Raw genomic sequence first — 63,221 nt, forward strand, 5'->3', positions numbered from 1 at the left:
ACAAGACAATTTAACGAAATCGAAACTAGGCCATTATCTGATGATAAGGACATTCCTTAGCAGGCACCTCATGTTTACCCAGAAGTGTCACCGCTGGTCTGGAAGAGCAAGTCCTCTGGCCCTGGGACCGTGGGGACCTGGCAGCCCCAGCCTGTCTGCAGTGACAGCTCCCATTGTTAATCCTTGGCTGCTTAGGACTCTGGCTTTGTATCTGTGGACCAAACCCGGCCTCAGAAAAATGATGTTAATGGAGGAAAGGCTTAAGCAGAAAATACCTACAACAAAATACATACATTGTGGGCATATTTACCCACAAAGTGGGAAATTTTCTGAGAACAGCGGGCTTCTGGGGCTCCCCAGAACTCTTTGATGGGCGAGAGAATCACCAGTGGTTTTCTTTTTGTTCCGGAGTTGGCCACAGCGGAGGCTGGCTAGATCCTCCCTCCAGCAGACTGGCTCTTCAGGAGACAAGTGCTATGCGGCCATGTTTAAGGACAGACTCTTCTCATGACTGTAAACAGAAATAGCCTCAACTATGGGTTAGAACTGGAAAAAAATGAGGCCGCCTTAACTGAGCGCAGCACTGCAAGCCCTGGATGTGATCGGCCCTATTGGGGACAGCGACGAAAGCCGGGGGGCATGGTGACTACATTTAGGATGTTTCATAATTTGGACGCAGATGCCATTTTGCAAACACATGGAGTTGGGAGACTTTGCCTACTTTGCTTTTCTGCTGCAGGGTCCGAGGGCTTGGGATAGGATGCATCCGCATAAGGCACTGAGGCACGTGCTTTTCAATCTCATGAGTAAAGCCAAATAAATCCATGAGGAAAATGAAATGCTTCTCCAAGGTGCCCAGACACAGCACAGAAACCAGCACAGGTCGCTGAGAAATAACAGGCATGCTCAAGAAGCAAGGCTGACTCGAGGTGTTCGAAGGTAGAGGTAGTTGTGAGAACAGCAAGTGGTGGGCGAGCAGCGCAGCCTCCTAACTGACCCGCAGTGGGCACCAACTGGCCCCCCTAAGCCAAGGAGACCCAGGCGGAGCGCAGGCTCGGGAGACAGCTTACAGCTTTGGAGGAAGAGGGGTCGGGGACCATTGGAACATTTAATTTTTAATCTCCTCGCCTATAGCTAATGAAACCGAAGAGCAGCGACGGGTTCAGTGCCCCAGAACTGGCCGGTAACTGAACTGGATGTCACACAGGTCTCCTGTTTCCTGTCTCTGTGACTCTCCCTCGGTCTGTTTTCCAACGTCCTGGATGAACCATCTGAGGTCTTACAGGGCAACTTTGTGAATTTCATTTTGCGGTGGCAGGTTAGCGTTAGCTTGTAGGTGCTGGGAGATGCCAGCCAGTGAGCTGTGCTCTTAGCATGTGCCTAGTCCGATGCCTTTCATCATGAAAGCTGCCCCAAGCTAGATGGGCAGAGAAGAGGCAATATAATTGCCCGAGAGCTCTAAGTTTCATGACACACGCTGTGTTAATGAAACAAACGCCGGCTGGCAGATGATTCCTTTCTCCTGAGTGGTTTATTCAGAGTTAAAAATAAGTTGGGAAGGAAAAATTTCATTTTTTTCAATCTTTAATTGCCATAGCCATTTAGGAGGCAAGAATAATGAGGCCACAGGACAAGAAACGGGGAGACGGGCGTTTCATTCTGCCTGAACTGTGCTCAGAGCTGCTAGGATTTGGTGCAGTGAGTTACTGGGTAAAGCATGGCTACACAGGAACCCTTCTTCCTAGTTTTTATTTGTAAAACTAATATCTTTAAAAATACTTACTCTCACGCTCATAGTCACATTTCTCCCGGGTAGGTAGGATGAGCGGGGGTATCTGTATCCACGTTTAACAGTACGGATGAGAAACGTATGGGACCTACAAATGATGCACATTTCTCAAGTTCCTATTTCCAGAAAAATTCAGGGATTAAATTCAGGTTTTTTGACTTCCAGTTCAGTTTCTTTCTCTGGACATGTTCTTTTAGTTTACCATTAAAATAAAGGTTCCTCTTTAGTCATTTTCTTCTTCTAACAGTCACTGTCTGTTTTGGGTACAGGACTTATTCTTGTGCTGATCAGCATCCTTACTCTTCATAGCATTGCACACAAGTCCTTGAGCATAACAAGCACTGGGTAAATGTTTCTAAGAATTAAGAACATGTGAAGCACCTTTAGAGGACCGACATTATTTCAGGTAGGACGATGGGGTGTTATACATCGTGTTCTATCCCTGCCCCTGGATCACTGTTTAAGAGCTTCTGATCTAATTAGCAGATACCTGTCTGAAGGCCTGCATCCAATCTACACCGTCGTCACAGAGCTTTTAGCTTACAACACGGGTCTCTGTTCCTTCGTTACAGACAAGACGTGGTATCTCTAACTACATTTCCATTTTATACTTCTTGGATGGTAAGCAATTGTTTTAAAGAACCAGCATGGTTCTGAGCTCTTTACATAGGTAAGCTTTTATAACCTCATAATCCATGCACTTGGTGCTATCCTAATGCTCATTTTTACACACGAAGAAACTGAGGCTTCAAAAGATTAAAGTACCTGACCCAAGGTCTTGCAGCTAAGCGACAGAGGCAGCCAAAAACTTAGGCGTGTCTGACTCCAGAATCTAAACTATTATTACTACCACACTGTATTTGACCTACAGCTTTTTGACTCTCACAGCCAAATTTTCCAAGTTTTCTAAAATCCTTCCCATTCTAGACAGTAATTTCACCTAGTCCCCGCCAGTGGAGACGATGTTCTGTCCCACTAAAATAAAAATTCACTCGAAGGAAACTCCTTTTTGTAGACCTCACTTTGTCCCAGTGCTGGGATTGCTGCTTCAAGTTGTGATGTATTCCCAGCACCCGTGTTTGAAGTTTGTAAAACGGCACTTGCATTTATCATTCGGTTTGTATGCCCAGCCACCTGCATGCTTTCCTGTGCATCCCCAAAGTCGGGCAAAGGAAAAGCATTTCTCAGATGACCTTAAGAGAGACTCCAGACTACTGGCCCACGCGTGTTAATGAGTGACTGGCGGCCAGGTTTGCTAATTGACCACAACCTCCCGCTGAAGCACCACCCGGGCAGGGGTGTGTGTGTGTGTGTGTGTGTGTGTGTGTGTGCATGTGTGTGTGTGTGGGGGGGCAACAAAGGTGCTGGCTTTTAAACTTTTCCCTTTGCTGTTATTCAGCAAGGATTGAGAATCTACCAAATCAGAGAATGCCAGGTAGGAAGGGACCGAACTGACAAATCAACTCCCTCCTTTCCAGAGACCACTGGGGTCCCAAGTGAGGGAAGCCCCCCTAAACATGCTGTCTGGCCTTCATCAAGTAATTCCACCACTGATGATGAGGACGTCAGGAGGGGCTGCAAGCGCCAGGAGGGGAAAGGCCGCCTGTTTACAGAGGAAACCGAAGGGAGGTTACTTGGGTCTCCATCCGTTGCTGTTTGTTAGCGCGGCACCCGGGCCAGCTCAGTTTCCTGGCTTGGCTGAGGCTGGTGGCGGTTCCTGTCCCGGCGGGTTGCGGGGACTGGGTTGGCATCCCTATAGAGCAAGTAGGTCCCATTAGTCAACACTCCATTTTGTGTGTTTGGTTTCCCAACGTCAACTGGGGTCTGAAAGATGTCAGGTGCTGTCACATACCCGGAGAGCAGGCGACACCCCCCCAAGGTACACAGTACCCATGTTCTACTCTGTCATCACTGAGTCACCTGCCTGCACTGTGACATGAAACTCATCGTAGGTACGTGCGTGGAAGAACCGTTTATGCAGGGCCGGGGACCTGAGCTTCAGGCGCCCCACGGGGCGTCTTGGGACACACTCCGGGAAAGTTCAGGTGACTGCTCTGGAAGCAGTAAGGCAGCAGAGCAAGAGGCGAAACCCCTGCCTCCAAGAGTTACCGCTCCCCCAAATTCCAGACTGTTCAATCACTGAACTTTGAGTTTCCCTGCCAGTCTCCGCCAGCGGTTCTCCCCGAGTCTGCTGACCCCAAGCGGACACCTGCTGACCCCAAGCGGACACCTGCTGACCCTGACACCTGCCAAGCCTAAGCTGACACCTGCCGACACCTGCCGACCCCAAGCTGACACCTGCTGACCCTGACACCTGCCGACCCCTAGCTGACACCTGCATTTTCCAGGAACTCGAAGGGCTGCCGTGTCTTAGGCGCCGCAGGGGAGTGGGCGCGCGTGAGCCGGGCCGGCGCGAGCGCGGGGGCGGGGGGCAGCGGCCTCCCCCCACCCCCGCAAGCGGCGCCCCGAGCCCGGCAGGTGCGGCGCCTGCTCCCCGCGGGCGCCGCGTCCCGGCCTGAGGGCCCCGGGGCCGGGGGCGACGGGCACGGAGAACGCGAGCCGGCTCAGGCCCGGACCTCTCCGCGGCGACCCCGGGGCCGGCGCCCGCTCCTGGGGTCCCTTTTAGGGGGGAGGTCCCCGGGGGCGCCCGGCGCTGTCCGGCTCCCCAGCGACGGCTCGACGGCGCCGCCCACGCCGCTCGCCGGGCCGGGGGCACCGCGCGCCCCCTCGCCGCCCGGCCCCCGCCCCCCCGCCGCCGCCAGCCGCCGCTCGTCGCCCGGGGCCGGCGCGGGGGGCGGGGCGCGGCGGGCCGGCGCCGGCTGATTGGCTGCGGGCTCGGGGCGCCGCGCCGCCATTGGGCCGCCGGGCTGTCTGGCGGAGGGCGCGGGCTGGGGAGGGGCGGCTGGAAGCTGCTGGGGAAGGCCGGGGGCGGGGCGCGCGGGCGCGGGCGGGGGCGCGAGCGGGCGCGGGGGCGGGCCCCGCCGGCCCCGCCCCGGCCCCGCCCCGGCCCCGCCCCGCGCTCCGACCGCGGGGCCAGGCGGGCGCGCCGGCCGCATCCCCATCCCGGCCGGCGGCGCGCAGCGGGGGCGCCGGCGCCATGGCCCCCTCCAGCACCACGGGCTCCACCCTGCTGCAGCCGCTCAGCGCCGCCGTGCGCCTGCCCATCGACCAGGTACCGCCGCCCGCGCCCCCCGCCTGCCCTCGCGCGGGGCCGGGCCGGGCCGGGCCGGGGGCCAGGGCCGCCCTGGACGCGGGGCCGCCCCCGGCCCGCGCCCCGCCGCGCCCCCCGCGCCCCCCGCCCCCGCCGCCGGGGCTCCGGCATCGACGGCCCGGCCGGCCCGGCCCGGCCCAGCGGCGTGCGCGCCCGGCGGCGGGCGCGGCCGGGAGGCGCCGGGCCCCGCCGGCCCCGCCCCGGCCCCTGCCCGGCGCGCGCCCCCTGCGCCCGGGCGGCCCGAGGGCCGGGGCGGGCGGTGGGCGGCGGGGCCGGGGCGGGGGCCGGGCCGGGCCGGGCGGCGGGGCGCGAGCGCGGCCGCGGGGCGGCAACAGTTGGGAGCGCGGCGGGAGGAGGCGGAGCTGGTGCCCCCCGCCCGGCCGGGCAGTGCCACCCGGCGCCGCGCGCCCCGGCTCGCCCCCGCGCCGGCGGTGCGCCCTGCGGGGCCGGGGGCCGCGGGGCGGGGGGGCCACGCCGGTTCTGCTCGGGAGGGAAAGTTTGGGAGTCCCGGCGCGCCGGGCGGGGGGGGGGGGCCCAACGGCCGTGCCCGCCCGGCGCCCCGAGCCGCCGCCGCGAGGCTGTCCGGGGTGCCCTGTCCGGGTGCCCGCGGAGGGTCCCCGCCGGGCCGCCCCGCCCCCGGGAGGTGTGCCGTCCGCTGCCGAGGCCTCTGTGACGCAGGGCTCCCCGTCCCCCCAGGTGCCCCAGGTGCCCCCAGGCCCCGCGACCGAGGCCGCCAGCGGGACCGTCCAGGACGCCGCGCTTGGCTGCCCGAGAAGCCCGCGCCCCGGGGCGCCACGGCGCGTGCCCCGCTCGGACCCGAATTCCTTTTTTAAAAAAAGATTTATTTATTTACGCAGCAGGAACCGGGCGCCTGAAGGCCTCGCCTGCCCTTTGCGCATAACTTCTGGCTCCCGGGCAGCTGCGAGGTGCCTGCCCGGCGGGGGACCCGGTGCCGGCTGCCCCGGCCTGATGCTGGAGGAGAATGGCCCCTCCGGCCAGGGATGCTTCCCCGTGAGGCGCTGTGTTACTCGCCGCGACTTGGGGTCCTCCCTCCCCTCAGCCGTGGCTGGTTCTCACTTTTCCGAGCTGCCGTCCAGGTAGACCTTCGAGTGGATCGCACCCCCGACTTCAGCAGGTTGCTGCCAGGGCGCAGCCAGGGAGGGCTGGTGTCTGTTCAGAGATTTTTTGCTGATGAGTAGCGAGGGGGAGCCTTACTGCACCTTTGCGTTGATTTTCGGGAGGCAGGTGTGTTGGTCTCTCCCCCCACCTGGCTGGACTATCTTCTTTCCTAGGCTGCTGCTGCCTTTTAGCTTATGTAAAGCTTGTAACTTTAAAGTGACAGACATCTCAGCCATCCGGAGGAAGTTCTTTTCAGAGCTGAAATAACCGGGCGGCAAGGCCAACTGACAGGACTTCGCATTTCCACCGTCCTCTGTTCCCCAGGCCCTGACATGTGCCTGGACAACCCCTTTCTCTTGGGGCAGCTGCCTTTGAACAGTCACCTGTGTCGTGTTTTGATTTGTTTGCTCTCCTGCAAGCCGTCTTCGGGGTGTTGACACCACAGGAGCCCTAACTTTTTTTAGTGATAATAAATTCTTTACTCAAGGCACCAAAAATATTGAATTTTTTTGTTGGTAAAGCTCTTGGAATAACCTTAAAAAAAAAACTCATATTGTAAAATTGGATGCATAAGTAGTCATTTAGCCATTATTTTAAAATTGAGCAGAATAGAAAGTAATTTTTGTAACCTAGAAATCGTTTCTGGTTGAAAGCCTGGGAATTGGTTGTAATCAAGTGGTGTGATTTAACAGGAGAAAGACGAATCCCGAAATGAAAAGTGTGAAAATATAACTTGTTATATGTGAATTTGGTCTGTGCTAATTAACAACGTTTTGGAAATTCAGGAAGTTAGAAAAGCGGTTGTTTGATGTCAGAGGAGGAGAAGGACCGTGGGGCTGGACAACCAGCTTCTCTGTCTTACGGGGTGTAGCGTGCAGGAGTGGGGAGGACTGGCAGGGAGGACGCGGCCGGCCTGGGGCAGAGGCGCGTGCTCTGGGGAGGCCAGCGAGGCGAGAGGCAGAAGATCTTCTTCCTTAGGGCTCCGGATTTCTTTCCTCAGAAATCCAGTGACCTTGTGGTAACCGTAGTATTTGTTCAGGAGACTTTAAATTGAGATAAAAATAGAAAATCTAGTATCCAGCGAGGTGAAGTATTGCTTTGAGGTAGGCGATAGCTGGCGTCTGGAGCTCCCCTCTGGGCCTCGTGCAGGGCCGCGGCGTCCGGGGAGCCGCGGAGGGGTGGAGGCTGGGTGGTGGTGGGAGGGCCTGGACACGGTCAGCGCCTGCAGAAGCCCTGACCCGGGCGTGCCGTCCAGTGCCCTCGGGTGGCCGAGACCCTGCTGTGTTCTTTGGTAGCTGCTGATGTGAATTTTTTAAAAGACCCCAAAGTGAGTTCCAAGTCAGAGAAAATACTAATTACCTGTCCCAGATCAACCTCTTTTTCTGTTTTGTTTCTACCTCATCTCCTCCTGCACTGGCTGTCATTTGCTTTCTCTAGGCGTTCTAAGAGGCTGCAGCTCCTGCCCAGCCCCCTTCTGTCTCCTGTCCCCCCTGAACCATTTTCTTATTTCCCACGATGCTGTGATGACCGTGAGGCTGGAGGTGCATTTCCCTGTGATGGGTGCCCAGGATGGCAACCTTGGCAGAGGGCCAGTTGGGGACGAGAGGTCTGTGCACGCACCAGCTGTCCTGAGCGTGGCCCCTGTCCTGTTGGGGGCAGGGGAGGGCCACGAGGGAGACCCAGGACATCTGAAAGGTTGGGAGGAGGGAGAAAAAACTGGGTGGGGGCCAGCCTGCAACCTGTTAGGTTACTAATCCTGCAAAGTCAGGTCGTAATTATAATGTAACACCTTCTAGTTCCACATCTCTTCCACATGCCTGGTATTATTTAATTGAATCCTTACAACAACTTATGTAGTCAGGAAAAATTCAAGGCCTGAAGTGTTTTTGCTGCTGATATATATGTGTGTGTGTTTCTCCATGTGTGTATGTGTGTGTGTGTATATATATATGTATATATATATGTTTTTTAAAGGATTTGAAGATTTATTTATTTATTTATACAAGCACTGGGTACAGTCAGAATCGCGGGAGGGTGAGAGAATCCACCGGAGCCAGAGCGGGGAGCAGAGCAGGCAGAAGGACCGAAGCACACTGCTGAGGGGAGCAGCGGGCGGCAGGAGAGGTCTGCGCGCCATGCAGGACCCTCCTCCGGTGGCCGGGGAGCAGCCGGGGATCGAGCCGGCGCTGCAGAGGCTGCGGGCAGCTTCGAAACCCAGCGCTAAACCTGCTGCGCCACCGGGGAGGCCCTATATATATACATATATATATAAAGGGTTTATATATGCATACAAGAACTGGGGTGTAGGCCAGAGTTGCCGGGCGGGGTGGGGGGGAGTGTGTGTGAGAGGATTCACCAGAGACAGAGTGGGTTGCAGAACAGGCAGACTGACTGAAACACACTGCTGAGGGGAGCAGCGGGGAGACAGGAGAGGTCTGCTGCGCCATGTGGGTCAGCTCCTGGGCTGGGGACCAACTCAGGCTGCAGTGGCTGCCGATAGCTTGATAGCGCCGAGACTGTCACCCCTGTGCCACCAGGGAGGCCTTTTTTCATGTATATTTTGAAGTATAATATGAATAAAGTAAAAATGTATTTTATATATGGTATTAAGCACTTGAATAAAAGGTCAGCTTTAATCTATGATTTAACATGGCAAATACTTTCTGTAGATCGTCATTTAGATCTGGTTTGCCAGTAGTTTTTGGAGAGAAGAGAGAATGGCTTCGCCAGTCACTGAAGTGCTGGTGGGAATGGTTGGGATGGGGAAAACCGTGTGTTGTGTGTTGGAGAAAGCAGTGTGGAAGCTTCTAGAATCCTTGTTTTCTTTTGGGCCCATTTGTTGATTGACCCTCCCAGTGCCCCCCCCTGCTCCCCACCATGCAGACAACCAACCAAGGGCATTGTGGGGGGAGGGGCTGTTGAAAGCCAGAGCTGCTTTAATCCTCCTCCAGTTCCTTTTGCTGCTGAGCCCCATTTTACAGGGGGGGAGTGAGGGGGCCCTCTGAGAAAATGACGTAGGAGGAGCAGGTGGACGGCCACCAGATAGGCACATCAGGCATTTGTTTTCTGTTAAGTGGCATTGAGTGCGGGAGGGGTGGGACCTCAGTATATGGATGTGGAACCCCGTTTCGTCCCTGTCTCTTTACACCCAGGGTGAGCATAAGTCCTCATAGTGAGAGCCCCGAGAGCTGGGCCCCCCTGCTGGAGAGACTCCTTCTAAGAAGGAAGGCACGTGGGACGGGACATCTTGAGTCTGTATTTTAGACCTGTCAGTCAGCTAATTTTGGACACGTCACTTTACAGAAATGGGTGCCCTCCCGTGATAAACGTGCGTTGTGCTCAGTTTTAAAATTCCACAGTTCCGTGTTTCATTAACTGAAGAAGCCGCCCTCAATTCTCGGTTGGAGAGAACTAAGTGAACCCTCCGGGGAGGAAAGCAGACCAGTACGTTTCGAAGAAGTTGTCAACAGTGAGAGCAGAAACCATCCTTCTGCTTAATCAGAAGCAGCAGACAACACCCCTGGTGTGCTGGGGCTGCAGTGGGGGGCTATGTACCCCGCTTCCCTCGCCGTGGGGTTTGCATGGGAGCAGGGACGGGCTCGGGTTTCTGACCTGTCCCTGGGGCTCTTGGGCAAGTTACTGGATTTTTCTTTAAGCCCCAGTTTCCTCATCCGTGAAATGAAGGGAATGATAAGCGGCGCCTCCTGTGGGGGGCTCAGGGCCCCGCGGGAGGTGCTGACCCTGTGCACGTGGGACGTGGCCCCGTCTTTACACATTGTGAGCTCCTGCTGGACGGGGTTTCCGTCTGCGTGGCTGACATCTGTTCATCTGCCCTCCATGTCTAATCTGGAGCACGGCCCTTCAGGAGGGGACGTGTGCCGCTAGGGCTCGGTCATGTGATTAAAGTCGGATTAACGTTGAGTTTTGACTTTGGAGTCCTAAAGTGGTTTTTCTGCTTCCTGGCTGCTCCAGGAGTTCTTTGTCCCGCTTTAATGCTCCGGTGTTCTGACTGCCCCGCAAGCACAAGGAGCGCCATCTCTGTTGGCGTTGATTTTCAGGATGACTTTCCTGGAAATCATCAAAACCACAGGCAACAGGGGAGCAGGTGGGCCTGCCCGACGTCTGCGAGTGCGGCAGGTGCCTGGCCCTGGGCGGGCGCTTGGGCTGAGCTTTCCAGTGACCTGGTAGGTGCTTGTGTGGGGGTGTGGGGTGTGGGGGGAGCTGCTGTCTGAAGAGACAGGATGAGGGGTGGGGCGTGGGGCAGGCCTTAGCCAGGTGCCCTTCCTTCTGCGCTCGTCCATCCTGGCCTTCCCAGGCCCGCCTCTTGCGTGTTCATCTTTTTTCAACTCCCATCTGATGTGGCTGTTTTCTTATTTGTACCACAGAAGCGTTTGGGATTTGGCTCTGTTCTGGCATTTGTATTTCGCTTACTGTTACGGGTATCAGGCAGGGTTCTGGTGGGAGATGGAGTGAAGTAGGTAACCAGGGAGGCTTTAGGTGATTTACTAAGATCGGGGCAGGTTTGTGGGCATCAATGAGGGATGATACTGCCCCTGGCGCCTGCGCCGCTGGGACTGGAGGGGCAGAGGGGATGGGAGCAGAGCCCCGCGGGGGACCAGGCCGCAGGGGCCCCTCATTCTGCTGCCTGAGGGACACGCCAGCTGTGGGCAGCCCCGCGTGCTCGCCCCGTCATCTCTCTTCCATGCCTGCATTTTGAAAGGGTTCTTTGTTTCATCAGATGTGGAAATGAAAATGGGGTGTAGCTTTTAAGTGTTTGCCTGAAACACTTAAAACAGTTAACGTGTCTCCTCCTTGGCAGGATGCAGTGCGGCTGCACCCTGGGCCTGTGACCTGGATCTGGAGAGTGACCCGCCACGTGCCCTGGCGGTCCTGGTGGGGAGCCAGTCTTGGCCTCGCCCGGCCTCAGGCACACAGGTACCTCTTGCCGGGGAGACAGGCGACCCCCACGGTGTGGCAGGTTTGGCTCCTGCTCCTGTACCTCCTCCGCCAGTACAGACCCCAGTTTTTGAAGTCCCTGACTTGGACCAGTGCCCCAGCAGGAAGGTGGCAACCCCTCTCTGGTGGCGCTGCCGTGAGTTGCTCTAAACACAGCGTAACCGCAACTTCCCTGCCCTCCCCGCCGCCCCGGTGCCCGGGCGCTCGTCCGTCCATCCTCGGGCTGTTGTTCGGTTGTGATTTGGGTGTAGACATGTGGAGGGCCGAGGGGGTGTCTTCACTCTGCCGTCGCCTCGCTGGACCCCCGGGTGCATCTTTCTTAGAAAGGAGTTAGTGGGGACATTTGCCCCCTTTCGATGGCTGCTTGTTGGCGCCCTTCCAGCTCAGAGGCGGGGCACAGCGCCTCGGTCCTGGTCCAGGTGGTTTGGCAGCCCTCGTCGAGGAGGCCCTGGGGCTTCCTCCCGGCCCTCGCCACCGCCAGCTCCTGTGCACTCAGTTTCCTGCGGGCTCCACGTCCCTGAGGAACGGGGGCCTCCCCTCACGTTTGTGACCTGCTAGGCCCATCCGCGGCGTGGAGTGTGTTGGGGTAAGCGGGACTGTGATGAGGGGCGGGAACTGGCGCAGCCTCCGCTTGTCACTAGCTCTGTGGCCTTGACGCTGGCTGGCCTTCAGCGAGCTTGTTTCCTGCTCGGCTGGACGAGCAGGTGGCGGGCCCCGCCTTGCACAGTCTGGTCAGCACCGCAGAGGTGGTGCAAGTTAGTCTGACAGCTGGTGTCGGTTGGCTCGCGGAGGTGGTGCAGGTTAGTTAGCTGAGGGGGGTGGTGCGGGTCGGGGCGGCACGTGGTGAATGTGCGGTCCTTGTGGGACATGGGCGAGGGCCGAGGTGCTTTTCCAGGCATGGTGGAGGACCCATGTTGTGTGAGCTTCCGCCGGTCCCTCAGGGTCCTCGCTGCCTGCTGGCCCGCCACCTGGCCCCATGTCACAGGTGACTGCGTGTCAGTGTGCTAGATGTGCAGCTGTGAAGAGGATCGTGGCTGTGTCCAGTGGGGTGGTTTCCAGGCTTTCGGGAGCACAGCTGCTTGGGGGTTGGTCGCGGGGAGGCTCCTGGCCAGGGGGCCCGCAGATGGAGCTGCTGGGTCCTGGCTCCGAGGGTCCTGCTCCCGCAACACTCGGCTTTTCCACTCTCTCTCACTGTCCCGCACCTCCCGGACAGGAAGGCAGATAGTGGGAGATTCGTGGTGACCCCCCTGGACCCTGCTTCCCGGCGTGCGCCCTGCACCGTCTCCCGCTGTTCTGCTGGGGGAGGCCTTGGGAGTGGGCGTCTCTGCTGGTGAGGGCAGTGAAGGGCCGCCTGGCTCCTTCGGACACCTTTCTGACCTTTATTTCTTCAAGAGGGTTACTTAAAAGAAGTGCACAGCGTTGCAGGGTTGGCGGGGATGGGACTGAGGACTCCAGAGGGGACGCAGTCTCCTTGGAGGTGCCTGCGCGCAGCTGGATGGCCGCACGTCGGGGCGGAGCTGAACTGAGAGCGACTGGGAAGAGGCGTGATCAGTGTCGTCAGGAGACGCCACGCCAAGAGCCTGTGGACTGCACTGCACCTTAGTCCACACGGCACAGGGCATTGCTGTCCTTTCCGGGGAGACCTCCAGAGAGCCTCTTGGGACATGTCTTGTCTTGCAGGTCCCGACCAGCCAAGCCCGGGAGGCCTGGCTTTGGGAAGCAGCGGTGAGTGCCTCAGCACAGCCCCGACAGCTCAGGGCAGCGGTGCCCTGTGAGCTGTGGACAAGCAGAGCCAGAACACCTGGCCACCGCGGCCATGGGCCTTGCTCCCCGAGACGCCCACTGGGAGGGCTCGCGGCTCCTGCCTGGGCGGAGGACAGACGGAACCTCCTTTCTGTTTGAATCCCACAGAAATGGCTTTCAGTTTGGCAGGTTGTCTGTGCTAAAGGAGGTTGTGGAAGGTCAGAGTCGTGGCGCGAGTAATTGTAGATGAACTTAAGATGCTCGGGGCCGCGTACATTAAAATAAACAGCTCCCTGATTACACACATAGGCCCAGAGGTCTCAACCTTTCATTTTCTTTTTGAAACTAAATTATAGCTGGAATTACAAGACATGAGAGACACCCCGTGACACTCACCTTGCTGACGCGGAGGGGAGTGAGAGGCTCTGCCTTTTGCAAAGCTACTGGTTGCAAAACCACTTGTCTCCCGGGTGCTCAATAAGTAACTGGATTAATGGATCTCAATTTACAGTATCAAGTTTCATAGATAAATGTGAAGACTTGCAGTTGAGTTCCAGAAATTAATTGCCTGGAAGGAGAGGCGCCGGAGCCCAGCATTTGGCTTTGTGAACAGCCCTGAGAGCTGCTGTTGATGACACAGCGTGGCTCATCTGACCAGGCCGTGGCTGGGGAAGCGGGGAACGCCTGTGTCAACCCCTGTTCCCCTGCCCTGCGGACCAGGCAGGGGCCAAGAGCGGGTGTCCCTGCAGATGCCGCGTGGGGACATCTGAGGTGGGGACAGCGTGGCCACGGGGCAACCCTGCTCACTCTACTGATGGTTTCTGGAGCTTATTTTTTAAGGGAAGTCACAAATCTGAATTTGTGTGTTTCTTAATTTGAATGGACTTTTTTATTACTATTTCAGCTATATCATTTTTGTTGAGGAAGTGGGTTACAATGCTGCATGGTGACTTTGGGATACAGGTGCACACTTGCGCACAGGCCTGTGAGCACAGCACCCTCCGCCAGCACCCCGTAGTCCTGCACCTGCCGTGGGCCTCTCCTGCCCCCTACCCCGCTGGCAGTGCAGGGAAATCTGAATTATTGATGCAAATAAGGTCTTCTACATTTATGGCTAAAATTCTCTTTTCTCTGTAAACCTGAACAGCACACCCAGCCAGACTTAACTGATGGGCCACAGGCAGTGGGCAGCGGCTCCGCTCCAGACTCAAGTTCCCCTTTCTGCTCTGAGACTCGAGGGCTGTTGACAAGCCAGGCTCTGATTCGAGCAGGATGGTCAGCACCGTCCAGGGCTGGACCGCAGCCTGCGCTGGTGGCAGTGCAGTTCTTACATTTCTTCAGTTAGTAATTTCATCCTTCAACGGCTGACAGTTTTAAATTAAAATTTATCTCACTCATTTTTTTCATCTTGGAAATAATCTTGAAAGATAACACTGCGTTAGAGTGGGGAGTTTGGAATGCCACACTACTATCATTTTATTCATTGTGCACATCCACTAGTGCAGTTATTAATTGGCCGCTGCTGTCAGGCTATTGTATGGCATGTGACAAAGACCCGCTTCTAGCGAGTGGAGGGTAAAGCAGCGTCTGCAGGGCCTTGATGGCCTCATGAGCCCCTATCAATTATTCTTTTTTTTTTTTTTCAAGTGTATGTTGACTTGTGTGATAATGCTCAGACTTTGGAGTCAAGTGCAGCCTGCCGTGTGCCCCTGGGCGTGTCCGCGTGCCCCTCCCCGGCCGGCCTCCGCCCTGCTGGCACAGCTGCTCCCGCGGGCCGCACGCCAGGGGCAGCCGCCACCGGCCCTCTGGGGCCCAAGTCACGCCGAGGGGCGATGGCTGGAGTCCGTGCCCTTGGAGATAGCAGAGGGGCCCTATTCCAAGGTTATACTCCTGGTCCTATAATGGCATCCCTGTCCGTTTCCTAGCGCAGGAGAGTGTCTCTTCTGTTCTTGGAAAATACCTTTAAAGCCTCCTAGCAAAGAAAAATCTTGGTCATTTGACCTCACAACATTGAGATTTGAATGATAAACTAATCAGAACAGAAGAGTAGAATTTTGGTTGTTCTCTAAGTTCATTACAATTTTCAGTGTGAATGGGAGGGATGAATTTTTTAAAGAGCTAGTTTGTTTTTGAGGCGTAGAAAATCAAATCCGTGGGAAATACGCTGCCCCGGGAAGGCTCTGTCACAGTCAGTCTCACCGCGTGGGTCTGTGAAGTCATCTGTAGAGGAGCTGGGTTAGGACTTGGTCCTCGACAGGTGACATTTGAGTAGGTTTTTGTAAATTTTTTTTTTCTTAATTCTGTTTGGGATTTTTTCCAGCAAAGACAGTGGCCTGGAGTGGAGCCGGAGGGCGGGTCTGGGGTTGGGTCCCTTTTGGCACTGATTTCATTGAAGGCGGGAACCTGGAGAGGGTGGCGGTGAGAGCCTGCTCCTCCCTGCCTGTCCTGCAGAGGGCAGAAGAAAGGGGCCTGGCCCACGGCCAGGGCTGGGTGGGGCTGTTGGTCGGTGCGCTGTGCCGTGGGGCTAGCTCAGGTGCAGAGGGGCGGGGGGTGGGGGGGGTGCGGTCAGCTTGAGACCCTGGCTGGCCTGGAGTTGGGAGACCGGCTGGTGCTGGGCGGAGAGGACAGGCCTCCCGCGCGGGCTGCGTTCTGCTTGTCCAGCCCCAGTGACCAAGGGCGCTCTGGGCGTCGCTGTGCGTGGCCGTTGACGGGCTTTCAGTATCACTCAGACATTAGGAGTTGGGTGGGGACGCTAGGAGGGCTAAGTAGGTGCCTCGGCCCAGGATGCGGGGAGCCAGTGCCGCCGCACTCGGATTCCAGTGTCGTGGGGAGAGCCGGGCCCAGTGTCGCAGCCAGTGAGTGTCAGGAGGGGCTCAGCTCCAGTAGGGGCTGCCTCGGAGCGGCCCAGGGACTTAGTGACGGGAAGATCATCAAGGTTTGCTTTTCTCATATGACTGTCGTGATGCAGATGGCCTGGCTGCTGGATGGTCCCCCTCTGCAGCACACAGAGACCCGGTTCCTTCCACCCCTGGTTCTGCTCCCTGGGGCCTTGGCCTCAGGCCGCCGTGCTCAGGGCATGGCCCTTCCTCTTGAAGCTGCTGGCTTTTTGGTGTTAGTTTCTGAACCCTCCAGCTGCGTGGGCCTGGCAATTGGCAAGGCTCACGGGTGATATTGCGCTGCTGTTCCGGCCACCAGACTGCCAGACCACGGAGACTCCCGGGGGCCAGCGGCCATGGTTGCTGACCAAAAGGGCGTGGTGTGTCACCTCCTCTCGCGTCCTCTTTGCTGGAGCTTGGCTTGTGGCCGGAGGTGCAGCAGGAGGCGGGCGGGCAGGTTGGCACGGAGGCCCAGCGCCGGCTCTGGGTCTGTAGTGGGCAGAGTGGAGCGGGCAGAGCAGAGCGGGCTGCCCGCACCCTGGGGTCATCTAGGAGAGAACAGGGCCAGCTGTCATGGACCGCAGATCTTGAAAGATACATTCCCTGGCCTCGTGTGTGGAAGTGCCTCTTGCGGCTGGGGAGAGTGTGCGGAGGAGAGCGTGGCAGGCTCCCTCCTTCGGTAAGTGTCGGTGGGTGGGCTGGCTTGGACGAGACTTTGGTCACAGGGATTTGAGAGGGGTGGGCAGGCTGGTGAGTAGCTGATATAAATCAAAAGAAGGTTCTAGCAGTTCAGATCCGGGCGTGGGCTCAGCAGAGGCCGCAGGAGCAGGCTGGCCTCTCAGTGTCGGGAGCTGTGGGTTCAGGGAATGGCTCACTGTGTCCTCTGCCTGGCGCGGCCTGCACAGTGGCCCTCCCTGGGCTCTGCCTCCGCTGCCAGCCACTCTGGTGGAGTAAACCTTGTCTGGGACATCTGGGTGGGCAGTTGTTGGCTACTACTTTTTTTTATTTTATTTTATTTTTTTTTTTATTATTTTTTTTTTAATAGAGGCATGTTTTTTATTTATTTATTTGTTTGTTTGTTTGTTTTGTTTTATACATGCACTGGGTACAGTCAGAAGCCGGGAGGGTGAGAGAATTCACCAGAGCCAGAGCGGGGAGCAGAGCAGGCAGAAGGACCGAAGGACACTGCTGAGGGGAGCAGCAGGCGGCAGGAGGGGTCTGCGCGCCATGTGGGACCCTCCTCCGGTGGCCGGGGAGCAGCCGGGGATCGAACCGGCGCCGCAGAGGCCGCGGGCAGCTTCGCAACCCAGCGCTCAACCGCTGCGCCACCGGGGAGGCCCAGTTGTTGGCTACTACTGAACGGAGAGCTTGGGGCAGCTCTTCTCTGGGTGACGGTCCTCGTGGGGGTCCGCCATCTCGGGGGCCCTTCTGGAGTGGGCGGAGGTGGACTAAGTAAGCCTTTCGGCTCAGGGGGACATTCCGTTCTTTTTCACATGCTTGGATGCTTTAGTAAATTACGTATTCACACCCCTGCACCTCTGGTGATCCTTACCCCTCCAGATCGTGGGCCGGTGAGTGAACACCCGGTGCCCCTGGGAGCCTCGCCTGCCCTGCTGCTCTGCAGGGTCAGGTCCCCAGGGCCACCCTCCACGGTGCTGTAGTGTTGACATACTTGGTTTAAAGATGTATTGCTTTATGTCTGTATTATTTCTGATATGTATTAAAAGTAAAACTGCTGACTCTGCAATAAGCACGCTTTCCAAGTTGTACAATTGGGGCAGTGGTAGGAGCCACCAGTCGTATCCCGAGTGCCCAGGCTCGTGACCCAGCGGAGGCTGCTCTGCTGCCCGGGGAGGGAGCAGGTGTGAGAAGAAGCACAACCGGAGGACAGGGTCAGTGCTGGACACGCGCCGTCCGCGTGGGCTGTTTAATCAGGCTGCCCGTCAGGCTTTTGGACAGATGTCTGTGGCGGGTGTTGTGGTCAGCCTGGAGTCAGCGGGCACTGCCCGGGACAATCTCAAGAAATACTGTGTCTTCTGGAACTCCTGAAATGCCGGACAGTGTCCTTGACTCATTTCTGCAGATATTTGTTTCCTTTCATAGGTGCAAAGCAGATGGGAATTCTCTTAAAATATCCTGTGAGGAAGAGCATTGACTTTAGGTTCAAAGTGAGAACACAGTATGTTGGCATAGCCCAGTTCTTCCTTTTTCTCTTCATATTCTTGTGTATTTTTATTATGTTTGTGTGATTCAATGTGGATATCATCGTGTGTCAGTTTAAGATTTTTCTCTTTGTAGTTGAGAAGCTGATTGTTCTGCTTTTAAATCATTTGCACAAGATGTATAGAATTCCCAAAGCTTTTTCATTAAAGAAGGGTCATATCTCACTACTTATGTGGAACTAAAAAACTGAAAATTGAATAGTGTTCTTCAAGGTTATTTTGTTTTTATGTTCTATTATGAGTGATAGAATTATAGAATAATATAATCCGTTATTTACTTAAAATTTGTAGACATTTGACGCAAAGGATTAATGTTCTTAAAATTGCCAAGTGAATGTTAAATAAATGTCTCCATGCGCATTTTCATGCATCTGTTCTCCTGTTCTCCAGCCATGACATCATTCTACCCTTGCACGAACAGGCACGCTGTATGTCCTAACTGATAAATATTAATATGTAAATCATCTAGGTCATTTTACTCCAAGTTAAATGTAGAATGTTTGTGAATAGCTGAAAGTTAGCATGCACACATGAGCAATAAAGATGAACGGTGGGTGGTCTTTGTATTCTTCTGCTGCTCAGAAACAAGGCTGGCCTGGGCTGTCTGTGTGCTCGCTGACCACTGGAAATAGCAGGGGGCGGATGCCAGCCTCTGATGGAGACTCCTGACTCTGGAGGCCCCCCAGCTGGTGGAGCCAGCACCTGCAGGGCCCCAGGGTTGATCTGTGCTTTCCTTGCACTTGGTCCAGGGAGCGGGTCTTAGGAGGAGGCCTCTGGTTCAGACACCCTCATCAGCTCTCTGAGGCTGCCTGCCAGGTTCTCCCTGCAAAACCCCTGACTCCCCCAGACCCCAAGTCGTCCCCTGGAAGGCACCATCCTGAGCTGTCCACTGTGGGTACAGGCATGGGATAATGGGACTGGCTGGGGGCCACTGCTGGGGGCTGGCCTGGCTGGCGGTGGGTGGGATGGGACGGAAGGGCTGCGGCTTTGGGAGTGTGGGAAGGGGCGAGCGTGGAGGTTCCCTGTGCTGGAGGAGTGTGATGCCCTTGGACTTTGAAGCGGAAATGCTGAGTCAGGAGCCCTTGCACTTGTGAGCCCGGCGCTCAGGGCAGGCCTGGCTGGGAGGGCGCCCACCGCTTTCAGCAGCGCACAGTAGCAGTCTGTGGGACTGGTTCACATGATAAGGAAGCTGAGAGCCAGACAGATGTGCCCTTTCTGGGATTACTGGGGATGGAAGTTGGAGCAGGACACAGGGAGCGTTGGGTCTGCGCCAGGCCTGTGTCTCCTCTCGGGCCAGCAAGGCCGGTCGGCAGCTGGACATTCGGGCTCTGCTTGGATGCCTGGAGCCGCCGGAGGCCTTGCTTCCCCGCAGAGCTGTCCGTGTATCGGAACCGCGCAGACAGCGTGCGCCCTGGCGCTGTTCTTTCTGGGAGGGAAGCTGGGTGGGAGGGGTGGCCAGTGGGCTGCAGTGATGGAGCTGCCCTTTCATCTTCTCCCAGGTCTCTCCCCCGCCCGGCCCTTCCTGCCCGACCCATGGTCCTGTGAGCTACCCCCGCCGTGCAGCGCCTGGCTGAGGCCTGCAGGGTTGGCTCCGCAGCAGGAAGCCTTCGACATACTTGGCAGCCACACCTAAGATTTCCTGACATTTGGCCAGTACTATCGATGACTTCAAGTTTAAGCGGCTGTCTAGAAATTAGTCCATTGTTCTCTAGAAAATAGAGTTTAAGCTAATGATATTGAGGGAATCTGTAGTTCTTTCTTTTTCTTCCCTTCTGCTAAAGTTCTTGACTTATTTTTAGAGCTTTTTGTACTAATTCATCTTCCCTTTTTGGGGTAGTTTACTTAAAAAACCAGATTTGCAGGAGACACAACCCTATGTGCTTGTAGAGAATGGGGTGCCCCCCCCCAACTTTGCAAGTCCGGAAAACTTGGCCAAGACCGCCAAGACTTTGGAATCTGGGCTTTATCATTTCCTTGCTTTTCTTCAGTTAACCACAAATTATGTATTTTTAACCAACATTATGTTTAATTTTGCTCAGCTTTGACTTTTGACCTTGACAGATGCAGCTCAAGGTGTGTTTCCCTTCGAGCCTGGTATCGGCCACAGCGCGCTGCGGGCATGTCTGTGCCGACCGGCTGCGGCCACAGGAGCGCTGGGCCCGCATGGCTCATCCTGTCCATCGGGCCCCCTTCCCGCTTCCTGCCCACCGCTGACCAGAGCCGCCTTGAGGGCCCCGTCCGCGCCAGAGCCCAGTGTCTCTCGAGGGTTGACGCTTCCATGGCCGGAACTCGTGGCCTCCCGGGGTGGTCTGCCCTCCCCCGCAGGCCCGAGTGGGGGTCACAGCCTCGCAGCGCCCACAGTTGTCCAGTGGCACATGTTAGCCAGGCTCTGGGTATGAAAAGGCGTTTGGGGGTTTCTCTTTTCTTGTTCCTGAACGCCGAGCCTGCTGTGTCTCTCTGTGGCTCTCGGCCTTTTGTAACTGAGTGTGAGTTGCTTCTTCCTGTTTCTCGTTGTTAAGAAAATTGTCTTTTTCTCATTGATTTTTAGAGGTCCTCTCTATGGTTTGTGTTTAAATTCTTTACCCATTGCATATATGTATAAAATACTTTTCCTAGTTTGTAACATGGTTTCCGTTTTTATGTTGTCTTTTGATGAAATTGAGTACTTTTAAAAAATAATTTAAAAAATTTTAAATTGTGATGATTTACGACATGTAACATGCAACATCAGATTTGCCATCTCAACCACCTTTAGCCGCGTGGCTCAGTAGCATCTCAGTGTCTCAGCGTCTCGTGGGGGTGGCTGCGGGGAGCGCTCTGGTGTCAGGAAAGGGGCTGGGAGGACGCAGAGGTGCCGGAGTCTCCAGCCAGTGTTACAGCCCTGGCACGTTGCAAGCATCTGCATTGAATCAGTGGGTGCAGAGCTGGGTGACGGCAGGCTCTGGGGAGCACTTCTGTCTGAGCTGCATTGGTGATACTGGGGCGGGCAGCAGATGGAGGGAAGGCTGTGTCGGGGCTGGGGGGGTTGGGCAAAGTGCCTGCAGGTCGGGGGCTGGGGGGTCGTGCACAGTGCCTGCAGGGCTGGGGCGGGGGGCCGTGCACAGTGCCTCCAGGTCAGGGGCTGGAGGGGCATGCACAGTGCCTGCAGGTCCGGGCCTGTGGAGCTGACTCGTCATAAGCAGGCGGGGCTTTCAAAGGAGACGGGAAGCTGAAGACCCAGAAGCAGTATTGGCTGGAGCGTGCATGGCAGGTTTGGCCAGCACCTTTAATTGACTTTCTTGGGGTAATGTCCTTGGTCCTGACCGACAGGCGTGCTGGACTCACTGGGTCTCTTATGTTGTGCCTTCCAGGTGGGTAAGGAGCAGTTTCTTGTGAAGCTTGGTGCAGCTTTCTCCAGGCCTAACCTACTAGTCTTTGCTTAAAGCACACGAATGACAAAACTCAAAAACAGCTAGGCTAGAAACGTGCTGGAATCACGGTGAGTGTGAGAGCGGTGTCCAGCCACACGCGCCTTCAGGGCTGCTGCCTCTCCTGCCACCGCAGCCTGCCGCTGCGGACTCCTGCCCAGCGCCCCGTTTTACAGACCAGGCCACCAGATCTGGAGCAGCCCGCCTGGCCCCCCATGGCCCCACAGGCGCCTGGTGCCCAGCTCCTCAGCTCAGCCACTGTCATGGTGCACCCGAGGCTGTGTCCACACTCCCAGACATTTAGTTTGACCTTTTATTAAATGAAAAAAGCCCAGGGACAGGGCCTGGGAAGTTCTTACGCAATGAAATGACACGAGCCTTTGAAAGCCAGTTACAGAAACCCCTCCAGATGCAAGGACTGTCTCCCCCGACTGCCCCTCCTTCCCGCCCTGGGCCATCACCGGCCCCTGCCTTCTCTGAGCGCAGGCTCGGTCCCCCCTGCTGCAGCGCAGGATGCACCCGCAGCAGCTCCCTTGGCGCCGGCTTCCCTGTGGTCCCGGGTAAGGACAGTGTGTCTCTGGGGGGGCTCTTGGACCTGGGGCTGGGGCAGTACTTTGTGAACTCCGTGGAATGGGGGCGCTGACGGGATGACAGGTACTACCTCATGTTGATAAAAGGTATAAGTTGATGGGTGAATGCGATCATTACTGCTCACCAGCTTTATCACGATAGACTCCGTGCCCCGGGAGCTTGTGGTCACGGAGCTGTCCCGCCGTCACGTTCCAACCGGGGCGTTTCCATCCCCAGATACACCGCGCACCCGCCAGCAGGGGCGGTCCGTCCCCCGCCTCCCTCAGCCTGGGCTGCCCGAGTCTGCCCTGTCTCTGTGGCTTGGCCTGTTGTGCGCCTTGCACGTCAGTGGGATTCACAGCCGAGGCCTCCCGCGGCGGCGTCTCCCGCTCGCTCGTGCTGTGGCTCGGCCATGCCCCGTGCGGCTCCCTCCATGCCCCACTCACGCCGACGCACAGGGCGGCTCCCACCCTTTGGCTGGGTGAGCTGCCGCTGCGGACATTCGTGCAGAGGTTCGGTGTGGATTCGAGTGTTCAGTCCCCGGGGGCTGGCTGGGCTGGGCTTGCCAGGCGAGGCGTCGCTCTTCACCGAACACTTGGAGAAACGTCCCCGCGGCGGCTGCGCTTTTCCGACCCAGCATGGGGTGCGGCCGTGCCGGGTCTGTCTGTCTTTCCAGCACTTGCTGTTCTCTGCCCCTGGAGTGTCGCTGTCGGGCGGGTGGGAGGACAGATATTTGATCAAGTGTGGTTTGGTGTGTAGACGCCTGTCCTCGAGCTTGTGCTGGGGGGCCTGGGCTTGCCCCGGCCAGGTAGGCGGGCTGTGTCGGGTCGAGGATGAGACTTGTGTGCGGCGTCTGGTCGTCTTTCTCACTGTAAGCGTCTCAGGCCGAAGGCCACAGGGCAGGTTTTCTGATCCAGCACACGGGGTAAAGGAGGGAGTCCTGGAGCCCTCGGTGGCTTTTCAGGCTTATTGGGATTTACCGGGTACATGGCAGGCAGGGGTGCTGGGGGGCCGGGAGACCCCGGCAAGTCTTCACTCTTTCTGGTGGTCTCTGCTGCTCTCGTGGTTCTGCTTCTCTCGGCTTTTCTGTTCTCATGGTTCACCCTGCTTCTGTTTCTGCTTCTCTTCTTCTCGGCTTCTGCTGGCGTCCCCGTGACATGGCCCTTGAAAGCTCAGTCTCAGCCCAGGTGAATCCCATCTACCTAGGCCCACCCCTGCTCCAGGTTCCCGCCATCAGGCATGCGTTCAGGACCGCAAGGATCCATCATCTATCCTGATGGCGGGAGGGCAGAAAAGCCTGATGCTTTTACCTCACCCTACATCATACCTGCCCGCACCCTGGCGGGGCCTGAGCAGGGTTTGCATTTCCGGCTCATTAGATCTTCACCCACCGCCGGCCTCACAGGTGACTGACTGCAGAGGAGGCACGCCCGTCCCTGCACACCCGCCACCTGGGGGCCCAGCAAGCTGGCTCTTCTCTTTGTGAGAAACGTGGGGGTAGGTGTTCTGGTAATGACCTTTATTAAGTGGACCTTTAACCTTCATTATTGATTCCTCCCTTGCACACGTCAGAATGAGCTCGTCCCTGCGACGACTCATCGCTTAATGGCGGTGTCCTTATCGGTGTGTGGGGCCGCGGCCCGGCTCCCTCGGAGTCCATGTAAATAAAATACCTGATAATCTGGGGCGTGTAGGTGGCCATCCTGCCCAGCCGCAGTGGAAGCCGGGTGGTGGGACCACTCCCATGGGTGTCCCGGCCCAGTGTCCTCCACCACGGGGTCTGTGTTACTCTCGTCATGGACTCGCATGCCTCTGTGGAGTGTGGAAGTCAAGTTGTTCACATCAAAGAATTACTTTCTAGCTGGTCTTAACGCTCAGTGGTATCCGCCACCAGGAAGAAGACACCGCACGTGAGTGTGGGGTGACGCGGCGGTCTGAAGACGGAAAACACAGCTCACGTTGCCCGAGTTCTGGCCATCGTCGGGCGGGGCTGCAGGATGCGGCGACCGAACAGGGAGCACCCTCACGAAGTGTGTGTCCCGCTGGGGACCCGGGTGCTCGCTGCGGGGAGGTCCCCGTGCCTCAGCCAGGGCGCGCCCGCGGTGACCCTTCCATCGCGTGTCTGACAGATGTCAAGTGAGCTTGCAGGGGTTCGTAGCATGTGGCCTGCGTGCTCCGTGGCAAGTGCTCCAGGGGCCGGTGTCCTCTCCTCACTAGATGTTAACGCTGTTCCCTGCACGGTTGCCTGGGCTGCCCGGGTGTGCACTGCTGTGTCTGGGGAGACTGATGGTTTCAACATCAGACGCGGGTGTTTGGACTTGGTATTGAGCTGAAACCGGACAGCAGGAGGCGCACAGGTAGCGTGAGGTTGTGCTTGGCTGGAGGCCTTATAAAGTTAAATTGACTTTTAATCAATCGGTAGTCGAAACTGATCCTCTTCATGTGGGCGCCTTTCGCCCAGGGAGGCCTGGCCCTGCTGGACGCCTTATCCTCTTTGCTGGGGCTGAGCTCCTGAAGTCAAAGCAGAATTGAAGGAATGAATGAGGTGAATCAGTAAATAGATACATTTTACCAGCCAAGGAGAAGCAATCTTAGTCAAGTGCTGTAAAGCGGGGGTTGGGGGCAGGGCACCAGCCGCACTTCTGAGCCTGTGCAGCCTTTGCAGGGTGACGCAGGTGACGTGTGAGTTCAGGTGTGAAGGGACGTGGCTGCACTTGGCGCATTCCAGGTGCTGGGGGCGGGGCTTTGGCCTTGGGGTGGAGATGAGTTTGGTGTGTGGGACATCAGCGTGGCTAAAGGGAGCCAGTGGCGGGGACGTGGCTGGTGCGGGGCCTGCTTTGCGGGCAGAGGAGGAGCTGAGCGTTGACGAGGCACGAGCGTGACTGCCCGGCAGCTGGACGCTGGCTTGGTCACGTGTGACCGCGGCGTGTGACACTCACCTTGCAGGCAGTCAGCCAGCAGGAGACGGTGGTGGCAGTCGTGATTGGGACAGAATGCAGGGCTCAGGAGCGTGGAGCGTGAGACTAAGTGGTGGGCAAGGTGGACTGTGAGGTTTTGTGGAGCAACTGAGTTCATGATGGTGCGTTTGCTGAGCTGGGCCTGTGTGGAGGAAAGAGCTGGGGGAAGGTGGGGCTGAGCCGCAGGGCGTTCCAGAGACTTAGCCGACCCCCAAGGGAGGAGGTTTGTGAGCCCAGGGGAGAGGCAGGAGGGGGCGAGCCCCCCTGGAGGGGGGTTTGTGTTTCCTTCTTTAAATCGGGATGTTGGACTGGGTGCTCTCTAACACCCTTTCTTCCTGAAAATCCGACGTTCATTGAGTTACAGCAGACATTGTGGAAAAGTGTGGCGCAGACCCAGAGGACCCCGGGAGGCTTCAGCTCCAGGAGCAGCTGGTTTTGGGTCTCGCAAGTGCTGTGAAGGCAACAAGGATCTGCATGGTCAGACCATGGCTGGGCCTCCAAGAGGAGGGAGCAGCAGAGTGCAGTCAGACTAGCACTGCACAGATTCAGGCTGGACAATCAGCTGTACTCCCGGTGGGTCCCCATCCACCAGGACCCCCAGTAGCCTGGTTCTTCCAGCCCCTGGCAGCAAACGTGGTCACCTCCGTGCAGCCCCCCAGGCAGACGCCAGGTTAAGCAGACCCTGGACTCCAGGACACTTTTTAAACCACTTCTAGAGAGCGCCCGTCTCTCACCAGGCCACAGGCTGACTTTCCCTTGAGACTGTGAACTTGTCAAGGCCGGGAACAGACTTCGCCTCTGGGTTCCTACCCACACCAAGTGGAGCCTCTCTCTGGTTACATCTGTGCTTTTAAGTTAGTGAAAAAAAGTGGGAAAATCATGCCTTGAGCTTGCTTAAAATCAAGGAGAGTGGACCGTTAGGAACATAACAGCTAGCATTATGCTCCGTCTTTGCAAGGGGTTCTGAGCTGTTAGTATTCATGGCTACAGTTAGAAACTCCAGAGCCAACAAAAACGTAAGCCAGTGTTACCGCCATTAAAAAAAAGAAACTTCCTCAGTGGACATGAAAAAATAAATGTATAAGCAGAAAGAGACATTCGACTCCACGTTCAGGAAACACTGTGTAGGCGGAAGGAAAAACAGACCTGGACGCTTCTGAACCCCCGAAGTTGACAGAGAAGACTAAGGCAGACCCCGCTGATCAGGGGCTGGGACCTGCTTTCCGGGATGACCCCACCGCCCGTCTCAGCCCCCCCACCTTCCTCCCCAGTCAGGACTCACTGGGTCTTGGCAAGAAGCCGCTCCACAGGGAGCAGCACCGGGCATAGCCCTGTCCTCCCCCCGGGGCACAGCCCTGTCCACCTCTGGGGCACAGCCCCCCCCCCGTGCCCCCCCCTTCCCCCGGGCACAGCCCTCTCCTCTCTTGCAGCAAAACGCCCAGGGAAATGCAGGGCGAGAGCCCAGACACCATCACCTCCTACTCCTCACTAAATTTGATGTCATTAAAAACAGGCAGACTCCCGGGAGTTATTAACTGACAGATCCTGAAGTGTATTTTCAGATCAGCCATAGAGACCAAGAAGCAGCAACCTTTCCACATGCACCAAAACAGAAGCAGAAAGCAAGTGATTATCAAAGCCCCGCCTGGATGAAAGCGGCTGTCTGCTGCCTTCCAGGGGACGGAGCCTCCCCTCGCTCACCGCCCTTAGTTTCAGCCCCAGCCACCCACGAAGATTCTCGTGAACTAAGTGACAAAGGATTTATGTACATTTGCCCATGAAATTAGAAGGTGCTAGATTAATTACAGCCACAGCTGCTAAATTATGAAGCTCCAGGAAAGGCTTAAATAAATTTAATCCAGATTAAAAATAAACTCGCTACACACACGTCCCAAAGTACCACACCGGGCACAGACACAAAGGGCCGACCTGCCGCCCGTCCTCGGCACGTGCCAGAGGCCCCGGCGGGTGACCAGGTGATGCGCTCGCAGCCTCCCCAGCAGGAGGGGCCACGTGGGGGCCACGTAAGAACAAAGAGCTACCCCAGCTTTACCGGGAGGGAGACAGGGGAAGGAGCGAGGCGCGTGTGTGTGCTAGTCTTTCAAGTGTTCCGAGCAGAACCAGCACATCCAAGGAGCTGCTGGGGAGAAGAGGGCTGAGAAGTCTAAACTCACAATGGCCGGCGCGCTCCCGGGTACCAGGCCCCGGGCGCCTGCTCCGCGGGAGGGAGGACGCGGAGTCACACTGGGGGAGAAAACCCAGAAAGCTGAAGAGCGTCTGCTACACAATTCTATTGGCATCAATTTCTAGAAAATGCCAACTCACCTATAATGACAGCAAGCCGCCTGGTGATTGCCCGGAGGTGCCGGGCAGGAGAGGGTGAGGAATGGGCGGCACTAGGAAACTTTGGGGTGGAGACATTCGCGTCTCTGTCGTGCTGATGGTTCTGCCCTGTGGGCACAGCAAAACACACTTCACACTTGAAGGACAGTTTGTGGTGTGTCCGTTGTACTTCAGCGCAGCTGCTTACGTTGTTTTAAATAAAACAACCCGCATTGGCCGGCATTTGGGTTTAACCGGGAACCCCGCAATGTGATAGAGAAAACTTTTGCTTTTGGAAAGACATTCTCAGCCCAGGTACTCATAGCGCCGAGTCTCCGGAAGGCCCTGCGGCTCAGCCCTGTCTTCCCACAGCCCTTTCCGCCACACAGGCCCAGCTCGGCAAACGCACGTCATGATGAACTCTGTTGCTCCACAAAACCTCACGGTCCACCTTGCCCACCACTTCCTTCTCATGCCCCGCATTCCAGGGGCTCCTCCTCACCCCCCCACCAGGGCCTGCCTGCATCTGGCTTCACTCCGAGGCTGTCCGGTGGTCATCTCAGCGTCCAGGTGTGCAGGGAAAGCTGCTTTGTGAGATTCCTATGTAAAGGAACAGGTGGTCTGGGCTCCCCCACTCCCGATGTCCTACAGATTTTTTTCTTGCAGTGAGTTGCGCTGCTCCCTCCTCGCACTAGAATCGCCTCGTTCTCCCGAGCCTGTCCCTCCTGTCCTTCAGGGCGGGCCCGCCTCTCCCGCGCCGTCCGTCCTGCCCACACGTGGACCGTGTGCGGGCGTCTGCTGGGCCGTGTGACTCAGGCCCCCTGAGCACCGAACCTTAGTCTCCTCCTCTGCAGATGTGGTTTTCTGCTTCTGCTCTGGACATTGCACTTTAGCTGCTCGCACCAAACTCGTGGCCCACCTAGGAGGCCCGTGGCAATGTGAGGTGACCCTGGCCTCTGGAGCGCTCTGGGGCCTCCGTGTTTCTGGTTGCCCATGCTGAGCCTGGAGCAGATGCTCCCTAAATTTTTGTTGAGGGCCTCCCTGGTGGCGCAGCGGTTGAGCCCTGGACTGCGAAGCTGCCCGTAGCCTCTGCAGCGCCGGTTCAATCTCCGGCCACCGGCGAGGGTCCCACATGGTGCTCAGACCTCTCCTGCCACCCGCTGCTCCCCTCAGCAGGGTACTTCTGTCATCTGCCTGTTCTGCTCCCCGCTCTGGCTCTGGTGAATTCTCTCACCCTCCCGCGCTTCTGACTGTACCCAGTGCTTGTGTAAATAAATAAATAAATAAGTCTTTAAAAAAATTTTTTTTTGGTTGAAATAAGACCTATTTGAAGGAAAGCTTTTAACTGTAAGAAGCTTTTTCGATTACAGTATTCATTTTTCTGATGCATTTATTTTGTGTTTCATTAAAAAGTGCTATTCAAAAAAGTGCTCGGAGCCTTTTGGAGAGATTCTGCTTGTGTCAAGTCTGTTTGGAGAACAGTGGCCTCTCAGACAACATGCAACAACGCCCGACTGTTGGGCCTTGCGGTGCGAGCGGCAGCACGCAGCCGCCCTGGCCTCCAGCGCTGGCCCCGGGCCGTGGAGCCCGTGGTGCGAGGTGTTCACCATCCAGGGGCCAAGACAGGATTTTGTTGTTTCTTGCAAGTTGCTAATGTCACATGGATTCTTTCTAACGGATTTCGAGACACGTTCCGTAACCTTCCCGGAGGCCGTCCTTCCCGAGAGGGAGATGGGCTTGTTCTCGGGCCTGTGGCCTTGCTCCTGCCCTGCCTCCGTGGTGGGGGCAGAGGCTGCGTGGGCGTTGTCCCTGCCTGCGAGCCCGTGGTCTGTGTGGAAGGACGTGTGAAGTTCATGTTGGGGAGTGGGTGTTTTCTGAGGGCAGCTTCTCCTTGGGACCTGGTCATCCCCCAGACCAGTCCCCGAGACCCCCAGAGCCAAGGTGTCTGGTTCCTGCTGTCGCCATGGCTTTGGGTCTGGTCCTCTCCCTTGTGGAGGGAGAGGTCGCGGTCTCCAGGTCCTTGGGATCCTGGCCAGGCCCTGACCCCGAGGGCTTCGCAGAACGGGGATCTCTGCTCCCCTAGAGTGACAGGGTTGCCTGGGTCGTGGGCACACGTCTGCTTCCGTCAGCCACAGGCACTTGCACTTGGCACTTTTGTGTCCTGCAGTTTTCCAGAAGCTCCTCTGCCTCCCCATGCTGGTCTACCTGACCCTGTAGCACAGATGGGGGGGGGGTGTGTGCCCATCCCCCCGAACTTGTCTCTGTCACCTCTGGGAAGCCCCTGGCCTTTTTCTTTTGGTTTCTTAAACTGGAAAGTCTTTAATTTTCTATAACCTTCGTGTTTTTGTCCTGAGAATTTAAATGTGACCAGAAGGAGGCTGTCAGGGCTGCGTTGCTAACACGCTCTCCCCTCTCGCCGCAGGTCAACTTCGTCGTGTGCCAGCTCTTCGCCTTGCTAGCAGCCGTGTGGTTTCGGACTTACCTTCGTTCCAGCAAAACCAGCTCTTTTATAAGACATGTCGTCGCCACCCTCTTGGGCCTTTATCTTGCACTTTTTTGCTTTGGATGGTGAGTCCCCATTTTCATCTTCTTTCAGTGACATTCTCGGGCTCTGTGTCTGCATTTGGAGAGACACATCACGCGGGCTTGCTCTGTTACTCCGGAGTTTCCTGCAGAGGCACGTGGACCTGCGTGCACTCCAGCTCTGGAAGATGGGCTTTACCTTTTATCGCCTCAGTTTGGGCTTACCTGGGCGGGGGCAGGGACCGGGGCGGGGCGCCCTCCTGGCAGTGGCAGTGCTGCCTCCCCCGAGCCCAGCTGTTCTCCTCTGTGCAGCTGCCAGGGCCTGTGGTCTCCGAGCGGCCCCTGCTGACGCACCCACCCCTTGCAGGTACGCCTTGCACTTCCTGGTGCAGAGCGGGGTCTCCTACTGCATCATGGTGCTCGTCGGCGTGGAGAGCATGCACAAGTAAGTGCTGCCGTTCGCACGTGAGTACGTCACGATGGTGCATTTGCACCAAAATGAGGTTTTATTGCATTAAGATCATTCTAAGTTGTGATACTTTTTTCAAGAACTGTCCTAAGTACAAATGTGAAATCGCGGGTGTGTGCTGGTCTTGGCCCCAACGCTGCTCATGGCCCTGTCTGGACCATCCCCCGCAGGACTGTCCCCTGCACTGGGGAGGGTGCGCGGCAGCTACCTGGGGCTCCTGACATGATGCCAGGAGGTGTTACCCACACTGTGGCAGCCACAGTGTGTTTCAGGGCCAGGCACTTCAGGCAGGGTGCTCCGGCCCAGTGTTTAGCTGCCCGTGGGGTATCAGGGGAGCGGGTGGGGCCAGTGATGTGCGTCTGGGCGTGAGGGCATCGGGCTTCCTGGGCAGGGCACCTGGCAGGCCCTGTGGGCGGCAGGACGCGAGGTGGGGCAGGCTGGGCCTCAGAACCCAAAGGTGCAGGTCCCGGGACAGTGGCGCCTTCCGCGCCACCTTGGGTTTATGCGGCCGCCACCAGCACTGGCCGCCTCTTTCCCCGCGGAGCAGACCAGACGAGGCCTCGGTGTCGGTGGCTTTTACAAGGGCGTGAGTATCCCGGGTGTTTCAGGGGAAGCGATGTTTGCGCTGTTATGACCCTGTTTTTTAACCTGTTTTGTAAATGTCAGCTTCGGAGTGATACTGCATCTGGTATCTGATTTTTAAAAAGAGGTGAGCCTTTTAATTGGCTAATAGGAAACCATGATCCTCTCACTGAAAACCCGCCCTGCTCGCTTAAACTCCAGTGGTCGCTGGCTTGGACTCGGCAAGTCAGTCGCTGGGGCGATGGAGTGACACGCCACACGGGTGCAATGGCCAGGGCTGGCGAGGATGTGGAGGACCTGGAGCTCTCCCCGCTGCTCGTGGGAAAGCGAGGTGCTGCAGCCACTAGGGACAGAATCGTGCAGTTCCTTAAAAAGTCACACTCACACTTGGCAGAATGCGGCCTGTCCTAGTGTGACTCCCTGCCTGGGCCCTCGTGGACGCTGCAGCCGTGTTGTTCACAAGAGCTGAGCTGGGGCCGGCGCAGCGTCCCTTGGCTGGTCAGTAGGTCCGCGACATGCGGCATGTCCAGAGGCTGGCGTGTCGCTGAGCAGTGAAGGTCGCAGGTGGCACCCGGCGAGTCTCAGCCCAGCCTGGCAGCGGGAGCGCTGCGGGACCCCGTGGGCTTGAGGACAGACCTGTCGGGTGGTCTGGGCGCCGGGAGCCTTGGCCGGGGGTGGAGACGGGGAGACCTCGTGGTACGGGAAGACTCTGGAACTGGATTGCGGTGTTGATGGCAAAAGTGAGTGTATGATTTCACTACAACTCTCTGAATCACATCCCTGAAGCTGGGTTGGTTTTATGGCCTATGGATTTTGGCTCAGTGAGAACCGTTAAATCTCATGAAGGGCCGCACGGAAGGGGACGCCACAGGGCAGGCTCCGGGCCCACTTCTCGATTTTGCCTCTTCTCATTGGGGCGCCACTGCAGACAGATGTTCAGGAAGGATTAGAAGAGTGACGGATGAGAAGGAACACTGAACAGCCGAGGGCCCTCCGGGGAAGGGGACCTGGGCGCTGAGCGGAGACGTGCGCCCTCTGCGAGGTTGTCCACTCCGTTCTGTTCTGTTGAGTGCGTGCAGGTGGACTCGCCTGGGATTCTCCTTTCCATCTGTTTGTGGGGGTTTATAGGCACTCGTGCTGCTGGCTTCTAGCGACATGCGTAGTGGGGTGACAGGCAGCTGCTCGTGTCTCCGCCTCCCTCACCACTTGCTTGTCTCCCTGTGGACTTGGGCCCTGGAGCAGGACGGGTGGGGGAGGCCCCTGGCAGCTGAGGTGGCCTCATCTCCACCACCGTGACCTGGAGGCCAGAGGGCGCAGGGGTCCCTTTTCACTGTTTTCCAGGACCCACGAGACCTCTGTGGTACGGGTCCCCAGATAATAATGTCCTTGGTGAGATTGCCCTAGCCAGGGAACACCTCCTGGCTGGCAAAAGCCTCGAGTTGCTTAAGGTTTGTCCTCATGAAGTTAATTAGTGGTGGTTAGTGGCTCAGCAGGGACTCTCAGGACACCCCATGATCCCCTGAGAGAACATAAAATGTGGCAGGAAGGAAACTGGGGCTTTTCCTCGGTTCTCTCCGTGGCTGAAAACCTGTCGGTGGCCGGGGTACAGGCGCAGGCCCTTAGCAGTCGCTGCGTTGCAGGTGGGGTTTTGCCTCGGAAACCCTAAGTGGTGCTGACATGGATTTTTAGTGTTATCTTCTCATAACTGTCAGTGTTTCAGCAGTTACTGTCTGCCAGGCACTGCCCAGTTGTATGTGGCGGCGGCAGCCTGGGAGGGGTGTGGAGGGCTGGCGTGAAGCTGGCTTGGCCTGGGTGTGCTGGGGCTGCAGCTCCCTTTACCTCCACCAGGCCGGCCGAGGCCACGGCCTGAGATTGCCTGTAAGTACTGTGCGCTGTGGCCTTGAGAATGTGTCATTGCAAAGAAACAACCTCGATGGATCGGGGTTGGGTCCTGAATGAAAGTGGGGTTTGCGGTCAGCACGTCAGAGCCACAGACGCACCCCGGACGGTCCCTCAGCAGGCGGCGCAGCGAGCAGGAGACTTGCAGACTAGCGTTGCTGGTAAGGGGAGTGAGGCTGTGAGGCTTGGAGGCTGAGAGGGAGGGGATCAGCGCCCAGGTGTGCAGGGTGGCAGGGAGAGTTACTCAGCGGCCTCTTGGCGGCTTGGGTCACAGGCTGTGAGGTGCTCCGAGCAGCGCCTGATGTGCATGCGGCGCTGGTAGCTGCTGCCACCCCTGGACCTCGAGCTGTTGTTGTCCGCAGCCCTGTGTCCCGCGCTCCCGTCTCACTCCTGCCCCTTGGTGTGCCTGCTGGTGGCCTGGCCCCGTCTGTCCCTGCTCCGCTCCCAGTCTTTGTGGGGATCTGCCGGCTCCGCTGCAGCTCTTCCTGGCGCTCTGGCCTGGCAGCCGCGGCCCCTGCACCTCTGCCCGCCCCAGTGCTCGCCCATGGTCATAATGGGCTGTTTGTGGCTCCCCACACAGGCCCTACTGTTGGGCCCTGGCGCCTTTGTGTGTGGGGAGCCCCGCCCCCGCCCCCGCCTGAATTCCTGCTGGTCACGGAGCTCTGCACCCCTGACCTCCGCAGCCAGCCCCCTAGCCCCCCTGGATTCGGTCACCTTCACCCCACGGGCCTGCCCCTCTCTCCTGGTGCTGACAGATGTGTAGCTGGCTGCGGCCGCTGGGCAGCTTTGTGACCTGCCTTGTGGCCTGGCTTCCCTGCCCGTCCCCCCGCCGGGTCCTTGCTGTGACTTAGGAGTAATAACAATACCCGCCTCAGCTTACAGCGAGGCCCGGTGCCCCCCCCCCCCCCCAGCACTCTGTGGCGCACTCAGTATGCGCCTCCTTGTCGGGGCACTCTTGTTTCTGTGCCACTGAGAGGGTTACACGCCGCCCGCTGCGCGATGGGAAGACATGGACGTGCTCCAATATCGGGGCCTCGTTCCGGGACGTGGAACCTGAGCAGACTGGCGCGGGCCTCGTCCAGCCCGGCACCCCCGGCACCTGCCAGGCCCTGCGAGTGGCTGGAAGGTGCGTTTAGACACAGCTGAAAGGTTTCTGCGCTCGAGCCTGTGGCGGGAGGCAGCTGCGGTCCGCCCCGCCTCCCCTCTCGCCCCACGCCCGCCTCGCGGCGGCCCCTCCTCTCCCTGCTTCTCGGGTCCTTTGCAGCTGAGCTGGTGCCCGGTCAGAGGAGCCACGATGTACTTTGTCCTCCGCGCTGCCCTTGCTTTTGAGGGCAGTTTGGAGAATTAATTGAATCATTGTTCTTTTTCTGCTCTTTACCTTGTATTTTCTCTCCCTAAAGAAATGGTGAGAAGAAAGGGGAGCGGTCTCTTGTGTGGGTGTGAGGGGAACAGGCTGCAGCCCCCGAAGAACAGGCTGAGGGGCTGTAAGGGCCGGAACTGGCCACAGTGCAGGTTCTCTGATCCCATGCAGACCGGGCAAAGGAGGAGTCAGAGTCCTCAGTAGTTTTGCAGGTTTTTTATTTGGGGTTCAGCGGGTACGTGCAAGGCAGGGGTGCTGGCTGGGGGGCTGGTAGGCCTCCCAGCCCCCAGCAAGTCTTCACTCTATCTGGGCTCTCTGGCGTTGGTTCTGCTGCTTCTCGGCTTCTCTTTCGGCTTCGGCTTCTACTGCTGCTGCTGCTGCTGCTGGTGCTGCTGCTACTGCTACTGCTGCTGCTGCTGGCGTCCCTGTGAGGCCGCCCTTAAAAAAAGCACAGTCTTAGCTCAGCTGAATCCCATCTACCTATGCCCACACCCTATTCCAGGTGCCCGCCATCAGGCATGCATTCAGGACAAGGATCCATCATCTATCCTGATGGCGGAAGGGCAGAAAAGCCTGACATTTTCTTTACCCTACAGGGGCCCAGACCTCCTGGTCACGGATGCCGCAGGCCCTGACCCAGGGAAGGGCAGGGGCACTGACGGGCTCCTCCAGACACCCCACCGGGGGTCCTGGTTTTGGTGGCAGCTACACTGGGGTGAAACCTGTACGCATTTGATGGATGAGTGTCTTTCTCGGCTGCTCGCCATCCGGCGGTGCTCTGTCTGCCAGGAGTAGTTGCTGATGTTGCTGAAAGCTTTTGAATTTTTCTTCTTGCTTAGTTACTGACTTACTTGGAGAGGCTGAATCAGATGATACTTTGATCTGGAGTCCACAGGCCCTCAGTCGTGGGTGTAAACTACAGTAGTCTTGTATTTTGAAAGAGAAATTAATCTTGCTTAAAACCAACAGTCAAAACCCGATTTTATTTGTATACTTGAGTTAACTCTAAAAGTTTTCTTGGTAAAGAACCATTCACTGACTTCACTGTGCTACTGAGCCAGGTGTGGGTGCAAAGCAAGACAGTCGTTGGGTGACTGGTGTATTTCTGTCACCTGCGAGCAGAGCAGGGACAGGGGCGTGGCTGCTGGTGCCACCACAGCATCTGGCCTCGCTGCAGCCCAATGCCTGCTGCTGCTGCCTCCTGAATAAGGCTTCTGTGAAGGCACAAACAAAATCCCTCATGTCTTTTATTGTATTTGCAACTCGTTGAGCTCCCTTGATTCCAGCTGAGAAACACCTGGCCAAGGCAGGGCATCACCCACCAGTCCCCGGCCCCGGGGCGGCAGAGTTCGGCTGGGAGCAGTAGATACCTGCAGGGCTCTGGGGAGGAGTTAAGAGTGTGCTCCGAGCCAATGTCTTGGGCAGATGCTAGAATCTGGGGTTTCTGTCCTAGGGTGCCGGCAAGGGGGGTTCTGTGGCATTCGGAACAACTGGAGGGACACCGAGTCTTGTCTGAAGATGCCAGGAGTGTCTGTTGCTGATAAAGCAAGTGGTTTCCAATTTTCCTACTAGAGTAGCAAGGGTAGAGACGATTTTCCAGTGCCAGGCTCAGTTCACACTCCCCGGCGAGGCCGGCAGTCTTCTTGCCGCCAGTGCTTCACCAGGTGTGGGTTTTCCAGGCCTGAGCTAGGTGCTGATGGGCCTCTGCAGCTGTGGTGCGTCTGAGCTAGCCTGCAAAATCCCATTTTCATTGGCGGAACTTCCAGCTATTGAGGAGCGAAAAGGTCCACAAATTTTCTCACCCCCAGAGTAGCGGTAAAACTGAAGGAGTTTGTCAAAACCATCGCAGGACCCTCAGCTTCACCAGAAGTGAACAGCATTTTGAGACGCATTAAAAATAAACCCAACCTGCTGACCTTGGAATAGGAGCAGTGGGGCTCTGTGGTGTTTCCTCCTGGGGTTACTTCCACCCTCCTTCCTGGGCAGAGTAACTCCCTTGGGCAGGGCTGGCCGGGACCACCGCAGCTCTGATACCAGAGGCGACTGACCTGATCCTAGTGCAGGCAGGAAGCCAGCGCCCTGGCTGACAGAGAAGGCCTCGGCTCACCCTAGCAGAGGACGTGGTCTGTAGTCGGGGCCTGGAGGGGTGTGAGAGGGTCTGCGCACAGCCCTGGCTGCCAGGAGGGGGCATCCATGCTCAGGGGAAGCTGAGAGGAAGGGCTGGGGCCGACTTGGAAACTACTGAATTTCAGGTGAGCTCCAGCCACATGTGGTCCATCAGCAAAGGGCAGAGGCTTTACTGGCTAGAGGTGTTTGAGCACAAGCACTAATTATCAGCCAACGGCTAAGATTTGAAGACACAGGAATGACCCCTAGAGCCAGGCTGAAGGCAGAAATTTAGGATTTCAGAAACTGAGCAGACACTTCAGCTGCTGCAGCACCATGGGTGAGAGCCTCAGCAGACTGAGTCCTAGCTAAGAGACATACAAAAACAGTACAACAGCAGTGCTCAGGAGTAAAACGACAGTCAATGTATTGTCAAAATTGCCCCCAAATGAAGTATTATGTTATTTGATAGCGCCAGGTTTAAGCAAATATGAGAAATGACTGGGGGTGAGGGGGCAAAGCAGTCCATTGACACTGTCACTAAGTGGGACTAGATGTTGCATTTACTGCAGACTTTAAAGCAGCTACTGTACTTTCAAAGAATTAAAAGAAGATATAATGACCGTGACTCGACAAAGAGGGAGTATCGGTAAAGAAATAGAAACGATTAAGAAGAACCAAAGTCCTGGTGTTGAAAAGTAAATAACCAAAATGAAAAATTTACCAGGTATGCTTCATGGTGATTTGTGAAGGTCAAAGAAAATATCAGTGACTTTAAAGTTGGAGAGTGGATACTATCCAGCTATGGAACAGGTGCAGAATACCGAGAAAGAGCGAATGGAACTGCAGAGACAGCAGCACTTAGACAGCAGCACTGAGGCACCAGCATACGGTGATGGTTGTCCCCAAAGAGAGCAGAGGGGGTGTTTGGAGAAATCGTGGCCAGCAGCACCCCAGATATGCTGAAAAGCACTAATCTGCCCATCCAGCAAGCTCAGCAGACCCCCTGGTGCGGAAAAACAAACAGATACTCACAAATCTGAGATGCATTATTGCCATGCTGCTGGAAGACAAGACAATAAGAGCGACTTGACAGCAGCAAGAGAAAAGCACTCATTATGAGAGAGGAACAGCACATTTCACCAGGCACAGTGGAGGCCGGAGGAAGTAGAAGGGCATATTCAAAATGCAGGGGAAAAATTTCAACCACAACTTCTATATCCAGCAAAATTATCCTTCAGGAATGATAGTGAAATGCAGACATTCCCAGATAAACAGAGACCTGGCCTTTGGGTCCGGGCTGGTATACCAAAGGGTGACTTGAATTCACAGGGAGAAAGGAAGCGCTCCAGAAAGGATAAATACGTGGGTAACTATTAAAGATGGTCTGTGTGTCTGTTTTCTTCAAAGACTTAAGACAGTGAGTACAACATTGTAGCATTATATGATATAGATGCCATACATATGAAATAATAGCAGAAAGTGAGGGAGAAAGAGACCTGTGTAAAATTACTATATCTTAACAGAATTAAGTCAGTATTAATTAAAAAAGTTTGTGATAAGATATATATTGTTATCCCTAGAGCCACCACTGAGAAAAAGAACTAAAATGTACATAGTGGAAAGACCAACAGAGATTAAAGTAGTAACTAGCAAAATATTTTATACAAAAGAAGGCAGTAAAGGAGGAACCAAAAAATACCTAAGACATCTAAAACGATAGCAAAATGGCAGATGTGAAGGGACCATATCAATAATTACATTAAATAAGAATCAGAAAACAGCCTGGACTAAAAACAGACTGAACTATATGCCTGCTACAAAAGATACTCTGTATTTTTTTTTAAGATTGATTTATTTATGCATACAAGAACTGGGGTACAGGCCAGAGGTGCAGGGGGTGAGAGGATTCACCAGAGGCAGAGCGGGGAGCAGAACAGGCAGATTGACTGAAATCCACTGCTGAGGGGAGCAGCGGGCGAGGCAGGAGAGGTCTGCTGTGCCCTGTGGTTAGCTCCCTGGCTGGGGATCAAACCCGTGCTGCAGAGGCTACAGACAGCTTTGCAGTGCTGTACTCAACCCTCTACACCACCAGGGAGGCCCCAAAAGATACTCTTTAGATGAGAGGACTCACACAGAAAGGATGGACACGTGTCTTGCAAACAGCCACCAAGCAGGTGCTGGGGGAAGGCCCGGGCCAGTGAGCGCCGTGGGAACCTGCAGGCCACAAGATGGGCACGCAGAGCCCGTGATGGCTGTCTGCTGCAGGTCATCCAAGAGTGAGAACAGAACAGCTGCACCTACTGCATCAAAAAAAGAAACCTGGGCCTCCCTGGTGGCTTAGCGAGTTGAGTGCCGCGCTGTGAAGCTGTCTGCAGCCTCCACAGTGTGGGTTCGATCCCGGCCTGCCCGTGAGGATCCCACATGGTGCGGCAGACCTCTTGTCTCACCCGCTGCTCCCCGCAGCAGTGTATTTCGTCAGTCTGCCTGTTTTGCTCCCCTCTCTGTCTCTGGTGACTCCTCTCGCCTGCCCACACATCTGGCCTGTACCCCAGTTCTTATATTAAAAAAAAAAAAAAAAAGAAAGAAACCTGAGATAAATCTGATAAAAGAACTGCACGTATACTTAGAGACTGCAGACCTCTCGAGAGAAGTGAAAGGCAATTACGTGAAGTATTTCCTGTTCATGGGCTGGGGGATTTTCTATTGTTAAATATGGGCAGGCAGGCGACTGGGAGGCGTTGCAGTACACACCTTGGTGTGTGGAGGTCTTCAGAGGGGAAATATGAACAGGCAGTAATTAGATGTATTTACCTGTGATGATGGCGCACAATCAAAGTACAGTGGGGCAGACTAGTGCAGCGTTTTATAATGGGTTGAAGAAAGTTGTTTGTGGAGTGGTCCAGTGACAGTTCTGGAGTTCTATCATCTAGTTAATAAATTACTTTAAAATGTGACCTTTAATAAACCGATCTTTCATTGTCACTAACGTCGCGGGTCTGTCCTGCAGATACTGCTTCGTGTTCGCGCTGGGCTACCTGAGCGTGTGCCAGATCACCAGGGTGTACATCTTTGACTACGGACAATATTCTGCCGATTTTTCAGGGTAAGAGTAAAAGTTTGATTGAGCAGCTTGTGGCGTCTGTTCTATCTTGTTGAATAAAGGACAAAATACAGTTGTGTTTAGTGCCCCATGGAAATCTAATACTCAACATTTCAATTACAGATTCCTTTATGAATAGAGAACTCCCGTGCAGAGGTCTCTTAGGATGCTGTGTTAAGTCACGAAGTAACCTATTCTTTTAAATTAGGTAAAATTTCTAAAGAGAGAGCCATTACATTTGTTGTACGCTCTCCTGGTGGGAACGTGTCCCGTAACCATTGAAAATCACCCCACATCTGCGCCGGACTCCCCTTTTCTTCTGTGTGCCCCAAGCCCCCCGTGCAGACAGTTGCAGCTTTTTTGTAAGATCTCATTGCTCGGTCTTGCTTCCTGGCACCCATGGGGATTCTGTGGCCAGGGTGCGGGCGGAGCCCTGCCAGCCTCAGCTCCCAGAGCAGACACTCGAGAATGTCTCTCCCTTCCATGCCTTGCGCCTTTACGGGGTGTTCGGCCTCCTCTCCAGTGTCTGAATAGCAGCAGTGACTTGGGACTTTCGTTCCTTAAAAGGGAATTCCGTCCCCCCCACCCCCGTACTCTGTCCTGTTACACAAGCGACGGAACGTCTCTCGTGAGCTACAGGCCCATCTTTGTGACGCTGTGGTAGTCGTGGGGCATGTAAAGATAGAGCTCCATGTTCTTTATGGCAGCTTTCTCAATGGAAAAATGTACAGAGACTTGCTGTTAAATTAATTTTGAGTCATTTGAGTAAGATAAGTAATGACCAGGAAGTTCAACGGAAGGACAGAGGAAGTGGGAAAAAGAAAACAAGGTGGCATCTGTGGAAAAAAAATTGGTCAGGAATCAAAATGGATCAAAATTGTTTGAGCACAGAGAAAGTCATGGCTGCACAAGGGGGATTTTAAGAGGTGATGTGTCTTCTTAACGAGATTATTAAAATAGATTTTACTTTTATCAAACAGATTTTTAAAATGGGCTTGAATGAAAGGTGATTGTACCCAAAAGAACAATCAAAACAAAACTGATTAAATGTGCAAAAAAATCAAGTTAGTTAAATTGGCCGTTCACAGAAGAGGATGGAGGGGTGTACCTGGGATTCGGGGCAGGCGCGCCAAAGCGGGGCTGCCGCGTCGCGGGTGCGCTGGAGGAGACTGCGCGCTGGCCGGGAGCGGAGTGGGGGGGTGGGGAGGGCGTGATGCACTGGATGACGCAGAACAAAGTCTTGGGGAACTTGAAGAGGCAACCAGGTGATTTGTTACCTTCAGAAAATAACAAAATTAAGACCTAGTTGTGTAAGTTGGAAAGAATAGAAATAATTTAGAAAATGTGATCTTCTGGGGGCCTCCCCGGGGGCCTCGGGGTTAGTCTCGGGCTATCACTGCTGCAGCCTGAGTTCGATCCCCGGCCAGGGAGCTGATCCACATGGCACAGCAGACCTCTCCTGTCTCCCCACTGCTCCCCTCAGCAGTGGATTTCAGTGGCTCTGCCTGCTCTGCTCCCCACTGTCTCTGGTGAATCCTCTCACTGCCCGTACCTCTGGCCTGCATCCCAGTTCTGTGCTGTGTTCACCTTCGTGCTTAGCACATGGTGGTAAACGAATGCTTACTGAGTCGGTGATGAGATTTCATTTGAGAAGAAACTTAAAAAACACAGTGAGGAAAAGTACCAGATACAACATAGAAAAACCTGAGCATCCGGGGCACGCTGTGTTTAAGAGGTAAGTTCTCTTGTCTAAGAGATAAGTCACAGCTTTGAAAAATCACAATAAACGAGCACAAGAGCAAACGTTTAGGATATGATAGAAGTTCAAGGGATGTGCCTGATGAATTCAGTTTATGAAGGTTGACAACAGCTCTTGACACGAGCAGCTGAAAGTGAATAGGTTATGAGGTCCTGACTCTTCACACGGGCCTTTGGGGTCCGGGACCCGCAGGCTGATACCAGGGCATGGAGCAGGCGCACTGCAGCCCCCGCCTGGCTTTGAGCACATCTGCTCCGGCTGTTGCGTGCCCGGCCTATCCTCCAGCTCGCGGGACCGCCACGTGCTCTCGCGGGACCTTCCTGCCAGTCACCGAGCTCAGCTGGAGCAGAGGGGAGAATGTGGCCCGGAGCTGCCTGGGCCCACTGCACTCCTCGCTGGGTCCCACCTCTGTGGGTTCCTTTTCTGTTTCCCTTTGCTCCTGGAAGCGCCCCCTTCTCCCCAGCTAGGGGCGGGCTCTCTGCTGCTGGACAGCTTGATCTCAGTGGCTGGACATCCCGGGAGCTTTTCTCACTCGCATTTCAGCAAGAGGCACCCCCTGCCCCAGCCAGTGGTTTAGGGAATCAGGTGCCTCCTTTCTATGCTTCCACCTCCTTTGGGGTCTCTGGAATCCTCAAAGAAGCTGGCACAGCCACGCGGCAGGCAGGGCTGGCCACGCAGCCTGGAGTAGAGGGCTGTTCACGGCCCAGCAAGTGCTTGTCCGAGACCACGTCTGACCCACCCGTCCTCTGTCCCAGCGCCCCACAGGCGGACCAGCCCAGAGCCAGTTCCCTGCCTGAAGCCTCAGTTCCCAGCCCCAGGTCAGAGCCATGTCCTTACAGCTTCCTGCAAAAGGCACAACTCTGAGCTCCTGGGCCACTGTCTCAGTCCCTCCTCCCTCCCCGGCCTCCTGGCTTCCACCTGCAGCTCTTCACCTGGCTCTCCTGTCTTCAGGCCTCTGCAGGGATTGCTCCCTGGCTTACATTCTCTGTTTAAATGTCACCCTCTGGGTGAGGCCAATCTTCACTCTGTCCTGGCTCCCTCTCCCCGGAGCAGCTCTGTGCTTCTGCTGAGCGCGAGCAGCCCTCGTGTGCCGTGTGCCTTGCATGCAGCTGTTACTGCTCTTGCCATGGCCTCCCCGCCCCCCTCCTCCCCCTTCTGCTGAGCCTGAGCAACATCTGGCCTGGGATACACTCGCCGGTCTGTTCATCTGTGGTCTCCCCCTCAGCAGCGTGGGGTAAACACCCTATCAGCAAGTGCCGGCCACGTCCCGGCGTGGCGCAGGCCCTCGTCAGCTGCATGTTTTCCCCACACAGGAGGAGTATGAAGGAGCTTCTTGTGTGAGATCATCCCCTGGACCTGACCCAATTTGGGGCACAGCAGCCCCAAGTTCGCTCTGAAATTCCTTGGATGTCTTTATTTCATGTTTAGAAATGCCAGCATTTTGTAGCTGTGTGATCAACTATTTTACACGTCACAAGTGTTATTTTAAATTCCCTCCATTGAGATACTTGTTTTTTATTTGTCACAGCCCGATGATGATAATCACCCAGAAGATCACTAGTTTGGCTCATGAAATTCACGATGGTAAGAATTTCAAAGTTGATTTTTCATCCTTTGGTGGAGATACTGCGTCACTCCCTGCTGTCTGCTCGGGGCTAGAGGAGGCTGAGGGGAGACACTCGCTCTGCAGAGGGTTGTTAAGAGACACTTGCTTCCCCTCCGTTTCAACCTAATTTTGCATTCAATTCAGTGGCGAAAACAAAGTAAAATTGTATGATTCAGCCCTGTGACCCAAATTGCTTGCAGTTTAAAGTAGAAAGTAGGTAGACGTTCTGGGTTTAAGTCAAGTCTTATGAATCCCGCTTCATCTCTGTGTTACACCGTCATGAAAAATTCCCTCTCCCGGGCCTCCCCGGTGGCGCAGCGGTTGAGCGCTGGGCTGCCCGCAGCCTCTGCAGCACCGGTTCAATCCCCGGCTGCCCTAGGAGGGTCCCGCATGGCGCGCAGACCTCTCCTGCCGCCCGCTGCTCCCCTCAGCAGTGTCCTTCGGTCCTTCTGTCTGTTCTGCTCCCCGCTCTGGCTCTGCTGAATTCTCTCACCCTCCCGCGCTTCTGACTGTACCCAGTGCTTGTATAAATAAATAAGTTTTTAAAATAAATAAATAAATACATACAGAACAACCCAAAATTTAAAAAAAATAAATAAAAATTCCCTCTCCCTATATACATACAGACATCTGTGTATATTTTAGTGCAAATATTTATATATTCGTATTTCGTGTCTCAAATGAACGGGACCTTGCCGTGGAGACGCTGTTGGACAGACTGCGAGCGAGAGGGCTTGGATGGCCCCTTCCCGGGTCCACAGTCGACTTGAGTCTGTTGTTTGCGTCTTCATTTCGGCCTCCTGTGGCCTCTAGGCAGCCCCATAATCTAGCAAACTGACGGATAAGCAAGAGCAGCAGCCTCCTGTGCGGAGAGGGGAGCAGGGGAGCAGACAAGGTGCGGGTCCAGTTTGCAGCCCGAGGCCATCATGCCAAGCCTTCCTGCTCCCCACCGGCCTCGGCCACGTCTATCACCTTCTACGGGAAACGCATGTGCCACCCCCCCGCCCCCTTCTGAAATGGCCTGGAATTACCCTTCCACGTGGTGGCCCTTGGGAGTTTTTAACTTAATCAGAACCTCCCTGAAGGAGTCCGGTTCGACCCAATGTGCAGTTATTTGAGACACGGATGGGGTCCCTAGGCCCCTCTGTGCTGAGCCTCATCCAGCCAGGACGAGTGGAACCCAGCACACCCCAATCCCACTGAAGTTGGGTGTGGGGTAAATAATTGTCAGGCTTTTCTGCCCTCCCTCCATCAGGATGTATGAGGGACCCCTGCGGTCCTGCACGCATGCCTGATGGTGGGCACCTGGAGCAGGGTGTGGGCATGTGTAGGTTGGGTGCACCTGGGCTGAGACTGGGCTTATAGGGGCGGCGTCACGGGGACGCCAGCCCAGAGGAGAACAAGGGAGGGACGGGAAGAGAACCAGCAGAGCAGCAGTGGCCACAGGAGAACGCTGGAGAGCCCAGGAGGAGTGAAGATTCGCCGGGGGCTGGGAGCCTGCCAGCCTCCAGGCCCCCCAGCACCCCTGCCTGCCGTGAACCTGGTAAACTCAGTAAAAGCCTGAAAAAGCCACTGAGGGCTCCAGGACGCCTCCTTTGCCCGTCTGCTCCAGCTCTGCCTTTGGCACTACATTGGGGTTGGAGCATGAGGCTCAAGGGAAGGAAGTGAGGGAAAACACCGTTCTTTAGCTGTGATTGACCGAAGTGCCTGTCTTCCCCTCAGGGATGTTCCGAAAGGATGAAGAGCTGACTCCCTCTCAGAGAGGCCTCGCTGTGAGGTAGGTGCGGCGCCCGTCCCGCCTCCCTACCTGGACCCCCAGCCGAGACTGCCTTGTCCCCAAGGGCAGCCCTCGCCCGCACTCGCCAGCGGGGCCTCGGGCCCCAGAGCCCTCGGTGGAGCCACGCGCACCCCGTGCTCCCCGAGGCTGCTGTGACTTCCCCCTCCCGCGGAGCCAAGCTGCTGTCTGCTGTGTGGCAGCCCCGAGGACAGGGCAGCCCAGAACCAGAGAGTCTCACTGCATTTGAGGAATTCTCTCAGAGTCTCCTCCTGCATCTTCTGTCCGTTCTCCTGGGCTGGGTCTGTCTGAATCTAGTCAGAGGCCCACGCTCATCCAGCCTCAGGGAAGACTTCCTCGAAACGCCCGGTTTCCTTAAGCCTCGAGCTGCGGGTGCTGGGCCTGGCTGGTGGGCCCGCCGGCGCGGTCGCCTGAGCCCCGTCCTTAAACTCATTCTGCCTGATGTTCCCTGCAGTCAGTCTTCACGTGTCCGTAACTCACTCGACCGTCCCTAGCTGATGGAGGGCAGTTTTCTGGACTCGTCCCCTTGCCTCTCGGGCCCGCCGCAGGACACCAGACCTTCAGTTCCGTCTTCACCACAGGGGCTGTGGGGCAGAGCACTCGGTCTTGCTGACTGGGCTCATTTAGAATTTGTGACCCTAAATTTAAAATTTGGGGTGCTGGTACTGCCAGCAGGTGCACCACATTCGCCGAGTCCACCCACCACCTGGGGCCCCAGACTCCCAGCATTGCCTCCCTGATCCCTCATGTTTTGGAGGAAATAAAGGTGACTGTTGCACTCTGCAGCCACCAGGCCCTCCACACAGTCTTGACGCAGGCCGTTCTCCGGTACCAGGTGCTCACTGTCCAGTGTCCAGCCCAAGGCCAGCTCTTCACTTCCAGGCTCAGTCCATTGCTTCCTTTGTACCAAGGGCTTTGCTTTGTTTTCCCATCTCTTCGCATCCGTCCTCAGCCCCCCTCCCCGTCCACACACGGCTGTGGGCCCCTGTGGGGCGCAGGTCATTGAGAACCCCATTGTGCTTGCCGGTGCACACAGAATGAAGTCCTGGGTCCTGCCGTGGCTACTCTGGCCTGGGTGGGCTCCCTCTGACCCCTCTCCCATCTCTGTCTGCTGGTTGAGTCCACTCCAGCCTCCTGGCCACCGCCGATGTGCCCCCTGCAGAGGCTTTGCAGTCACTGTGTGGAACCCCGTCCCGGGTGCCACTCGGCCCGCTCTTGCTGGAGTCTGCACAGACATCACCTTAGCAGCCAGGCCTTGTCCCCTCGTCCACGTTGAGCCCTCCTCTTGACAACACCGCTCTGGGGGTGTTGACTGCCGCGGGGCTCCTTGAGCACAGACATTTGACCACTGTGTCCCCGTCCCTGCACCATCTGCCATGCATGGGTGGCACCCGCGCTGGGAGGGTGGGTGGGGAGGATCGGCCCTCCGTGCACTCCCGCCCCTTGGCTGGCTTCATGCTGAGGAATAGGCCACAACCCCTCACCGCTGCTAGTAAAGACCCCAACAGAAGCTCTGTATCCAAGAGTGCTGCTGGGAGCCCCACCCAGCCTTTGCTGCTCAACTGCAGATGGGGCCGGAACTTGCCATGCGGGGAGCGGCGTGGGCGGCTCAAGCATGTGCTTGCATTGCAGGCGCATGCCCAGCCTGCTGGAGTACCTCAGCTACACCTGCAACTTCATGGGCATCCTGGCCGGCCCCCTGTGCTCATACAAGGACTACATCACCTTCATCGAAGGCCGAGCATACCGCACCTTGCATTCAGGTGAAAACGACAAGGAGGAAGCGCAGCACGGGAGGCTGGAGCCCTCGCCAAACGTAAGCGCCGCACCCGAGCTGCTCCTCAGCCTTCTTTCTTTAAAGACACTGCTTCCCAGCTTTGCCTTGACCCATCTGTTTCTTTCAGGCTGCCTCCAGGTAGCTGCCTGCACAGGTGCCGCGGTGCCCGGTAGCCCAGTCGTTCCTGCAGGCCAGGCTCTGGGCACTGTCCCGCGGCCAGGCCTGGGCCTGTCCTGTGCCTTAAGCTCCAGCGTGCTGAGGGCGTGGGTGCTCCCTCCTGCCCTCCCTCGCTCCCTGTCCTCGCTGGCGTTTGAGGCCCCCTTTAGGCACTGCCCTGTCCCTGCGGCCTGTTCCCCCACACAGTAGATGAGGTTGTGCTGGTGCCGCTTGGCTCCGCGTACCCAGGGCTGCTCTCTCTGCCTCACCTCGCTCTTAGGAGGCAGGTGCCGTTACTCTCACTGCTAACAGGTGGGCAGCTGAGACTCGGGGGCTAAGAAATTTGACCAAGACTTCCCAGGTTGGCAGTAGGACTGGAATTGAAGCCAGGGAGTGTCTGGGGTCTGTGCTAAATTGTCTCACAGGGTAGTCTATGCGTCCCTCGAACGGCTGGGCTGCTGCAGCCCCAAGCAGCTGCTTTACAGAGAAAGGGTCTGAGGGCCACAGAGGGGCCCTGACAGAGGGGCTGGTGGTCTGAGCAGGGGCGAGGCCTGACCCTCCTCACAGGTCACTACAGAGGCAGAGTGACTGTGGAAATGTGTGCCCTTCCACAGCTCCTGTCTTTTCTGCCCTCTGTTTCATTGTGCTCTACTCCAAAAAGGGACTTTTGTCTTATACTTTCAGTTGCTGGTTAAACGTAAATTGAGAAATAGCATCTCAAAGGGAGTTGGATTCCAGACTTGAAATTGGGTCTCATCGGATCCCTTCCAGGACCGCTTTGTGTCTCCAGGCGACCATTTAACCCTTGGGGGGGGGGTCACTGCCAGAAGAGAAGAGAGATAATTAGAGGCAACTCTGTTCTGCAGAAGGGTATTCTGGGATATTGGGAGGAGATTGAAGGCCTAGCAATCAGGGTACCAGAGGCTCACCCCCCAGCTCAGCTTTGTGACTTTGCCCGTTGCTTAGCTTGGGGGCCCCTTCTGCCAGAGGGGCGTCTCGGTGTCTTCCCTGCTTTAGGCCATGTGTCAGAACCAACATCATTTAGTACAATATTGGAAAAATAACGAAGGGCACAGGCACAGGAGCGGTAGTGAACCAAACCCACGAGGGAATAACGCGGATCCATGTGTTCTGTCACTCACTGGAATGTTTATGGGATTCGCACATAAAATGTCACTTGCTTCTTGTGGCTTCAGACATCATAAGTCAGAGTTTGCTAATGGTGGCAAAAACGCCTGCTTGTTGCCTCACTACTGTGTACTTCATTGCAGTCCCATGAGGATGCTGCTCACATGCTCGGTAGTGGTAGTTGCAGATCACTCCGGGTGTCAGGAAGTGCTTTGTGACCTGTGGGGCAGGTGGACGCAGCCCCGAGGTAGGGCAGCCGAGGCCACGAGGGCGCCACCTTTGGGCACGCCCAGCTGTCTTGCCTGCACCAGGCGAGACGCAGGCCTGGCTGTGGGAGCAAGGACCGGAGTAGCGGCCGGAACGAGGTAGGAGTCCACTCTCCTCTCAAGTAGCAGCTCACAGGTGGGGCCCCTTGCGCACATGGCCTGCCGTGGCTTCACTCTGAAGTCGCTGCCACCCGTGCGTGTGTCCCCCGGGTGTATGTTGATTTTTTCTTTTCTGTTTTTAAAGATTTAGGCCAGGGGGTGAGAGGATTCACCAGCGACAGAGTGGGGAGCAGAACAGGCAGATCCACTGAAACCTACTGCTGAGGGGAGGGGTGGGAGACAGGAGAGGTCTGCTGCACCCTGTGGTCAGCTCCCTGGCCGGGGATCGAAACTCAGGCCACGGGGGCGATAGTGCTGAGACTTAACCCCTGTGCCACCAGGGAGCCCTGTTGATACCTTTCTTTACCTGGCACCTGGCGCCTGTGCAGCTGGCCCACAGTTTCCGTGCATCACTGAAGCCACATGGCTGATTCTGGGTCCATGCGTGAGGCCTTTCGTTTCCTCTCAGTTCATTTACAGTTGTGATTTTTCTCTAAATTAGGTAACTACCTAATTTAAATTCCTTTCTACTCAAGATGTCAAATAGGCTGGATATTGGGCAGAGGAGGAGTAAAGGAAATAGTTGCCTTATTTTATTGGAGAAAGCTTTAAAAGACAAACAGGAAAGGAGTCCCTGGGCTTCAGCCCGCCTGACAGAGGGTGAGTGGATCTGCAGACGCCCCCCCACCAGCTGTCCTCATGGCACCGGCCTGCGGGCCTGCACTGCCGGCTGAGTCCGCCTGGGGATGGCACGGGATCGAGGCCCCAGCACTTCCCGCCCCTTCTCCCAGCCCTGCCTGCTCTTCTCCGCTGGCCTCTTCCCTTCATGACCTGTGCAGTCTCCTTTCTGTTGGATCAGATCAGACATTCTGGCCTGCTTACAGCACAGAGGCAGCACGCGTTGGCTTCTGTCGGGGTGTTGTGAGAACGGCCTTCTCTTTCCACCAGGCTTTGGGGGAAACCTTTTCGGTGTCTTAGGCATGTGGCTCTTTTGGTTTTGCCATTCTTGAACAAAATTGCATTAAAGAACTTTCGCATTCAAAGAAACATATAAGTCATTTATTGTAAACATAATATCCATGAAGGGCCTAGAATTTGCAAATAAAGAACCAGCGCCACTGAGGAAACGAGCAGCTCTGAGTGTGTGTCCGCGTGAGGCATCGTGCCTCGCGCCATCCGTGCCGTGCTTGTGAGCACCTGTGATTGCTTTTAGAATCTTTTTGTTTTGTAGTTTCTGGAAGTTCTGAAGCTAGGATTGAGGCTTCTGGTGTGGCTTTGGCATGACCCAGCCGTGTTCAGAGCTGGGGCTGGGAGCGGCGAGGCGGCTCTGCCCGGGTCAGGCTCTACGTGGGGAGGCTCACCTGGCAGCTCTCGTGACACGGGGGAGGCGCGTGGCTGCAGCTGAGCCGTCTCATCTCGTGCTCCCAGGCCGCCGTGGTGCAGAAGCTCCTCGTGTGCGCGCTGTCCCTGCTGCTGCACCTGACCATCGCCCCGTCGCTGCCGGTGGAGTACAACATCGACGGGCACTTCCAGGCCACCGCCTCGTGGCCAGCCAGGGTCGTGTATCTGTACATCTCTCTCTTGGCTGCCAGACCCAAGTACTATTTTGCGTGGACATTAGGTAAGTAAGCCGCGAGGACTTTGCTGACCTTCTGGGCAGACGTGTGAGCGCCCTCTTGAGCGTGTGCAGCTGGAGACCTGCCGGAGGGCTGAGGGCGGCTGCTTGAGGACGCAATCCTGCAAGCTGGATCAAGGCCCATTTTCTTACACTATCAGATTAAAATCGGGGTGAATTAGATACTAGTTGAAGGCACGCTGGATGCAGAGAGACCTGTATACAGGTCCCCCTCCCTCTGCCTGCTGCCTCTCGTCAAAATCAACTCATCGTCTGGCTCTCAGAGTAGAGGCAAGTCTCTCTGGAGGGTCAAGAATGTGGTTTCTGGGAATCCAAGATTTCCAAAGTGATTCTTTAGTTTTTGCATTTTGACGGTCATTTTAGGAACGACCGTTTGGGCTCGTGTGGGTGAACACTTGCGATCTCGGTGTCACCTTAAGCGTTTTTGGGTTTGGGCTTCCCTGGTGTGTCTGCTCAGAGTAGTGTTAAATGTGTCAGTTCGCTTTCTCAGAAGAGGAATGTGGCTGCCAGGTCTCCCCCAACTGGTGACCTGCTCTCTCGTCTAAGTCGCTTCTTACAGTTTTCCCCTTTACCCGAGTTCGAAACACAGCGGCTTAGCCCCGGGAGGGACAGATGGACGCTCCGGGAGATGTCAGGGCCAGTGTTTCTGAGCTCGTGTGTTTCCTCCCTCGGCCATGTGGGTTGCCGAGGCTGGGTCAGTGGTGGGGGCTTGACTAGGGCACGTGGGTGGGTGACACCCGGGGTGTGGTTTCCCTGGCTGACCGTGCCCTGGGTCATCCTGCCAGGCGGCGGGCAGGTCCAAGGAGCCGGCTTGCTCTCAGAGGCCAGCACGGGTGGAGGAAGTGGACGAGAGGGGCTGTGTGGCTGCTGCAGGGGCGGGTGTGCTGCCCACGTCGTCGCTCCTTGGCGCGTTTATTTCTGTTGTGTATGATGTTGTTCTGTTGATGGACTTACCTTAAAGGTACATATTTATTTGACCAGTGACTGCTGACCTCATTAAACCTGACAGAAGGATAAAATCTTGCTCGTTCACTCCTTTTTCCCAGATGTAATTTTTTTAAAAGCCCATCCGATGCGCTCGGGAGCACTCCCGGGCGGGCCGCTCACGGGTGGGTCTGCGTCGCGTGCGGCTGGGTTTCAGCTTGGCCATCCTTTGGCCGCGATACGAGTAGCGTCGATCATGAGAAACCTCCAGGGGGCTGGGAAAGGGCTCGCTTGAGGGAGAACTTTCCCTTGCGGCTTAGCCAGATGGGTGTGTGGAGCAGAAATGACTAGTCAAATGTTGCAGCAAAAAGGATGAGAAAACAAGTCCTGGAGCCAGACGGAGTGGCTCTGGCGAACCCAGAAGGCAGGAATACTGCAGGGAGAGATCCGGCTTCACGTCTGCATTCTTGCCTCTGGTGAAGATCGGGGACTGGGGAGCAGGAGCTGGGTCCCCGGCGGCCCTGGCCGGGCCCCTCCAGCATCTGTGAGGTGGAGCGAGCGCCGGCGCTGAGCTCCGTCACCGCAGCGTTCCGGGAGGTGGGAGCCGGTTGCCCGTTGGCCTGCGCGGAGCCTGCGGCGTTGGTCCCTGGTTCTCAGCAACTTGGAAACTCCTGCGGGCCGCCTGGTGGCGCAGCGACCGCGGGGGCCTTCCAGGCCGGTGTTCCCTCTGGGGGACGCCGCGTTGGGCTGCGGCTGGGCCATCGGCTGTGGTCGCGTGACCTCGGGGACGCGGGAGGTTGTGAACGTGGCTCGCAGAACCTCACGCCTTTTTCTTTCCCACTTTGTTCGCTGCAGCCGACGCTATCAACAACGCCGCGGGCTTCGGCTTCCGAGGGTATGACAGAGACGGAGCAGCTCGTTGGGACTTGATTTCCAACTTGAGAATTCAGCAAATAGAGGTTAGTGAGCTGCCGGAGCAGTTGGCTGTGATGCTGTAAGGACCGAAATTCACTTTTCCAGGGTGTGGTGTGAGGCCCCGGGGGTGTGGAAGTGTTCTTAGCGCACTTTCTGTCATCCTGCCAGTATTTTGCTCCTCACTGGACTGTTGAGGGCCCAGTGGAAGTCGAGGAGTGTGACTTAGGACAAAGGCCTACGGGGGTGTGGTGTTCTGCACCCCTCATGTGGATGTTGCAAGTAGGAGAGGTGAATGGTGCCTTGATCTAGAGTTAGGATTCTGGTAGGCAGGTAAATTAAAAGGAAAAAGAAACAAAGATCTCGAGAATTTTGACTAGAGCAGTGAACAGCAAGCCGTGGACTCTGAGGTGGTGAGAAGGGAGAGCAGACCAGAGGGGTGCGGCGTTGGAGGGCAGAGACCAGGAGACCAAAGGCTCCCTCCAAGGCCAGAAGGGCAGCTTGCAGTAGGGGTGGCGTGAGTGCCGAGGCTGGGAAGGCGTGAGGATTCTGTGCGGCTCTGCCCTCCCCAACTAGTGGTTCCAGGGGACCCACATCCAGGGTGGCAGAGAGGGCACGGAAGTTGCTAGAAAGGTATGCAGGGGGGTACCTCAGGATTGGGGCTCGGGCGTCGCTGAGACCATGCTGTGCTCAGTGCACGAGTCTGTGGGGATCCCCGCAAGGCTACCTGCTGCTTTAGCAGGTGTTTTTTGGGATAACACCACAGCACCCCGTGAATGTTTATGTGGAAGGAAAAAGCAATGACCCACCTTGCCGTCAACAGACAGTCCTTTCCCGGCGAGGTGTCCTGTGGGAGCGAACCCGCCACGGGAGGAGGCAGCACATGGCTTCTCTGCCTTGCCTGCAGCAAAGTGGCATCATATCTCTTTAAAGCTTGGTGAGTTTCGCCAAAGAAAACCTTCTTTTGTTTTGCAGATGTCTACAAGTTTCAAGATGTTTCTTGATAACTGGAATATTCAGACAGCTCTTTGGCTCAAAAGGTAAGTTCCTCTGAGTTGAAGTTCAGATTCTTGAGGAAATTAACAGGGTGCTGAGTGATGTTGTGACCTTGGTGTCAGTCCAGAAAGGTGACCGTCCTCCAGTGCAAGGAGCACTAAACCAGAACAGGCCGCTCGCCTGACGAGGGGTGTCCCCACTCTCAGATGGCTGAGTCCTCTGCCTCTCCTCCACTGGAGATTTGGTTTCAAGAAAAAAGTGATTTTACAAGCACTATATATGCCCTAGATTTTCCAGACAAATCTGATTTTAAAATATTTCAGTTCAACATCTTGATACGCCCAGCAAAGTGTGCTTGGATGAGCAGGACAGAGGGGCCTGGCCTGCAGGCAGAGGGTCGGCAGTCCTGGGGAGAAGGGCCCTGTGGGCCACGTGCTGTGCCAGTGCAGGAAGCTGGGGAGCGGGAGGGGGCGCGGGGAAGCTGATGCATGGAGCTGTTCCTGGGAGTCCGACAGGTGAGGGTCTCAGGAGAGGGCTAGGAGAGGGCTAGGCTGGCTGGGCAGAGGGACATTTGCAAAAGACCAAGTTAGGGCTTGGCCAGAAATTCCCCAGAAGTCTGTCTTCTTGTTCCTGGTGAAACACATCGTCCCATCTCGAACTTCCTGTAATACGCGCCTGTGACCGCAGGGCTCAGTCCTTTCCTAGGGCGGCACCCTCTCTGGACAGCCTTTGTTCTAAGACAAGCTGAGTATCTACCCCTTGAGGTTTCCGAAATGCACGAGCATCATTTTAGGGTGCCTTGTGGTCTCCCCACTGGCTGCAGACGTGCTGAGCTCATCCGTTGTGGTGGTTATAGCATAAACTTGATACCTAGGAGTATATTATTTTCATCTGAGTTCTCTGCCCTGTGACAGAAAAATTTTAGACTAAGCACGGCTTACTTGCCAGAGAGAATAGTATTACTAGATCAGTTGAAACTTCTTAATCTTATCAAAGAAAATAATGAAACAGTGTAAAATAAAGATATTTAACTTAAAAATTTTTGTACACAGTATAGACTCGCGTACACAAGACAAGATTATTTTAGCTAAAGCTTAACACCAGTAACAAGATGGAATGACATTTTTCTTTATGTGACACTTAATAGCTGTGACTCCCTTGAGATCACAGATCAAGTTATTACCTAGAATAGGCTGCAAGGACTATACTTCCAGGGATCATTGCTATAGTTTTTTGCTAAAATAGGCCGCGGTCATTTCCCTGGCCCGCCCGAGCCTGGTCTGGGAGTGAAAGAGTGATAGTCGTGACCCCCCACCCCACCCTGGCGCTCTGTGTTTCCAGGGTGTGCTACGAGCGAGCCTCCTTGAGTCCGACCATCCAGACCTTCATCCTCTCGGCCATCTGGCACGGGGTGTACCCGGGCTACTACTTGACCTTCCTGACAGGCGTGGTGATGACGCTGGCAGCGCGCACTGTGAGTACCAGAGTCCGCCCACCCCGTGGCTGGAGCTGGGCGTGTGTCAGGCATGTGTGTTGGGCCCTCCCGGCGGTGCCACACTGGGTTTGCCTGCGGAGGCACCCACAGATCGTTCATGGCCTTTGCAGAGGTCTCTGGAGGAGAGGTAAAAACTGAGCCAGACACAGGCGACAGCGGGCGGGCTAATGGAGAAGTGTTTCTGAAAGCGGCCACCCCCGAGTCCAGCTGGAGAGCAGGACATGGGCAGGCCGGACAGGGTGGACGGGCCTCCCCACGTCATTAGATGTGGGCACAGCCCTTGAGAGCGATGTTCTGGGAAAGGATTGGCGTCAGCGGGTGGACAGTGAAGGACAGGCGCATGTTGTCCTGGAGGGCTGGTCGGAGGGGAATGACACGGCAAAGCTGCGTTGAACACGCTCATCACCCTCCTGGGGTGAGGAGGCCGCGTTCACAAATGAGCAGGTGCTCTCTGTGTTAACTGTATGGTCTTTGGGGGCATATTAGGGCGCTGGAGTAGTAACTGAGGCTGTGCCTTCTGTAGCAGTGTTCTGACTCACAAGGACTGCGAAGTGTGTGTGTGTGTGTGTGTGCGTGCACCTGTGAGTAGGCATGCGCAGTAGAGACCGCCGCTTTCATAGACAGCAGGTGCCGTGGGTATTTGGAGGGGAAAGGACCCCCTAGATTGGGCTGACCCCGGGACTGGATCTGGGCTTTGAGAGACGACAGTTACCTCAGCGGTGGGTGAAGTGTGTCAGGGAGAAATGAGTCCCGGCATGGAGAGGATGTTAGCAAAACCCAGAGGGAAAGCGCAGGCTGTGTGTGGGAGTGGCGGGGGAGGGTGACGAGCGGAGACCTCATGCGCCTCCGGAAAGGGCTGGGGAGAGCTTGGCCCAGAGCTGGGAGGGCGCCTGCTTGGTGTCTGCACATCAGCGCCCGGGGCTTCTGAGCTGGGGGTGGGGGGGGACGCGAGAGCCTGGCCTGGGGACCGCTACGCTATTGGGGGACAGGCGTTGGCAGGGAGGGCGTTGGCAGCAGAGCAGCGGGGAGCTGGGCGAGATGTGGGGTTCTGGATGCACTCTGGCCCCATGTGGGAGGCCCATTGCTGCCCCACAAGGCCTGGAGAGCCCCCGTGGTGTCCCCATGGCGGGGCTGGCCCGCTTCACCTGGGCGCTCTGGGCCAGGACGTCAGGGGGGCACGGCAGGAGAAAGACGAGAATGCTCGGAAGTCTGTGCCCTTCAAGCCTGAAATATTTGACTGTTTTGGAAGCTAAAAGTGAAAATAGTGGTTATTAGAAAACATTTTTTTCCTGAGACGTCCTTCCCAGCTGCTGTTAGCGAGTGTGTAATTCCATGTGATGAGCGCGCTGAGTGCGGGAAGTGGTTCTTCCACCAGTGCAGAGCTTTCCCAGGAGGTGAGCGTGTCTCCCGGCAGTGATGGAAGAAGGGAAAGTCGCTAGAACTCTCTTTACAGACTGTTGTTTACCAGCTCGGACTTAGGGAGCTCCCGACGGGCTCATTTTTAACTTCTTGGGCAAAGTTTTAACGTCAGCACAAGTTCAGATCTCCAGAAGTTGCAAAGAACTCCTGCTTGCCCTGTCCCCAGAGTCACCCATTCTGCTTCTCTTTCGCCGTCCTGTCTCTGTACTTTCATGCAGACACATACTGGGTTTCTCTGAACGAACTTTCCCACAGCAGCAGAAACATTTTCAACTCCTGCCAAGCAGCGCCTCGGTTGTGCCCTCCCGAAGCAGTAGATGTATTCGGTGTCGTTTTAGAAGCAGTGACGATAATAAACTAAATATTTTGTTTCTTTATTTCAGATGAGAAATAACTTTAGACATTATTTCATCGAGCCTCCCCAGCTTAAGTTGCTGTACGATGTTGTGACGTGGATAGTCACTCAAGTAGCAATAAGTTACACGGTCGTGCCCTTTGTACTTCTTTCTGTAAAACCATCATTCATGTTTTACAGGTAGGTGAGACGGTGTGAAATTGTGCCGGTGGGCGTGGACTGCTGAGTTCCAGCCGAGTCACATGTCCGGGGGGTTTCTGGGAGGGCGGCGGGAAGACGCCTCCAGCCGACCCCAGGTGTGGAGCTGGGGGGGCCGCTCACCCCGGAGGGGCGGGGAGGGACGGGTTGAACTGAGAACAGTAAAGGTGACGATGCAGTGGAAAAGAAGGGAACAGGGAATTGCCGAGTCTTTCAGTTTCTCCAGTCGGAAGAAAATGAGTAACTTCTAGTTCATGTTTCCTTTTCACAGTCTGCGATGGTCCACTTGTTCTCTGTGGCGCAGACATTGCTGTCTGAAACGCGTGTATTTTGTTTATCTGTTTGTCTCCTCTCCCTCCCCCATCAGCTCCTCCAGCCCACTTTAGGTGGCGCTGTCTTGGAGGTCCCTGGGAGAGTGGATTCTTCATCATCCTGGCATTAAATAACACATGGGGGCGACATTTTGAGTTGACTGTGCCGGGGCTCATCCAATCAAGTCATTCCTGCTGACATTTCCATTTGAACAAAATTCTCCCGTAGTTGCACGTGTGACTCGTAGTTGCACGTGTGACTCGGCTGCTGGCCAGGTCTCTCCCAGGCTCTTACATTTGATTGCTTGAACTTAGCTGTAGGAGCAGAGGGTGACTTGGTTTCTATTTAATTTGGGGTTGATATGTCTAATGATGTTTTAAATCTTGTGGCCTTCCTTTATTCTATGACAGTAACGTCAAGAAGCGACAGGACTTACCTGTCAGTCACTTTAGTAGTAGCTTGTAACTGAATCGGGGACAGTGACTAGCAGGTGATCAGAATTGAAGGCTTTTCTGTCCCTGCGTTTTCACTGTTTGCTCTACATTTGAGTCTGTGGACTTAGGAGATTACGTTCAGCTCGCAGCAGCTGCTAACCAGGACGCTTCGCTTCGGTGCTCTCTGGCTGTGATCTTAGGATCCCCACACAGACTTGTAGCATGAGCGCAAGCGTCCTGCTGGTCACTGCCCTTTAGAAACGCCCGCTGGCCTGCTCTGCGGAGCATCTTCCAGCGGGTGGGGGGTGGGGGCGAGAGGCTCACAGGGTAAATGTGCGCCTTAAGGGTGCCACGTGCAGTCCCAGAGCATTGTTACCACAATGTAGTAAAACGAACTTTTCCCTTTTTTCCCCTTTCTCTCACAGCTCCTGGTATTACTGCCTTCACATTGTCGGGGTATTAGTGTTACTGTTGCTGCCGGGGAAGAAACCTCAGAGGGGGACGAACACGCACGAGAATGCCCAGCTGCCACAACCCAAAAAGTTCGATGACAGAGACGATTCTTTGGGGCAGAACAGCTTTTCCACCACAAACAATGTTTGCAATCAGAACCGAGAAAGAGCCTCGAGACATTCCTCGTTGAGGCAATGATGAGAACGCCTGGGCCGGCAGTTTCTCCACATTAACGGAAACCTTTCTTAGCACCTTTCCAGGGGGTTGTGCGTGTTTGCAGAGACGCAGTCGGGGAGACCAGGCATTTGTAGGCGGGGAGTCCCCTGTACGCCAGGTCAGAATGGAGGGGGACCTCGCGGGCCACGCCTTATAGAAAGTGCTCCCATGAACGACCGGGGCGCTCAGGGCCAGCGCGTGTCCACGGGGGCGCTGCTGCTCTGCTCCTGCCTGTGTGTCCAGTCCCGAGGCCCGGGAGGTGGGAGGCTGACGGTGTCCATCTGGATGATTGAGAGAGATGATCAACTTTTCAAATGAATGTCTTGCCTTAAACCCTCTCTTTCCTAAACTGTTGTTCCCAGGGGTCTTTGCAAGTGTGAGCTTGTGAGGATGCGCCTTCATGTCTCCGCAGTGTGCTGTGAAGGAACTGGGGGGCCCAAAACAGGCTAAGATTGTGGAGACTCCGAAATTGCAATAAACATCTCAGTATTGAAGGGTTTTCTTAAAGTATCTCCAGTGACCGCAGCTCATGGGGAGCCGTAAAGAGAAGCAGATGCCAAATCACAGGGACCTGGTTTTCCTGAGAGTGTGATCGTGTGTCCGCCAGAGAGCCGGCAGGGAGGGTTTCCTGGCCACCGTGGAAATGTGGTATTTTAAGCTTATTTCCTTCAAAACAAGAGCGAAGACGAGGAAGGAAGGAAGGAAGGCAGGAAGGCATGAACGAAGGCCACCGGGGGAGGGAGGCCTGCGGGCAGCTGGAGGGGGGCACCCAGGCCCCCGGGGCAGGCCCTCCCTGTGGGCCTGAGGTTCAACCCCTTGTTAACACTTTGGACCTTTAAGTGAAATTTATGAAACCAAAACCACCTAGAACTGGAAGGGGATGGAGAAGCTGCCAGACGGCTTGCCAGTCTCGAGAGACGCCCTGGGCAGGCCACTGCGCTCCGGCCACTCTCTGCCCCTTGACAGTTGGATTCGTGTTTGGGAAAGTTTGCGGGAAATGAAAGCGCTAAGTCACTGGCGAACCACACTTTTAGAGAAAGCTGAACATTAGCTTCTAGACTCGTAGCTTCTCACATTAAATTCGCTGTTAATGCTTGTTAATGGGTTTTAGAGTCTTAAGTAGAAAAATGAGCTTTTTAATTTTATGGGCCATTTTGCCCCTGTTGAACTCTCGGGAGAGCCCAGAGGCATGAGGGCTAGAGTGGCTGAGGCAGGAGAGTGGCTTGTGAGCCTGGTGTAGACAGGCCTGGGTGCAGATCTGATCAGAGAGAGGAGCTGGGGCCCTGGGTGTTCCTCTTCATTTGACCAATCTTTTGTAGAACTTACTTTCTTTTGCCTTAAATTTTTAAATGAAGTGCTAAATTGTCTACCTATGCTCAGTCTGTTTTGGGATTTCTGTCATTAATAAATTTGCGATGAAGTTAAGGGCCGGACTATTACCTGGCATTATCTATGTAGCATTTCATTTAAAGAAGCAAGGAAAAGCATACTTGCTTGGAACGTCTGAGCACTCAGCAGAAATTTATAGAACTTCAGAAATATCCTAGTCTTTGTTGATATGTAATGTTTTTCTTTTTCTCAAGGTAAATTGTTTCTATTCCCCCAAGAAAGGAAAGAAAGGACAGGTAGCTAAATCAATTTCTCTCTTTCTTTTTTTTTAAAGATTTATTTATTTATTTATACAGTACTGGGTACAGTCAGAAGCGCGGGAGGGTGAGCGAATTCACCAGAGCCAGAGGGGAGAACAGAAGGCAGATTGACGAAGTACACTGCTGAGGGGAGCAGCGGGCGTGGCAGGAGAGGTCTGCATGCCATGGGGGACCCTCGCCGGTGGCCGGGGATTGAACCGGCGCTGCAGAGGCTGCGGGCAGCTTTGCAACCCAGCGCTCAACCACTGTACCACTGGGGAGGCCCAATTTCTCTCTTTTTTCGAGGCATTGAAATTAAGAATATTGTGGAAAGCATCTGCCACTCCACGTCTCCGCAGCATCTAGTTGATGCTGCAGAGACTCTGGTCAGGATTAAGAGAAGTAAAGAAATGTAGAAATTAAAAGACAAGCCTAGGCATGTCAGAAGTGAGAACGAGAATGCTCCCTAGAAACTTCCTTTTGTTCCGTGTACCTGGCCCCCGAGGCCAGTCACCCTTTATTTCTGTTATCAACTATTTTACTCCTAGGCCTGTAGCGCTAAGCACTGGGGTCCTGTCTTCCCGAAAGCAAGATAAGAGCTTACTAGCTACTCTGGAGGTGACACATTCCAAAACCTGATTTGCATCCCTCTGGGTCAACTAGTTTTTATTGAAATGGCTTTGGCATAGCTTTCCTCAAGTTTTGGAGAAATTGTCATCACAGGTATACAACTGAGCTAGAGGAAAAATTTTTTTTTTTAAGATTTATTATTTATGGGCCTCCCCTGGTGGTGCAGCGGTTGAGCGCTGGGCTGCGAAGCTGCCCACAGCCTCTGCAGCGCCGGTTCCATCCCCGGCCACCGGCGAGGGTCCCACATGGCGCGGCAGACCTCTCCTGCCTTGCCCGCTGCTCCCCTCAGCAGTGGATTTCAGTCTGTCTGCCTGTTCTGTTCCCCACTCTGGCTCTGGTGGATTCTCTCACCATTCCCTGTGCTTGTATAAATAAACAAATCTTAAAAAAAAATTATTTATGCATACAAGAGCTGGCGTACAGGCCAGAGGTGTGAGGGGTGAGAGGATTCACCAGAGATAGAGCAGGGAACAGAACAGGCAGGCAAATTGAAATACACTGCCGAGGGGAGCAGTGGGCCAGACAGGACATTCTCACTCTTAACTGGGCGTCTCTCCTTGAGAAGAATCTTTGCGCTCTATTCTCCTCCTAGAATGGCCGGCTGGCGCGTCTCCGCTGCTGCTGAGTGTGAGGGTTTCACTTCGTGTTTGCTGCTGTTTTAATCGACAGAGCAGGATTCAGTGCATATTGATACTGTTTCTCCACATTTCAGTTGTCACGAAACCACTCCAGAGACAATCAGTCAGCCTCGTGTTTATACTTTAGGTTCATTATATGCTACTCAGGGAAAAAATGAGCAAAATTCGTTATTCTTCCCCCCACTTCATGTTCTTGAAAGAGTCATAGTTAATCTGATCTGTCTCAGTTGTCACCATTTGACAGGCGGCTTATTTTCAGTTTTTAAAAGAGCATTTTTATTGGAACTCAGGGGAATTTACTTAGCTTCTAAAATAGAGAAGGTCTCCTGTGTTGGCAAAGCATTTGTCCAGAGTTTTATATCTAAACCAGAAGGGTCCAGCCTGCACTTACGTCGCCAACGTGCCTCTGGTTAGAAAGTGATCCCCGCCATGTGTGACACTCACAAACAGGATTTCCAACGATAGCCAGAAAAATCCGCAGTAAAAAGAGTGGTTCTATAAACTAAAGGTCGCTGACATCAAAGCAGTGATGACCTTGGGAGGAGCCCTGGGCCACCCGCCAGCTCACCTGGTCCTGAGCCTGTCAGCTGGGACCAACCCATGTCCTCTGGGCTGAAGGACCTGTGTAAGCCTAGAGGGCACTTCCAGAAGGTGATGACCACTTGTGTCTGTAATGAAGGGAGCCGGTCCAGGCGCTGTGAAGGTCAGGGACACGGGCATGTTCACCGGAGATCTGCTAGTCCCGGTCCTCGACTTGCATTACGGGGCTCAGAGCCCTTGTCCAAAGCCCTTATCCTGGCAACAGAGCAGACCTTTGGGTCCATTAAATCAGAAGCAGGCAGCTAGCCATTTCTGCTGAATATGTCCTTGAAAAAGAATCTATCAGAATGCAGTAGTTCTACCAAGAAAGCATATCATCTTTTGCTTTCTCTGCTCTTTGGTTTCTGTATGTGCTGTGTGAAACTGAAGAACGTATGGACTGCAGTGACCACTACACTGGACAGGGTTTACCACCATGTGACTTTGCAAATATTATTTCTTCCGAAGATTCTTAAGGCATATTTAATTTAGTCATACCTTATTTTAAATTACAGAAAGAATTAAAATTTTGCCATTAAAATTATGAAATGTAAACTTTCATTTGAGGAGTAGATACACTTAGGACAAAAATCTTACTTAAATTCATGCCTTGTAAATATTTAATCTGTATATTCATGAGTCACTCTGGACAGTTACGCTTTTTTGTTTCCTTATAACAAACTTCAAAATTATTAGCTGGTTTTAAGAGTTCCACAGAGTTAAAGGGAAAAAAATTACTTGAGAGAACAATTGTCTCAGAATGGTGTCTAGTGTGTCGGCAAAGCATTTGTCCAGAGTTTTATATCTAAACCAGCATTTTGTGGCATTTTATTTAGCCACCCATAGCCTGTCCTAGCTGAAATTGAATATATGAGATTTAACGTAGGTGCAGAATTCTCAGTAACACTGAAATATAATCTCAAGTACCTTATGGAACTTACACTTAGCCCGGGGCACCTGTAGCGAATGGCTGATCGTTTCTACACTTAACCTTAGATGCTGAGAGTGAGTCTGTACCCTGCATGCTCCTGATGTGGAAGGAAAAAGGTGTGCTTATAAAGAGAAATTCCACGCTTAAATTTGGACTCCAGGTTAGAAGGTAGAGGGTCTCCACAGTGTTTTCTGCAGCACCACAGCTTCAAATCTATTTATAGTAATTCCAGGTAGATCCAGAAAAATTTTAAATGAAATTTTCCACGTTGGTGTTTTGTAACAGTGCTCTTATAACCAGTGACTAAGCTGCTTTTTTGAGGCTCTTGTACAAAGGATGCAGCCAATTACATTTTTATTGGTGGGCTGCCTAATAATGTTTTTATATGTTTTAAAGTAATACTTATTTTAATAGGTTTTTAACATGATCGAAACCCCAGTAAAGAACTGACAAGCTCTGTAGGTTCTGGGTTGGGAGGACCTCCTGAAACAGCCGAGGACACCTCCACCCCAATGTGTCTCGTCTTCAAATGATGATCACTGTCTTAGCACATCCTTTATAACAGCAGACAAGCAAAAACCAGCCCCCAGTCACTGCTCTATAAACAATAGCAGGACAGTGCTGCAGAGCCATTGTTTAAAGCTTACTCAACCATGCTAGCCTTCACCACCTCCAGTCCTGCTTTGCAAGACTCTGCTACTAGAAAAAGAAATAGAAATAGGATGAAAAAACAGAAAGGACAAGCAGCATCAGTAAATGACTAACCATTTTCTTAAAAACGTTTGAGCTGGACACTGGCTTACCCAAGTTGTGACTATCCCCTTAGGTCTATTTGGGGTTTTTATTTTTGTTGAGAAATTGCTTTAATGCTCCTTTCTGTCCTTTCTTTGTAAAGGACAAAATTACGTAGTGAGGTTAATATTTTTAAAATAGGCCTCTTTCCCACCTTTTAAGCATTTTCGGTTCTGTTTGTGACGAGTCCACCTGCTGCAGACCCTCCCGAGAAACGCAGCAAACAGCCTGGGCCCGGCCTCGCGCCGGCGCACGGCTGTGGGGTGGACAGAGGAGCCCCCGCAGCCCGCCACCTCCAGCGTCACAAGTCGTGGGTGCCCAGGTGTGCCCAGGTGTGCGCAGGTGTGCGCAGGTGTGGCGGCCCCGCCCAGGGCTGGCCCTACGCATTCGCCGCCCCGGTGAGACTAGAACGTGCGTGTTCTGTGATTTTTGTTTTTCACTCCAAAATATTTTTTTAAAGAAGCGTTGTTTTTCAGCAGACCCATCAGCGCGTCCTTGTTTCGCAAGCGGAAGCCCCGCCGTGTCGGTCGCTGTGACGCGGTCGCGCGTGGGCCGGGGGTTCCGGGCCGTGTCGTCAGGGCGCGCTGGCGGCCCTGGCTGGGCTTAAAAGGCTTTTGAACCGACGTATACGTGACTCCCCCTCCTTTGTGTCTGCAGAACTGATTAAACAGCAGTTTCAAAACCGGTGTGCGGCCGCTCCTTCTCCTCCGCGCCTGCGGCCGGGGGGCCCCGGGGGTCTCGGGCGCGGCCCTCGCGCGTGGGAGGGAGCTGGGGGGACCCGGCCGGGCCCGCGCAGGTGGGCGTCTGCCCTCGCCAGCGCCGGGGACCCCACCGGCTCGCTTCACGCGCCTGTTGCGGGGAGATGCAGGCCGG

The 63,221-nt window shown here is 55.2% G+C and overlaps 1 protein-coding gene across 2 annotated transcripts; it reads left to right on the forward strand.

The window, feature by feature from the left end:
* The first annotated feature begins 4,885 nt into the window (after positions 1-4,885).
* MBOAT2 (membrane bound O-acyltransferase domain containing 2) lies at positions 4,886-58,906 on the forward strand. Of its 2 annotated transcripts, none has more exons than XM_037528553.2 (13): positions 4,886-4,961; positions 29,595-29,740; positions 30,063-30,140; positions 39,122-39,217; positions 42,502-42,557; positions 44,302-44,356; positions 46,007-46,190; positions 49,229-49,421; positions 51,216-51,319; positions 52,248-52,312; positions 53,610-53,742; positions 55,566-55,717; positions 56,907-58,906. In XM_037528553.2, exons 1-13 carry the CDS (start codon positions 4,887-4,889, stop codon positions 57,130-57,132), a joined length of 1,563 nt encoding a protein of 520 aa, XP_037384450.1. In that variant the 5' UTR covers position 4,886; the 3' UTR covers positions 57,133-58,906. The 2 variants fall into 2 exon arrangements, with proteins under 2 accessions (XP_037384450.1, XP_037384449.1); XM_037528552.2 differs by lacking the exon at positions 4,886-4,961 and adding an exon at positions 5,975-6,097.
* Positions 58,907-63,221: the final 4,315 nt, after the last annotated feature.

This window comes from Talpa occidentalis, unplaced genomic scaffold (genome assembly GCF_014898055.3).
Source record: "Talpa occidentalis isolate TD23 unplaced genomic scaffold, MPIMG_talOcc4v2.1 talOcc4.5, whole genome shotgun sequence".
Classification (NCBI taxonomy): Eukaryota; Metazoa; Chordata; class Mammalia; order Eulipotyphla; family Talpidae; genus Talpa; species Talpa occidentalis.

What these genes read in the sequence shown, in the direction of transcription:
- MBOAT2 (XM_037528552.2), top strand. Translation starts at nt 6,002, where the DNA reads ATGCTTCCCCGTGAGGCGCTGTGTTACTCGCCGCGACTTGGGGTCCTC. An exon ending in CAGAGAGGCCTCGCTGTGAG is followed by an intron (nt 44,357 to 46,006) that starts GTAGGTGCGGCG and finishes CTTGCATTGCAG; the next exon opens with GCGCATGCCCAGCCTGCTGG. An exon ending in TGACGCTGGCAGCGCGCACT is followed by an intron (nt 53,743 to 55,565) that starts GTGAGTACCAGA and finishes TCTTTATTTCAG; the next exon opens with ATGAGAAATAACTTTAGACA.